Here is a 72,089-nt window from a genome sequence, read left to right as displayed (position 1 = left end):
AGGAGCAGGGAGAGTAATACGGAAAACACGTCGTTTATAAAAAATTAAGCGATATAAGAGAGGTGATTCAGGCCTCTCGACAAACTGGTGCGAAGCCATAGAGTCATAATCTAAATATGCAGGAGGCAACTCCATATCACCCTCACGAATGTCTATTTCAAGAAAATGAGCTAAGCGGGTTGCATAAATTCCTCCAAAGAAATCTCCATTATGTCTATTATGATGCAACCTACGAGCTACAATGGCTCCCATATGATAAGATTGGTCTCCTAACACAACACTCCTAAGAATGCTGAGATCAGGGACACACATGTGACATGCTTCATCCTTAGCATTTATGCATCTACCGAAGAAGAGAGCAAAATAATGTATAGCAGGAAAGTGAATGCTCCCTATGGTAGCCTGCGTTATGTCTCTGGATTCCCCCACAGTTATACTAGCAAGAAAGTTTCTAAATTCAGATTTAGGGGGATCCCTAATACCGCCCCATGATGGAAGTTTGAAAGAAGAAGTGAAATCCTCTAGGTCCATGGTATAAGATTTGTCATAAAGATCAAACATGACTGAAGGAGAATTACGCGAAGATGAATACTCAAACCTCCTCACAAATGAACTTGTGAGATCATGATACTGGGGGCATTTGTTAGCCTCAAAATCCTCAAGACCGGCATTGTGAAAATATGCTTTGAATTCTTCTTTAATTCCCGCACGGTCCATAAAATTTTTTGACGGCCATTCGCAAGGCCGTATTGGAGCGTCTCTTGGTGGATCCTCGTCAGCATCGTGCATAGCAATCCTGAGTCCTTGCTTCTTAGAGGAACCACCTTGGAACATCTTCCTAAACATATTGTTTTTCTCTGAAAAATTCTGAAACTTTTAGTAACTTCAGATAAAAGTGAACCAAACTCAATAATATTGATAGCAACTACTCCTACAAGTGCCTAGAGCCTATATCAAGCATTAGAACTACTTAGAACCATATAAATTTGACATGCAAGCTCAAGAACATGGTCACCTATGCAGCACAAATTTGCAAAGAATAAAGCACAAGAACAAAAACTAATTGGACCAATGGAGGAGTCACATACCAAGGAACAATCTCCCCAAGCTGTTTTGCGACAGGTGCTTTGAGCAAGGAGATCGAAAATCACAGCAAAAGTGGCTGGAACTCGTGCTTGAGTTGGTTTTTCAGGTTTGTGTGAGATAGAGGAAGAAGATGGGTGCTGGGATAAGTGGAGGAGGGCCACCATGGGCCCACGAGGCACGGGGCGTGCCCTATAGGGGGGGGCACCACCCTCGTGGCCAGGTGGCAGCTCCTCCCGTGGTAATTTTTGCACAGTAAATCCTCAAATATTCCCGAAAAAATCATATTAAATTGGCATGGCATTCTGAGGACTTTTATTTTTGGGATATTTTTATATTGCACGAATAAGTCAGGAAATAGACAGAAAATACTATTTTTACTTTATTTAATATAAATAACAGAAAGTATAAAGAGGGTACAGAAGTTTGTGCTTCTAGTTTCATCCATCTCATGCTCATCAAAAAGAATCCACTAATAAGGTTGATCAAGTCTTGTTAACAAACTCATTCCGATAATCATGAAACAGGAGAAATTTCGGATAACACTAAGTTACCTCAACGGGGATATGCACATCCCCAATAATAAGAATATCATATTTCTTCTTGACAGTAGGAAGAGGAAATTCAAAACCTCCAAATATAATCGATGGAATTTTTCCAATAGAATTGATACTATGAACTTGAGGTTGTTTCCTCGGAAAGTGTACCGCATGCTCATTACCACTAACATGAAAAGTGACATTGCCTTTGTTGCAATCAATAACAGCCCCTGCAGTATTAAGAAAAGGTCTTCCAAGAATAATAGACATACTATCATCCTCGGGAATATCAAGTATAACAAAGTCTATTAAAATAGTAACATTCGCAACCACAACAGGCACATCCTCACAAATACCGACAGGTATAACAGTTGATTTATCAGCCATTTGCAAATATATTTCGGTAGGTGTCAACTTATTCAAGTCAAGTCTATGATATAAAGAGAGAGGCATAACACTAACACCGGCTCCAAGATCACATAAATCAGTTTTAATATAATTTCTTTTAATGGAGCAAGGTATAGTAGGTACTCCGGGGTCTCCAAGTTTCTCTGGTATTCCACCCTTAAAAGTATAATTAGCAAGCATGGTGGAAATTTCAGCTTCTGGTATCTTTCTTTTATTAGTAATGATATCCTTCATGTATTTAGCATAAGGATTTGTTTTGAGGACATCAGTTAATCTCATACGCAAAAAGATAGGCCTAATCATTTCAGCAAAGCGCTCAAAATCCTCATCATCCTTTTTCTTGGATGGTTTCAGAGGAAAAGGCATGGGTTTCTGAACCCAAGGTTCCCTTTCTTTACCATGTTTCCTAGCAACAAAGTCTCTTTTATCATAACGTTGATTCTTTGATTGTGGGTTATCAAGATCAATAGCAGGTTCAACTTCTACATCATTATCATTACTAGGTTGAGCATCATCATGAACATCATCATTAATATTTTTATTAGGTTCATGTTCATTACTAGATTGTGTTTCAGCATCAGACATAGAAATACCATTTGGATTATCAGGTGGTTCAGCAATAGGTTCACTAGAAGTTTGCACAGTCCTATCATTTTTCTTCTTCTTCTTTTAGAAGAATTAGGAACATCAATATTATTTCTTTGAGAATCTTGCTCGATTCTCTTAGGGTAGCCTTTAGGATACAAAGGTTCCTGAGTCATTCTACCAGTTCTAGTATCCACTCTAACAGCATAATCATTTTTCTTACTATTCATTTCATCAAGCACTTCTTTTTGAGCCTTAAGTACTTGTTCTACTTGAGTGGTAACCATAGAAGCATGCTTGCTAACAAGTTTAAGTTCACCTTTAATATCAGCCATATAATCACCCAAGCGTCTAATCATATAAGCATTTTCTTTTAATTGTCTACCAAAATAAGCATTGAAGTCGTCTTGCTTAAACATAAAGTTATCCAACTCATCCAAGCACTGACTAGCAATTTTAGTAGGAGGTACTTCAGCTTTATCATACCTATAGAGAGAATTTACCTTTACTACCTGTGTCGGGACATCGGGATCAGGAGGTTCTTCAGTAAATAAATAATTAAAATCATATGTTTCTTCAACAGGCGGTATATTAAGACCATGTATTTCTTCAATAGGAGGTAAATTCTTAACGTCTTCAGCTTTAATACCTTTTTCTTTCATAGATTTCTTTGCCTCTTGCATATCTTCGGGACTGAGAAATAAAATACCTCTCTTCTTCAGAGTTGGTTTAGGAATAGACTCAGTAATTGGAGCAGGAGTTGGTTTAGGAGCTGGCTCAGGAGGTGCCCAATTATTTTCATTTGTCAACATATTATTCAATAGAATTTCAGCTTCATCCGGTGTTCTTTCCCTGAAAAGAGAACCAGCACAACTATCCAGGTAATCTCCGGAAGCATCGGTTAGTCCATTATAAAAGATATCAAGTATTTCAGGTTTCTTAAGAGGATGATCAGGCAAAGCATTAAGTAACTTGAGAAGCCTCCCCCAAGCTTGCGGGAGACTCTCTTCTTTAATTTGCATGAAGTTGTATATTTCCCTCAAGGCAGCTCGTTTCTTATGAGCAGGGAAATATTTAGCAGAGAAGTAATAAATCATATCCTGGGGACTACGCACACAACCGAGATCAAGAGAATTAAACCATATCTTAGCATCACCCTTTAATGAGAACATAAATATTTTGAGTAAATAAAGGTAACGCGATCTCTCATCATTAGTAAACAGGGCAGCTATATCATTTAACTTAGTAAGATGTGCCACAACAGTTTCAGATTCATAGACATAAAATGGATCAGATTCAACCAAAGTAATTATATCAGGACCAATAGAGAATTCATAATCCTTATCAGGAACACATATAGGTGAAGTAGCAAAAGCAGGGTCAGGTCTCATTTTATCTCTAAGTGATTCTTTGTTCCATTTAATTAATAACCTCTTAAGCTCATATCTATCTTGGCAAGCAGAAATAGCGGCAGAAGATTCCATATCAAAAAGATAACCCTCAGGAATAACAGGCATATTTTCATCATCACTATCATCATCGTATTCAGATTCAATAATTTCTTTTTCTCTAGCCCTACCAATTTTTTCATCAAGAAATTCACTTAGGGGTACAGTAGTATCAGGCATAGAAGCAGTTTCATTATAAGTATCATGCATAGTAGAAGTGGCATCATCAATAACATGCGACATATCAGAACGAATAGCAGAAGCAGATGCAGGTGTCGCAAACTTACTCATAACAGAAGGTGAATCAAGTGCAGAGCTAGATGGTAGTTCCTTACCTCCCCTCGTAGTTGAGGGATAGATCTTGGTTTTTGGATCTCTCATGTTCTTCATAGTGTCAAGCAGATATAAATCCCAAGTGACTCAAAGAATAGAGCTATGCTCCCCGGCAACGGCGCCAGAAATTAGTCTTGATAACCCACAAGTATAGGGAATCGCAACAGCTTTCGAGGGTAGAGTATTCAACCCAAATTTATTGATTCGACACAAGGGGAGCCAAAGAATATTCTCAAGTATTAGCAGCTGAGTTGTCAATTCAACCACACCTGGAAACTTAGTATCTACAGCAAAGGGTTTAGTAGCAAAGTAATATGATAGTAGTGGTAGCGGCAACAAAAGTAAGGACATCAATAGTAATGTTTTTGGTATTTTGTAGTGATTGTAACAATAGCAGCGGAAAAGTAAATAAGCGAGAACCAGTATATGGAAAACTCGTAGGCACCGGATCAGTGATGGATAATTATGCCGGATGCGGTTCATCATGTAACAGTCATAACATAGGGTGATACAGAACTAGCTCCAGTTCATCAATGTAATGTAGGCATGTATTCCGTATATAGTCATACGTGCTTATGGAAAAGAACTTGCATGACATCTTTTGTCCTACCCTCCCGTGGCAGCGGGGTCCTATTGGAAACTAAGGGATATTAAGGCCTCCTTTTAATAGAGAACCGGAACAAAGCATTAGCACATAGTGAATACATGAACTCCTCAAACTATGGTCATCACCGGGAGTGGTCCCGATTATTGTCACTTCGGGGTTGCCGGATCATAACACATAGTAGGTGACTATAGACTTGCAAGATAGGATCAAGAACTCATATATATTCATGAAAACATAATAGGTTCAGATATGAAATCATGGTACTCGGGCCCTAGTGACAAGCATTAAGCATAGCAAAGTCATAGCAACATCAATCTCAGAACATAATGGATACTAGGGATCAAACCCTAACAAAACTAACTCGATTACATGATAAATCTCATCCAACCCATCACCGTCTAGCAAGCCTATGATGGAATTACTCACGCACGGCGGTGAGCATCATGAAATTGGTGATGGAGGATGGTTGATGATGACGACGGCGACTAATCCCCCTCTTCGGAGCCCCGAACGGACTCCAGATCAGCCCTCCCGAGAGGTTTTAGGGCGTGGCGGTGGCTCTGTATCGTAAAACGCGATGATTTCTTCTCTTTGATTTTTTTCTCCTCGAAACTCAATATATGGAGGTGGAGTTGGTGTCAGAGACACAACAGGGGGCCCACGAGGTAGGGGGGTGCGCCCTAGGGGGGGGCGCCCCTACCCTCGTGAGAAGGGTGTGGGCCCCCTGGTCTTCATCTTTGGCAAGGATTTTTTATTGTTTTTTCTAAGATGTTCCGTGGAGTTTCAGGTCATTCCGAGAATATTTGTTTTCTGCACATAAAACAACACCATGGTAATTTTGCTGAAAACAACATCAGTCCGGGTTAGTTCCATTCAAATCATACAAGTTAGAGTCCAAAACAAGGGCAAAAGTGTTTGTAAAAGTAGATACGACGGAGACGTATCAGTGGGCGCGAGCTATTTCGGGCGAGGAGAGGGTGTTTTGCTGACCATGATTTATGAATTATTCGGCACATGTCATTTTGGCTGAGGAGAAGGTGTGCTCGGATGAAGTTATGAACCTACCCTCGATGTACAACGGGCCAATTGATGCATGTCCCACATAGGCTGGTAATTTCGCGTCTCCCATTTATTTGCTCGGGCGAATTCCACCAAGCAGAGGGTGTTTAATGGTTCATTCAATTTTTGGGAGAACGAGCATCCACATCTACCTTACCAAGTCGATTCGAATCGAATTTTAAAATATTAGCTTGCCACTTATCTTTTAGATGGAGAGATGATGCTCGGGAGTAATGTGTTTTGACATGCTCGTTGCTAACGATTTACTATATGATAAATAGTTGACCCACTCAAAAACGGGAATCAAACCCAAAATGAAATATCTCAACTCAATGAAATAGCTCGTTCACCAGGTTAAAATAGTGAACTAAATCCAAAATTGAACACCTCAATCGAGTAGCATGTTGTACAGTATTATAGTACTCCATGAACATGTTGAAAGTCAAATTAATGAACTCGTTTGATATACGCATATCTCCGTTCATGTGTGGATTGCAGACAACATGTTCTCCAATTTAAATATCTGAATGCAACTTTATATCGAAAATGGTTTATATCAGTCTTTGATGCATAAAACACGACCTCCCCCTCTCCCAGACTCCTGCTCCCTCTCTCGTCGACAATCTTCAATTCTGTCGCACGCATCCAACACACAAACCTTGTTGGTCCCTCTCCCTCTCTCCCTCTCTCTCTTTGTGTGTGTGTGTGGGGGGGGGGGTCTTTCTAGTTCGCATGCATATATACTCCATCTATAGGTCTCTCTCGCACACTATGTATGATTCTCTAGTCCAAGCTAAATATCTTGGGTGCACTCACCGTACGCACACAAATTCCTTGGCTCGTTGCCCGTAACTCTCTCACACACCACTCTGTCGTCTCGGAGCTCTCCCCCTCTCTCTCTTAAACTCTCCATCTCCCTGGGTCACACATACACATGCATATCTCACTCGCGCTCAATAGACCCATCTAAAACTCTGTCTCTCTCCCTCGTTCTCTCTCCATCTCACACGCACACACACAAAATCTCATGCCTAGCCAAGTATGATGGTATCTCACTCAATTGTAGGCACACACAGTCCCCCCTATATGTATATGACTAGCTAATCTTAGTTTCCATCACAAACATGTGCATGGTTTATCTCAATTTCTCTCGGGGCATCTTTCTATCGCGCACGCACCTCCCTCGATCTCCCACCCATATAGTCACCTCACGATCTTGAGAGGATCTCTCTAGCACAAACACACCCTCTCTCCCTCCCCATGCGCCCCTCTCAACCTTTATTCCTTGTTGGCCAGACCTCTATTGGACATGTGCTATAGGGGTGTCTCTCTCCATTGCAAACAATCACGCACTAGCTATCTTCGTGTATCTCCTCACCTAGCTTTTCTATCTCGGAGATGCATGCGTGATATGTTTGCATAAGAAACGAAAAAACACACACTCTCTCTAATTTATCATTTGTTGTCCCTTTCTCTTTCATGCACCTACTCTTTTTGCACACTAACTCATTCTCCTTCACACACAGTTGATCTCTCTCGACTTAGGCACTCTCTTTGGTCCATAGCATATAGATTTATTGAAAAGTCAAACATCACAAAGTTTGACCATGTACATGGAGAAAAACATTTACATCTATAACGACAAACATATACCATTAGATTCATCCTGAGATGTAGTTTCATATGATGTATCTTTGGTATTGTAGATATAAATAACATTTGCATAAACCTGGTCAAAGTTTCCAAAGTTCGACTTCTAAAAAAAATTATATGCACTTCATTATCGAGCGGATGGAATATCTCTTTCCCCCTCTCAACTATCTGACGCACCACTCTGCCTTATCAGGGCTCCTCTATATCTCTCAAACTTCATATCTCCCTGGTTCACACATACACATGTCTCGCTCGCACTACATGGACCCATCTAACACTCTCCACCCTTGTTCTCTCTCTATGTGACACCCCCCCTAGGTACCATAATCCCTCACTCCATCATAGGCGCACACACTCCCCCCTCCTAAGTATGATTATCTCTCACTAGCCATCAGAAATACATGTATTGTGTCCTTCCATCCATACGTCTATCTCGATATCTCTCGGGGTATATTCTATCGCGCACACACCTTGTCACTCGATCTCCCACCATGTAGTCCCATCACGATCTCCAGGGGATCTCTCTATGACAAACATACACTCTCTCCTCCCCATGTCTGCATTTTATCCATACGTCTCTCTCGACCTCTCTCCCTTGTTTTCAGACCCCTCTTGGCCACGTGCTAGGGGTCTTTCTCTCTTGGTTGCAAACAACCACACACTATCTCCTCACCTTGCTTCCGCTGTGGAAGATGCATGTGTGATATGTTTGCATAAGACACACACACTTTTTCGCTATTTTATCGTGTGTTGTCCATGTCTCTTTCACACACGCACACACACTTTTTTCAGTCACTCTTTCTATTTCACACACACTCTCTCTAGTTAGGTACTCTCTCATGTCCATAAGCCTATGGATGCTCTGAAAAGTCAAACCTTAGAAAAGTTTGACCATGTATATGTGTAGAAAAACATTTACATCTGGAACGATCATTAGGTTCATTACAACATGTACTTACTTCATACTATCATGTAGATATAAGTAATTTCTTTATAAACTTGGTCAAAGTTTCAGAAGTTTGACTTAAAAAAATGTTGGCACTACATTATCGAATGAAGGGAGTAGCTCTTTCTCTCTCTCTGCTATCTCACACAGGCCTCCCCTCTCACTCAAACTCTCTATACTGACGGATTATACACTCACTGTGTCAGCATATAGCTCCGTATATTGTTTAGTTGACCGGTCAACCAGTCCACATGCTGCCTTCACTACTGTAGGATGGTCCAAATGCGACACTATGATCAGAGACCCTTTGACGAAACTGTGTGCGATGCCATTATCGCAAATGGTGGTGTAAAAAACCCGTCAAAAAAGGTGCAAAATGTTTGCAATGACGGATGCATCAAACACGGTTCAGATTTTAGTTGTGTGTGTGATGCAGGGCATACAGTTCAGTTCAATTAACTGTTTGGGATGAGGAGTAACAAAAGAAACGAGGAGCCAGATGAAGGCGTGTGCGATATATAGCATACAGTTCACTAGGATGAACTGTGTGTGATTAGGCAACACAATGGAAACGGTTCAACTGAACAAGATGTGTGTGATACGCGACAAATAGGTCCCAAAATTAGAAATGTGTGCGCAGACCAATAATAACACAGACGATTGCTGCTAATAAGCCATGTGACTTGCTTTGTCTACAGTAGAATAACATGTATATATATATATATATATATATATATATATATATATATATATATATATATATATATATAACTGAAATAAACATCCAATTACATAAGTGACTATACAGATCATTCGCACACACCTCAATAAACAATTGCATGCATTCTAAAGTAGGAGAAACGATCGTCTAGTCTTCTACTTCTTGTGATGCTCCCACCACTGCTATGTGGCTCGATCCGTCGTCTGGGTCAGGAAGAAGACAGTTCCTCATGTCAACGATCCGCCTGTACATCTCGTAGCTTGTGTACGCGTCCATGGCCGTGTACTTGACATGTTGTTCATCCAGTCTCTCATGCCACACACTATGCCAGACGTTCCTGTCCTTACTGCTCTCATTCTTCATCTTCATGTAGTAGGGGTCGATGATGGCCGAGGTGAGGTCAACCAAGGATTTCAGTTTGTTTTTCTCGCTGCCCCAGACCTTGTAGTGGCGCTGGATGTTGAAAAGATTTGGGCATTTCAAGCCCAAAACCTTGAGCACTTTTAGATCGTTGGTGGTGTCCATCACAACGAAACTGTAGTCGGAGCTGTTGATAAACCTCGAGAAACGCTCGCAAGGCGTTGTGTCCAGGTGGTAGTGGTAGACGAGGACATCATGTCGCACGCACAATTGGGTGAGAACAACCTTCTGATCGTGCCCGACACGACCCATGGTGTACTCAAGGTCGAAGCCGACCACTTGGTACTTGTCCTCGGCAAGGAAATGCTCCATAGCTTGGATGGAGCTCTCCACCAAGACTGGATTGTTTGTCTACACCACCCACAGAGCCTTCCCCCTCACGTTGGTGTCCACGACGTGTTGCGTGGTGAGCTGCTCGTCGTTGTCGTCGTCGACTGCTGGGAGCGCCATTGGAGCCACAGGGAGCGCCATTGGAACCGATGGATGTCCTCTCTGTATGTGTCCTCGTGGGTGTGCTTATTGTGTCGTGTGAGACGAGAGATGAAGGTAAATGGACACAGGAATAAAAGGGGGCCAGGCGGCGTGGATTCTCGGCGCGTCTGCATGGCAGTTTTTGCAGCGGGTAACTGCATCGTTGCGCCGCGCCTAGCGCAACCGCATGCACATGAACGTGCGTGATCGTGCGCCGGCACCAAACACTGGCAGCGCGCGTGGAGGGACGAGGACAGAGCACCCGGAGGGACGCGAGAGCAGAGCACACCGCGGCCGCCTGAACCACAAGCAACCACACACATAGAGCAGTTGAACACGCAGGAAATGGTCGCCTACAAGCCGGCCGATAGTTGCATCGCTGCTTAGATAGCGGCCATGCGCTACCACCTCCGTCTAGTCTATAGTCCCCTTTATATTCTATGCCATACTTTGCCCTCAAATTTAACCAACAAAATGTTAATGCATGTGATAAAAATTATATAATTGGAAACTATGTTCAAATACAAATCCAACTATATAATCTTTGCCGACATGCATTCATATTTTATTAGTTAAATCATACTTATAAACCAGGATAGGGATATAGTAGGTAATTAAATCGCAAACATTTTTTTATTAACTGTATGTGTATGTGGCCTTTCGTCCTCCTCTCGCATGTCTTGTCACCCCGCTGCCGCAGACGACTTACATCGCAAGCATGTGCAGCGCGCGGGGGCGTTCTTTTGGCCAAATGGTGGCGCCAATGAATCGTCGGTGAGCCCATTCCCGCGCAACCTCGCAGGTTCCCACGCAAGATTCCCGCCCGACTCGGTGAAATCCCGCAAAATCCCAATTCTTACCGGCCTGCTATAAAAACTCTCACGGCCGGCGAGTCCTGCGTCGCGTTTTCCCCTCCCTCCCTGTAGCATTGGTTCGTCTGCTTCTCCCACAATTGCCAATGGCATTGGTCCATCGTCGTCGCTCAGCCACTCTGCCGTCATCAGAGGACAGCTCTAGCCGCTAGGCTACACCACAGCGGTGGCGCAGTCCCTGGCGTAGTGTAGTGCGCGTGGCATCCCTGTTGGGTGTGCACGGAACACCCACCACACGCTCCGCCGCCGGTGCCCGTCGGCAGCTATTGCCGGTCGCCATTGCCGCCACACCACTGTCGAAAGCCAGGGCCATCGCCCGCTCCACCTTTGCGGCCCGAAGGCGGGAGGTGGCCGTCGTGGCCGCCACCCCACTGCCGACCACCATGGCCATTACCCGCTCCGCCACCGTGGCCTGAAGGCGGGAGGTGGTGGTCGTGGCCGCCACCCCGTCGTCGGCTGCTGGGGTCATCACCCGCTCCGCCACCGTCGCCCAAAGGCGGGAGGTGGAGGTGGATGCCCGCACGTGCGTTAGCGACCTTGTGCGCTATACCGAGTTCCTGCGGGAGGAGGAGGAATGCCTCGTCAAGCATGCAAAGAGCCTTACCGCCACCGTGGCCGCGGCAGACGCAACCTTAGAGGCAAGGAATTAGGAGATCTACGAGGAGAACCACCGCTTCGGGAGGGGTCATCTAGAGCGGCAGGGGGCGTTCGAGTTGAGCGTTGCTAAAGCTGTAACAGCAGCAGGCACCGTATTGCGGTTGCCCAGCTCGTCGGTAGGCTCCTCCTCCTTCGCCTCTTACTGAGCGCGCTCGGCGGAGGAGAGGCAGCCGAAAGTATAGTACAAAGCCCCTCCGCAGTAGTAGTATTTAGGGGCTATTTTGTTCAGTTCATATGACTATAGATGTGGTGGAACTGTACAACGTACTTAAAATTAGCTAGTATATATAGTTGAACTAGCTATTTCAGTACGTGGTTAGCAACAATTGGGGAAAAGTTTGGTCGGTTCAGCTGTCGATTTGAACTATTTGTATAAATTAAGAATGTCTGCTTAATCTATGAATGAAATCTATGCTTAATTATTGAATTTTAGTTGCAAAAATTAGATACTGCTAGTGATTTTTAGCTTCATATTTTGACAAATCGCAGTGTCACAAGGTTGAAAAATGGCAATGTTACTAGATCAACAAATGTCAATCTTTCTAGTTTGACAAATGGTAACATACCCAATATGAAAGATGCAAATCGCACCAAATTGTTTGTAAGTGGTTGCACATAGGTCATCAAAAAGAATCGTCTGCGTTGAAGAGATGCACAAATCTTGCTCTCACTTTGCATCATGTTGTCCAGGAGTCGACAGGTGGGGCGCAGGAGGACAGCAGCTGGCGGCACTGAGAGGTAGCGTTCGACGGTGGCATCTGTCAGGACCCCGATTCCAAGTCACATCGATCTAGCCGGTAACACCTCATATCACATTGCGGCCTCACGCACGGTATCCCCACGGGTGTCTCCTTACCATGGACCGGGACCGCTTGCGCCTTTTGGCTCAAGTATATGATAGTGTCGCTAGCATCCACATGATAGAGAACCCGGGCCGACATGGCTAGTCGTGAACCCAAAGCGGCACAGACCTATGGAGACAGGCATACATGAATCACATCGAGCATGTCGGTCAACAACGTGTGAATCCGGGCTGTAGCACTGGGCTAACAGGACTCAGGGGAACCCGGGCTGTAGCAGGCTAGGAAGGACTCCGGAAGTCACCACGTGATGTTTCCCCGAAGGGACAGACATAGGAACAAAGTGAAACACATGCCGGCCAGTCAAGTGTCCTGAGCAGTAGTGCTGGGCTAGCAGGACTCCGGTGAACCGGGCTGTAGCGGACTACTATGGCTCATGGAAGCACTAGACTACTTTTCCCCATAAGAGAGGCTGCCAAGGGTAAACCACTAGATTGTCGGATCCCACACATACCAAGCATTTCAATCATACACACAATATGCTCGATATGTGTAAATACAACATGGCATCACAACAAGACTCTACGACTCAAGTATTATTCATTAGGCTCCCAGGAGCGAGATATTACAAACATGGGTCTCATGACCCAACAATCATAGCATACAAATCAAGCACATGCGGAAGCTTAACATGTCTGAGTACAGACATCTACAAATGAAAAAGGCTGAGAAGCCTGACTATCTACCAGATCCTGCCAAGGGCACAAGATCGTAGCTGAGGTATCAAGCTAAAGGTCGAAGTCCACACAGAACTACTAGCGAGACTGACGTCTCTCTGCAAAACATAAAATAGGCAAACGTGAGTACAATTGTACCCAGCAAGACTTACATTAGAACTATCTACGCATGCATCGGTATCAATAAAGGGGGTGGTGGAGTTTAACTGCAGCAAGCTAGCTTTGACTCAGTGGCTAACCTGAACTACGACTGCAAGCAACTCTTTTGAGGTGGCGCACACGAGTCCACATATTCACCATTCAATACACCACTATGGATCCGCTCTCGTCTCCCTACGAGAAGGCCATCCATAGCACTCACACTTATCTTGCGAGTTTTAGAGTATCAACTTTCACTTGTCTATGAACTGTTATAGGCAACCCAGAAGTCCTTTACCGCGGACGCGGCTATTCGAATAGTTTTATACCCTGCAGGGGTGTACTTCGTCACACATGTTTCCACCACTTAGCGTCTGCACACGACATGTGCTCGGTAGACTTCAAGCGAAGGCCGACATGGGTGTAGACCACGACCTGACTAACCACACAAGTCTCTAGTCCAGGTTTATCGCCTATTCGGGTTCCATCCGCAAGGAAATCCGGCCGGGGTGTCCTCAACGGCCCCAAACGATGTGTACAGGGTCCCGAGATGCCAAACGGGCGCCCGGCATACCCGGCCATGGTGTATCTACCGCATCATTGCCCAGCCCTAGGGTCACAGCTCCGCATGGCCGCCAACACATAACCTATAAACACTAGAAACTAGTTGCAACTCCTGGACAGAGGACGATAGGGGTCAGTAAGTCGAGCGGGGTCATATTTCAGGGCCCAATGCATGGTAGTAACTGTTTCATGGATCACAAACACAGAACTCAGTTCCTGAGGACGGCTTCAATGAGACAACCCACCATGTACTACTACATGGCCTCTCACCGCTACCTTTACCAAATCGTGTTCACACACTTAGCTCTCAACAGTAGGACATGTTTACACACCTTCGATTCATCCCCGATGAATCAGGCCCGACTCAACTCTAAGCAGTAGCAGGCATGACAAACAAAAATGAATGAGTAGGCACATCAGGGCTCAAACAACTCCTACTCATGCTAGTGGGTTTCATCTATTTACTGTGGCAATGACAGGTCATGCAGAGGAAAGGGGTTCAACTACCGCAGCATGTAACAGTTGAATCGTTGTTGTCCTAATGCAGTAAAAGAGAGCAGGAGCGAGAGGGTGGGATTGTATCGGAATGAACAAGGGGGTTGTGCTTGCCTGAGATTCAAGACGTGAGGTAGGAAGAAAGGAGGTCACAAACTATCACAGTCTTCTCGATCCAAGCTGCACCTCATAAGGCTGTTGATTCATTGCATACGTTGATCTTGACATCCTCGCTTTTGAGATCTTCATCCACGCGATGACGACGGAAATAAACTCTACTAGGATTGATCTTCTCAAAGACCGAGCTATACAAGATCAACTCGCGGGATGGGATGTCGACACATCTCGAGTTGAGACACGACACACATCGAGAGGGATGGAAGGACAAACGACAAGATTTGATTTGGTGGGCAACAATTCCACGCTTAGAAAGATGGTGGATGGCGTCGAGGTGGCGTGGAAATAATGGCCATGATCCCGTAATGGGGCACCTTGGGAAAGGTGACTCGTTGGATTGTTCCCTTAAGTGGCAAAAAGAATTACTTTTGATCCATAGCTCATTGAAACTCTTCAGACCAGCCTAAGGCAATCACAAACGATCGTGTGAACAAATTCGAAAGAATGGCAAACCCATACCAGAATGGATGATGTGGGCTACCTTGTTGAAGACAATGCAAGTAATGATTTTGCTTGTGCGTGCTCTCAAGAACTTGAGCATTTCCATATTCATCAAGGTTTTACCAACATCCGTGCCAAGGATCCTGGCAACACATCTTGCTACCATGATGAATAGTGTTGGACAATGCAGATGCAAAGGAAGACAACACTTTCCCAGATTTCACCTTAGCGAGGCCAAGGAAACAAAATCTAGATGATCGACCGAGAGACATTTGGCACTTTGCTTCTAATGTTCTCCTTGATGTGCTAGCGTAACCCATTTATAGATATGGTTTAATAACAAGAACATCAAGTAAAAGGTCAGACTTCGGAAGCACAAGAATCCATAAGGAATAACTACGGAGGCAGATCCTGCGAGATCCTTATGGGGAGGTGACCAACTTCTTCAACCAAGATACTACAATAATAGGCCTTCCGGCTAGGTGTGTTGGCCACGACATCCACGTTACCGGGTTTACCGAGAGACCAATATTATAATTCTTGGGACACGTCCCAACCATCATATCTACCTAAGATTCAGATCTGGTTGGTGTCAGGATATTCCAGGCTCATCGAATCTAGAAAGAAAAGTGAAAGTTTGCAACACAAATCAACGAGATGACGTTGCGAGATTCTCGGAAAATGAACTACGATAGCAAGCTCCAAAACATGAGCTGGTCCTGCTAAACACATGTGAACACGTTGTCGCAGACAACCATGACCACGTAGTAGTCTTACAACGAAACACTACCGAGTTCTGATTGGGAACCATCATTGGAATAACAAAGTCTTGTGCATGTCCGTCCGGGCCCTTCAGGGTTAGCGCATGAACTTCTTTTCTTTGAACAAATCAATCAGTGGCTTGGTGTGCTAGGAAATATCGATGGAATGGAGGTAGCTAATCTCTCAAGCCATAGTATACTTCGCACGTGCATGATTTACTTGGGATGAGTCCCGAGGAAGCAAAAACTAACTTTCTCGAATTCACGACGGCAACTTGCACCTAATGCACGTGAACTTGGAGAAAGCCACTTCTTCCATCCAAGCATAAGCTTCATGAACGAAACACGAAGGCATGGTTACAAAGTTCCCAATACTAGCTTAATGTTCAACATGAATCATGGGGGAGACAAAATGTTGCTGATGGGCTCAACAGCAACTCATCGGAGTTTCCATATCACTGGACTTCCACCATCATGTGAACACGGTGATAGCATTGGTCAGACCAAAAGATGTAATGGTGTTTGCTCGAGGGATCAACCACGAGTAAGACAACATTACGGCATCGTTGGTTCTAATTTGAATTGACAATAGCCCATACTCAAGTCAAAGTTTTGACAAGACAATAAATCCAACAACTAATCACGAGGACCAATTGGTGAAGATATCATCTTTCTTCAACACACACACACACACAAAAGATATCCCTTAACATGAACTAGGTCAGACAAGCTTTTATCTTCCAACTATCCAAGGTGTTGTTTAGCTTAACCAACTAGCTCAGGGGTATCCAACACCGATTCTTGGAGAAAAGGCGTGGCTATAAGAAACCAACTTGATCACAAACTCAACATAGCGGTTAGGTGACAACTTGGTAACACTTCCGAGAAGATATTTGGAAAATCACGAACCACCGATATGCCACTAAGCTCAAGAACAATCTTGCTTTTCAGGGCAAGGCGATATGATCAAATAAGCAAGGATAGACACAGTCCCAACTCTTGATCGAAGAGTGCACCAGGAAAATGGACTAGGTAGCACGATCAATCTTAGAATGATGAATCAATAACCAACATGCTAAGAATGAGAATATTGTCCATTAACTACCAAGCAACACAGTTGCTAGGAGTATTGATTCACACATCATGATTCACTTGTCGGCATTCCGGTTGCGACAACACGGGACCGAGGAATGAAAAAAATGATGGCAAGAAGTATCACTGCGTCAAGAATTCATGAGAGATGGTGCAATTCTCATGACAATCCTGACATAAAAGGGGTAATACTCCAGGGTAGAACAGAGCAAAAACTGGGTTGGCATTTGATCTGTAGAACACAACTACTTTGACCCAATCCTGGATATGGATGAGGTACTAGAGTTTGTTTCTCCTAGTCATCCTGAAATAGAATGGCTTAACGGACCACAAGAATAATAGGCATCGTTGGACGAATGCACGCATACCCTTGACTATCAATTGATATCCGAAGGTCAGGAAACAACTAAAGAGGGACAACTCAAAGGAACATATAACTTTCTGAGTTGTGGATGCATAGATTAACTTGTCGAACGAGTTCAACATAGTTCTTCTGGATAACCCATGCAGAGAAGTAGGATTGGCAGAGTCACAAGTATAATGGAGAACTCATCAAGAGCACTCTAGTTGTGATCTTTTGGTTCAAAGAACTTTCGCCAAGGATGGTTCAGGGTATCTGGAAGAATGATATACCATGAACCTCGAGGACTATCACAAGGGTTACTAATTATCCTAAAGGAACTAGCAAGCACTATCAACATGAATTAAGTAAGGTGAATCTCGGGTTCAAGAACCCAGGAATAGAATACATACTAACTAATAACATCACGGGATGCTTTCGAGAATGATGGCCAGAATCATCACGCCGGGAACACAAAACATGGATAGATTACTAGATGGTTTCATAAGACACCTAGAGTCATAATAGTAGCTCCAGCATATACGCCGAGGCAACGGAGTACCTCACAGACCGTGTAGTGTGCTTAATCTGGCCCAAAGGAACATTGAGAACGGGAAGAAGGAATTTACAAATGCATCAGACTATTTCAAAACCTGGGATGACTCGGACAGCATAACGGCTGTAATTGCTCAAAAACATATTTGAGACATCCTGCAAAGTAGTGGCATAACCACTTAACATCACAATATCAAGGTTCTGAGGCCAGCTATGAACATACAGAAGTAATAGAAACTGAACTGAGACTTGAATCCAACAATCCTACAAGTCTACGGATTAGTAACACGTGATCCTGATAGAAAGATGAGAAGCCTAGTTCTTAATCCCCGTAGAAGAGAAGAGGGTGACTCAGATCAGAAGGGCATAAGATAAAGGAGTAAAAAGAGCCTTACGTTCCCTTCCACAATCAATTCCCTTACATAAGTAAAGCATTTCTAGACTCGACTTCGACCAGTTTGGCTTGGTAATCCTACAGGCAGTCAGGCTCTGATACCAACGCTGTCAGGACCACGATTCCAAGTCACATCGATCTAGCCGGTAACACCTCATATCACATTGCGGCCACACGCACGGTATCCCCACGGGTGTCGACTTACCATGGCCCGGGACCGTTTGCGCCTTTTGGCTCATGTATATGCTAGTGTCGCTAGCATCCATATGACAGAGAACCCGGGACGACATGGCTAGTCATGAACCCAAAGCGGCATAGACCTATGGAGACAGGCATACATGAATCACATCGAGCATGTCGGTCAACAGCGTGTGAATCCGGGCTGTAGCACTGGGCTAACAGGACTCCGGGGAACCCGGGCTGTAGCAGGCTAGGCAGGACTACGGAAGTCACCGCATGACGTTTCCCCGAAGGGACAGACATAGGAACAAAGTGAAACACATGCCGGCCAGTCAAGTGTCCTGAGCAGTAGTGCTGGGCTAGCAGGATTCCGATGAACCGGGCTGTAGCGGACTACTATGGCTCATGGAAGCACTAGACTACTTTTCCCCATAAGAGAGGCTGCCAAGGATAAACCACTAGATTGTCGGATCCCACACATACCAAGCATTTCAATCATACACACAATATGCTCGATATGTGTAAATACAACATGGCATCACAACAAGACTCTACGACTCAAGTATTATTCATTAGGCTCCGAGGAGCGAGATATTACAAACATGGGTCTCATGACCCAAAAATCCTAGCATACAAATCAAGCACATGCGGAAGCTTAACATGTCTGAGTACAGACATCTACAAATGAAAAAGGCTGAGAAGCCTGATTATCTACCAGATCCTGTCGAGGGCACAAGATCGTAGCTGAGGTATCAAGCTAAATGTCGAAGTCCACACGGAACTACTAGCGAGACTGACGTCTCTCTGCAAAACATAAAATAGGCAAACATGAGTACAATTGTACCCAGCAAGACTTACATCAGAACTATCTACATATGCATCGGTATCAATAAAGGGGGTGGTGGAGTTTAACTGCAGCAAGCCAGCTTTGACTCAGTGGCTAACCTGAACTACGACTGCAAGCAACTCTTTTGAGGTGGCGCACACGAGTCCACATATTCACCATTCAATACACCACTATGGATCCGCTCTCGTCTCCCTACGAGAAGGCCATCCATAGCACTCACACTTATCTTGCGAGTTTTAGAGTATCCACTTTCACTTGTCAATGAACTGTTATAGGCAACCCAGAAGTCCTTTACTGCGGACGCGGCTATTCGAATAGTTTTATACCCTGCGGGGGTGTACATCGTCACACATGTTTCCACCACTTAGCGTCTGCACACGACATGTGCTCGGCAGACTTCAAGCGAACGCCGACGTGGGTGTAGACCACGACCTGACTAACCGCACAAGTCTCTAGTCCAGGTTTATCGCCTATTTGGGTTCCATCCGCAAGGAAATTCGGCCGGGGTGTCCTCAACGGCCCCAAACGATGTGTACAGGGTCCCGAGACGCCAAACGGGCGCCCGGCATACCCGGCCACGGTGTATCTACCGCATCATAGCCCACCCCTAGGGTCAGCTCTACGCACAGCCGCCAACACATAACCTATAAACACTAGAAACTAGTTGCAACTCCTGGACAGAGGACGAGAGGGGTCAGTAAGTTGAGCGGGGTCATATTTCAGGGCCCAATGCGTGGTAGTAACTGTTTCATGGATCACAAACACAGAACTCAGTTCCTGAGGACAGCTTCAATGAGACAACCCACCATGTACTCCTACATGGCCTCTCACCGCTACCTGTACCAAATTGTGTTCACACACTTAGCTCTCAACAGTAGGACATGTTTACACACCTCCGATTCATCCCTGATGAATCAGGCCTAACTCAACTCTAAGTAGTAGCAGGCATGACAAACAAACATGAATGAGTAGGCACATTAGGGCTCAAACAACTCCTACTCATGCTAGTGGGTTTCATCTATTTACTGTGGCAATGACAGGTCATGCAGAGGAAAGGGGTTCAACTACCGCAGCATGTAACAGTTGAATCGTTGTTGTCCTAATGCAGTAAAAGAAAGCAGGAGCGAGAGAGTGGGATTGTATCGGAATGAACAAGGGGGTTGTGCTTGCCTGGCACTCCTGAAGATAATTATAGTTCTTCATCGGTGTCATCGATCTCATCGTCGAAACCACGTCTATCGAGAGGGGACAAATACCGGCAACAGAGAAAGAAACACAATCAATGCAATGCACAATATGATGCATGATCATGACATGTCAATATGCTGTGGTTTGAGCTAATGCAACTAGCAACATGTTAAATGGAGTTGGTTTGAACCCTAGGTTCAAATTCAAACTCCATATGTGAGAGTTTAAATTCCATTTATATGAATTGGCCTAAACAGCAGCCATAAGTTGTTCTATCATGCATGAAAATGCCATAAACATATTCCTTGAATTTTTCTGATAATTTTTCATATATAGATTATTTCATTCCGAGCTACGGTTGATTTTATATGATTTTTAGAAGTTAATAACATTTTCTGGAATTTCCTGAATAGAAATAAATCCAGAAATTACATTATTGCATCAGCATTATGTCATGCTGACCTCAGCAGGTCAACAGGCGCCATCCAGGTCAAACCTGACCAGTGGGGTCCACTGGTCAGTGACCCAGTGCATCCTAGGTCAATGACAGGTGGGTCCTGCTGGGTTATAAACTAAACTAAACAGAAAATAAGCCCGGTGTTAATTAGGCGTGGGGCCCTTGTGTCAGTGAGAGAGGGGGTTAATTAGTCGGGGTCATTAGCGGCTAATGACGTGCCACGTCATCCAAAACGGCGGTTAGCCGCCGGTGCTAAACAGGACACGACGGGGTTGCCCGTCCGGCCAACTCCGGCGACGGGAGCTCGCGCGGCTGGGCTCTACGGAAGTAGCACGTCGAGGCGCGTCGGATGGTGCAAGTGGCAGCTGCAGGGAAGGGCTATAGCGTCCCCGACGTCGAGGTGGGCAGCGGCGGCGCTCGGGTACACGCGGCAGCGGTGCTATGGGGCACGGGCGAGCTGGCAAAAGGGATAAGCGGCCTCCTGGAAGCACCAGGAGCTCATTGCCATGCCCAGCAACGATGGGCGCGGGCTGCAGTGGCAGCGCATGACAAGGCAGGTGGCGTCGAGCTTCGGCCGTGGTGGCCGGCGGGGTTAGAGGAAGGAATTGAGTGGGAGGAGAGACAGGTTGGGAGCAGAAGCTCACGGCGATCATGTAGGGAAGGTCAGCGAGCTCGGGGAGGCGCCGGAGCGAGCGGGGCGGCGAGGGGGATCTCCGGCGTCCGACGGTGAGGATGAGGATGATGGCATCGCTTCGGGCGTTCCGCGGGCCCGTGCTTCGTCTTGGGGCTCCGTGGCGTCGAGGCGGAGCCTCTGGACATCACGGAGAGGCGAGGGAGAGGCGATGGCCGCGGTTGCGCTCGTCGGCAGCGACGACAGCGCTCGGTGGTTTGCGTGCGAGAGAGCCAGAGGAGGAGGGGAGCTCGGGGAGAGGTTGAGAGGGCCTGGGGGGGTGCGTGGCGTCTCCAGGGCGACGCCGGGGAGGCGGCAGCAAGCAGGAGGTGGCTAGGTACGACATCGGCGCTCGCCACCGAGCTGCTTCGTGCGCTGGCAAGGGGAAGAAGACAAGTGTGCCCCTGGTGGGCTGGGCCAGCCAGCTGGGCCGACCTTGGTGGGCTGCACAGGTAGGTGGCCAGGTAAGTGTTCTCTCTCTCTTTTCTAAATTGTTTCTGTTTTCTATTTTTCTGCAATTGTTTTGACTTAATTAAAATGCTAAGACATTTCCAAAAATCATGAAACTAATCATGGCTACTATTTATAATATATCCAACAGTAAACATTTTAGTTTATGATTATTTGAGCATTTAAAATATTTTATAGCATTTAAATGCCTAAATGCAAATATCATATGATTTAATTCAGAGCCCAAATATGCCATGGAAAAATGTGCAACGCCTCTGGTTATTGCTTCCAGCATTTTCCAGAAATGATGAACATTTTTGAAAACCATTTGGATTCACTGAGAATATTTTTAGTTGAACCTAGTGAATTTCATTTGGTGCTAGGGTTTCAACAATCCCCATTTCAAGTTTCTTTGGAATTAAAACATGATGGCATGAAGAACAAGCAAAGTCAAGCAAGGGCTAAACTGGGGCTGTGACAGCATCCCATGCCGCTGAGGGGGGCGCGCACACGGAGAGGAAGGCAGGCGGCCATGGAAGTCAAAGGGATCGCTTCCCAGTGAGCCTGTGCAGCGTATAGCTCGCACGCTTCCCTGTGAGCCTGTGCATTCGAGGACAGCTTGCATGCCTCTCGGTCAGCCTACGCACTGGACTGCGCTCACATGCCTCCCATTCAGTCAAGGTCAAGCAGCTGTCCGCACGGCACCTCCTATAGCCATGAAAACCAAGACACATGGCGTCACGTGAATGGTTAACAGAACGCACACGGTTGGAACTATACAAATGTTTGAGATATTAAAGTGGCAGCTATTTTTTCAAAATGCCTTTGTTGGCTATCATTATTCGAGGGCGCCTTCTCTCAAAATGGACAAGAAAAATACCACATCATGTCGGGTGCCATTCCATGATAGAATGTCAAGTTTCATTTTTAGACGAGTTTTGGATTTACTAGAATTTAAAAATAAAGTATCTCAATGTTTTGTCGGTAATCAACGGTGCCCTGGTGTTTGAAATTCATTCCCATTTCTTGCATGGGACCTAAGCATGCACGCAAGGACACATATTTGATTTTTCAACCAATTTATATGCACTGGAGCATGTGCATGTAGTTCAAATTTGAATTATGCACATAGATGCATAGAAAACTCAGTTAATGCATAAAAATGTCCAAACGAACCCCCAAAAAATCACAAAAATTAACACAACACTCCTATTGTTCTATGTTGACACGAGAAAACTTTGGAAGCAATAAGAGGCAGTGGATATCGTTTCGTCCCCAAAGGTGGGACGTTCCCTACTGAAACCATCATGATTGTTGTGAGAAGCTCTGGTTTGTGAGAAGCATATACCCAAACCTGCCCCAAATGGGACAAAAAATTTACCACGGCATGTTGATCCCGCTCCATGATAGCATGCCAATCTCATGAATTTTAGACAAGTTTTGGATTTACTAGAATTTAAAAACCAGGCATCTCAATGTTTGGTCGGCAATCAACAGTGCCCTGGTGTTTGAAATTCATTCTCATTTCTCGCATGGGACCTAAGCATGCACCCAAGGACACGGATTTGATTTTTCAACCAATTTATATGCACTCGAGCATGTGCATGTAGTTCAAATTTGAATTATGCACATAAATGCATTGAAAACTCAGTTAATGCATAAAAATGTCCAAATGGACCCTGAAAAATCACAAAAATTGACACAACAGTCCTGTTGTTCTATGTTGACACGAGAAAAAAAATTGGAAGCAATTAGAGGCAATGGATATCGTTTCGTCCCCAAAGGTGGGACGTTCCCTACCGAAACCATCATGATTGTTGTGAGAAGCTCTAGTTTGTGAGAAGCATATACCGAAACCTGGCCCAAATGGGACAAAAAATTTACCATGGCATGTTGATGCCGCTCCATGATAGCATGCCAACTTTCATGAATTTCAGACAAGTTTTGGATTTACAAGAAGTTAAAAACCAGGCATCTCAATGTTTTACCGACAATCAACAGTGCCCTGGTGTTTGAAATTCATTCCCATTTCTTGCATGGGACCTAAGCATGCACCCAAGGAGACATATTTGATTTTTCAACCAATTTATATGCACTGGAGCATGTGCATGTAGTTCAAATTTGAATTATGCACATAAATGCATTGAAAACTCAGTTAATGCATAAAAATGTCCAAACAAACCCTGAAAAATCATAAAAATTGACACAACACTCCTGTTGTTCTATGTTGACACGAGAAAAAAAATTGAAAACAATAAGAGGAAATGGATATCATTTCGTGCCCAAAGGTGGGACGTTCCCTACCGAAACCATCATACTTGTTGTGAGAAGCTCTGGTTTGTGAGAAGCATATACCCAAACCTGCCCCAAATGGGACACAAAATTTACCATGGCATGTTGATGGCGCTCCATGATAGCATGCTAATTTTCATGAATTTCAGACGAGTTTTGGATTTACTAGAATTTAAAAACCAGGGATCTCAATGTTTTGCCGGCAATCAACAGTGCCCAGGTGTTTGAAATTCATTCCCATTTCTTGCATGGTACCTAAGAATGCACCCAAGGACACAGATTTGTTTTTTCAACCAATTTATATGCACTGGAGCATGTGCATGTAGTTCAAATTTGAATTATGCACATAAATGCATTGAAAACTCAGTTAATGCATAAAAATGTCCAAGCGAACCCCGAAAAATCACAAAAATTGACACAACACTCCGGTTGTTCTATGTTGACACGAGAATTTTTTTGGAAACAATAAGAGGCAATGGATATCATTTCGTCCCCAAAGGTGGGATGTTCCCTACCGAAACCATCATGCTTGTTGTGAGAAGCTCTGGTTTGTGAGAAGCATATACCCAAACCTGCCCCAAATGGGACAAATTTTTTACCACGACATGTTGATGCAACTCCATGATAGCATGCCAAGTTTCATGAAATTGAGACGAGTTTTGGATTTACTAGAATTTAAAAACCAGGTATCTCAATGTTTGCGGCCGAGTGATGGTGGCAAGGTGTTTGACATTCATTCCCATTTCTTGCATGGGACCTAAGCAGGCAACCAAGGACACAGATTTGAATTTTCAACTAATTTATATGCATTACAGCATGTGCATGTAGTTCAAATTTGAATTATGCACATGAATGCACATGAATCTCAGTTAATGTATAAAAATGTCCAAGCGAACCCTGAAAAATCCCCAAAATTGACACAACACTCCTGTTGTTCTATGTTGACACTAGGAAAAAAATTGAAATCGAGAAGAGGCAACGAATATCATTTCATCCAGAAAGGTGAAACGTTCCCTACCGAAACCATCACACTTGTTGTGAGAAGCTCTGGTTTATGAGAAGCTTGTACCCAAACCTTCCCCAAATGGGACAAAAATTTTACCACGGCATGTTGATGCCGCTCCATGATAGCATGCCAAGTTTCATGAATTTCCTACAAATTTTGGACTTACTAGAATTACAAAAGCAAGTATGTTGACGTTTGCCGGAGAGCCACGGTGCCGTGGTGTTCGAATTTCATCCTCATTTCTTGCATGGGAGATATGCATAAACCCATGGACACATATATGATTTTACAACCCATGTTGGTGCACTGAAGCATGTGCGTGTAGTTTAATTTTGAATTGTGCACCTGAAATGGCTAGCAAACTAATTTAATGTATAAAATATTCAAACGAACCCTGAATAATTCCAATTTTTTTAGGACACACATATAGTTGCATGTTCACTCCAGATAAAAGGTCTAGCAATTCAAACACCGTCCATTACCGCTGTGACCCCATTATGTAATTCAAATCAAGATAAAAAATCAAGTAGATCGCACACAGTTTATTATCAGCAACCGTGTGAGATGCAGCACAAAATATCCTGGAGCACCGTCGGAGTATAGTACGCCTATGGCTTACGTGAGAAGGTGCGTCGGCTACAGTCCACAGCCGGCGTCTCAAGCTCACTAGCTCACTCCCCAAATATCATTTCACTGTTCAATCATCACCGGTGAAAGATGGGCACGTGGACCCATGACATGAGGGTAACTTTGGTGGCCCACACTGGTGAGAGCGCGGCCGCAGCCGCCATGTGCGTGCTAACAAGGTGCATGAGCGCGGCAGCAATCTGCGACCGAGTGTCCATGGCAGCCCAAACGGCCGTTGTTGCTTCTCAGGTGGCGGCAAGAACATCTGGCTCGGGGATAACAACTGGCGAGAGCGGCACAACAGCCGTCCGTTCTGCAGCGGTGGTCTTAGCCTTTATGGAGGCCGCCCACGACCATGTTGAGGCTGCCCATGCCCATCTCCAGGCGGTCACCACACAAATCGAACGAAGCTTCTCCGACAATAGTCGGCAACCCACAACCGAAGAGCTGGCAATCGCTGAGAGCGTTCGAGCAGCCGTCCATTCCTCTCCCGCATACCTTGCAACGACGGAGCCCGTCCAAGCCCATATCGCGTCCGCCCACACCCAACTCGTGGCGGCCTTTTCCAAAGAGATGGCGGACGCAGATGGCGAGATACTTGCCGAGTATGGTGCGATGGATGCCATGGAGCCCCTTCCCCAGGAGACCGTCGAGTGCGAACTGGACATGGAGGCGGCGGCGGAGATCGACGAGCACCAGCCGTAGTAGTACTCTTTGTTTTGTTTAATTAAGAGTGTCGGTCTTTAATTAGTTAGAGTAATTTTTAGGTCAGCTAGCTCTGTTTATCGCTGAACTTACTCGATTAAGAAGTGTGTGTGTGTTGTAGTCTCCTTTTTGTACCCAAATTATGCAATGACGTGGATGACCACTGTAACCATGGAAATTCAAACCAAAATTTTGACGTTCAAACTCATCACACATGGGTGAAGCTATCTGAATCGTTTGTGATGTTCACATATTGTACACAGTTCTGAATAAGGGACCGTGTCTAATGACGCTTTGTGCACCAGTTTTTTCGCTGAAGTGATTCCAATTTTTTGGCTTCCGCGGAAATATCTACCTCCCCCTCCCCCTTACCAAAAGCCACATTTCCCCTGTTTCCGCCTTCCTTTCCAAGTTGAAACCTTCACTCCTTTCTTGCAGCGCCGCCTCCTCGTCGGCGACCCTCCTTCACGCTGCTCGGCCTCGTCTATCCAGGCAGGTAATCCACACCCGACCTCCATCCTCCTCCTCCTTCCACATCCCACATTCCCCGACCGCCGGCGTGAGCGCGACACCTTCCACCCAAATCACCGACCCCTCCACCAAATAAGTGCCGCCCTAAGCCATGGTGCACGCAGTATGGCCAGGATCTCAAGGAGCATTTGGCAGCGGAGAAGCAAATCACGGCCACACGCGCGGACGAGGTAACGATGGCTGCCATTCGGGCCGACCCCCAGATCTTGGAGGAGCACCTTGCCATTTACTAGCTATGCCGGTTAAGCATGCTCGATTTACCCATTGCGTGTGATGCTCCTGCCTTTCCTTCACAAATTCTAGTGAATTGTGCTATCTAATTTTACCATGCTCGGTAGAATTTTTGTATTGTTGTGCATGTGAGGAATAAATCGAATTTGGCTGCAATTAATACATGAGAAACATATACAAGTGCTATATTTCCTAGTTCTTAATCGTGCTTGGTTTGGATAAATGGGTTTTCCATGTGGCTTGAATTAATTAGATGAATCTGCAATGTGTTTATTTTTCATCAACATATTTTACTAATAGCATGTGAACCCTTACTTAACATGATGACTAACTACCTTATATGTGTTGCAGGGAAACAATGGGAAGCACTGAGGTTTACAATTGAGGTTAGCACGTGCATGGTCTGTTGTCTAATAGCACATTATTGTTCAATTGTAGGAACCATTCTAATATTTTGGTTTTTAACAATTTGGTCTTGCACATGTAGGTCCCGCTGTCAGAAATTTTGACCCACTGTTCGACCCTTTTTGCATATGAGGAAATGAGTTGTCCATGAATATCAATCAGATCACGAAACTCAGAAAGATTATTAGGATAAAGAAATTAGCGACAAAAAACAACAAGATCTTTGTCTTCACAATGAAGAAGACATCAGTTCACTACAAGATGGTACTAACTATTATACCTTGCCTTTTTTTATTCCTTTGCCCCATTTCTAATATAGAGAAGATATTTATGCACATCCTTGTTTTCAGGCCTTTCCAAAGCACTTCACTGATGATTACCTCTCAGAACACCTCTATGGTCAGGAGGCGAGGAAGGTTTTCATACAACACCCACGGTTCAATATTGAAGTGTTTCTGAAGAGGATAAAGGACGGACGATCAATCATCCACAGACACTGGCCTAAAGTTGCAAATACCTTCAACATGAATGAAGGCTCAATATTCGCCTTCCACTTCAGCAATTTTCCAGATGAGATGCATTTGTCTATATACCGTCTATGATGCTAATTTAGAAAGGTTCTACATGTTGCATGCGAAACTTGGTGCTGGTGCAGTTGTGTAATCGGGTAGGTGAGTGCTGAAGCTATATCATGTTGTACTCTGATGTATTTCAATTATGAAATCCTGCTTCCTTAACATGGAAATGAAATATATTATGTGCCTAATATGAATGTTAATTAGATTAATAAATGGATTATTAATAATAGGGCAATTAGCCTACTAATGGCGAATTAGCCTGCTAATTGGGTTTTGCTATTGCAAATGGTCATTGAAAAAATATCGTGGGTGATGACCTCAGGCAACGCACAGTTTCTAGGAATAAACCATGTTGGATCAATGAACAATCACACACGACTTTATCTTGAAAACTATTTGCGTTAGGCCACCTTGCCCAAATGTTTACCACATAAAAATTGTGTGTGATGGACAACCTTTGCCACACAGTTTCTTGTATGGACCGTGTGTGATACATTCAATAACGCAAACGATTTAAATGGAAAAATTGTGTGTGAGGTACCTGTCGGTGTCAAAACCGGCGGATCTCGGGTAGGGGGTCCCGAACTGTGCGTATAGGCCGGATGGTAACAGGAGGCAGGGGACACGATGTTTTACCCAGGTTCGGGCCCTCTTGATGGAGGTAAAACCCTACATCCTCGTTGATTAATATTGATGATATGGGTAGTACAAGAGTAGATCTACCATGAGATCAGAGAGGCTAAAACCCTAGAAGCTAGCCTATGGTATGATTGTATGTTGTGATTGTTATCCTACGGACTAAAACCCTTCGGTTTATATAGACACCGGAGAGGGTTAGGGTTACACAAGGTCGGTTACAAAGGAGGAGATATCCATATCCGTATTGCCTAGCTTGCCTTCCATGCCAAGTAGAGTCCCATCCGGACACGAGACGAAGTCTTCAATCTTGTATCTTCATAGTCTAACAGTCCGGCCAATGGAGATAGTCCGGCTGTCCGGAGACCCCCTAATCTAGGACTCCCTCAGTAGCCCCTGAACCAGGCTTCAATGACGATGAGTCCAGCGCGCAGTATTGTCTTCGGCATTGCAAGGCGGGTTCCTTCTCCGAATACATCACCGAAGAATTTGAATGCGAGGATAGTGTCCGGCCCTGCAAAATAAGTTCCATATTCCATCGTAGAGAGAATAATATTTTCGCAGATCTAATTTGCTGGCTTGTTTTGGTAGCATGACGTTATGGCATGGCCCAGTGATTATTCGAACCGTTTCCTTTAACCAGCCCCGCACATAACGCGAGGCAGTTTTTCGACAGGTCTTGTCAAAGCAGAGATCGTGTCCCCTTATTATGGGATTCTCATCAATACGGGCATGGGTAACCCAACCGCTCCATCAATTGCGGCGCTTGGGGGATAAGCGAGTTTTACCAGGCAAGTGGGGACGCTTAGCTTCGTCCGCCCATATAAAGGGATAAGGATTCACCTTTCTATCCACGCCCTCTTCCTCCTTTGCTCATCCATTTTCGCACACTCGAGCTCTAGTGCCCAAGGCCACACTTCCCACCTCAACCTTCTCCAACCATGTCCGGAGCGGGAGGCAGGTGGATGGTCTCCTCCGTCACGGAGGGAGGCATCAAGAAGTTGCGCGGAGCCGAATACTTAGCCGCGAACATCGCGCATCGGCTGCCCACTGCGGGGCAGATTGTCCCTACCCCGGAACCTCACGAGAGGGTAGTTTTCCTTCACCACTTCCTCCGCGGACTAGGGTTTCCCCTCCATCCATTCGTCTGTGGTCTCATGTTCTACTACGGGCTGGACTTTCATGATCTGGCCCCGAACTTCATCCTCAACATTTCGGCGTTCATCGTCATGTGTGAGGCTTTCCTCCGCATCCGGCACCACTTCGGCCTCTGGTTAAAGACCTTCAATATCAAGCCGAAGGTAGTACGAGGCCAACAAGCAGAATGCGGTGGAGCCATGGTGGGCAAGATGCCCAACGTCATATGGCTCGAAGGCTCCTTCGTGGAGACAATAAAGGGATGGCAATCGGCGTGGTTCTACATCACCGAGCCGCGTGACGCCAAATGGGCGGCAGCCCCTGAGTTTCGATCCGGACTCCCAATACGGCTCACTTCCTGGAAAGAGAAGGGCTTGTCGTGGGGTTCATCGGTGGAGCTGGACGGACTCCAGAAATGTATCCGGACTATGGCGAGCAAGAAGCTCAAGCTTGTCAACATAGTCCAAGTTATGCTCATCCGCCAGATCCTCCCGTGTCAACAACGGGATTTTACCTTGTGGGAGTTCGACCCGGCCCAACACTAGATTCTGAGCGAGCTCTTCGATATGACGCACAAGGATGTCTGGAAGGTGCTGTTCAAGGGCGCCGAGGTCCCCCCTTCTCTCGCCGAGGACCGCGGACTAAGCGCAAAGCGTCTAGCGCATTCGGTGAGTTTAATACGTCCCGTAGGACATTTATTTTCCCTAGCTTAATTATGTGCGGGGTCTAATCTCCATGCCTTTGATAGGACTGGGTGGAGATGTCGGGGCAGATTAACTGTCCGGCCCCTTTGCCCGAAGACACTGCGAGCGCTCTCCTGACGGAGATGCTGACTCCGGCTCCTTACAAGGTGCCGGAGAAGACCAAGAAGGCCAAGGGAACCTGAAAGAGTTCCCGGCGCCAGGTGTTATCGGACTCATCGTATGATAACTCTGTGGCACACTCCTCCCCTGAAGAGGAGGAGGAAGAAGAAGATGCTCCCCCTCCAGGCGGGGGAGACAAGAAAAGGAAGGCCGCCCCAACTGGGGAGGCCGAAGGGTCCAAGAAGGGAAGGACTCTCCTTCCGGACAGTTCCACCGCCGCTGACGAGGGCAAGGACGATTGGTTGCCCCGGGCCAAGCCCCCCGGGGAGATCGTAAGTATTCAGATACCAGAGTAACTCATAGCATTCCTTTGTCGCACTGCTTTCCCTAACGCCGAACATGATTATGCAGGCCGCCGCGAACCACCATCGATGTATCATCGGACGGCTCCCTGGGCTCGTCGGACATGGATAGCGATCCATTCCTGACCGCCACCTCCCCTCATCCTGCTGACGACACCGAGGTGCTGTCTCAAGAGGCACCGGGTCGAGGGGAGACAGTCCTGGAGGCGCCTCAAGGCGACCTTCCGGACTCCGGGAGCCGCGGGGACGGGGCCCCCGAGAGCTCCGAGTTCGGCCCTCAGCCGAACACCGTGCTGGACCCTCCAGCGGTTCCGGGCTCGGGCAGGCAGCCTCCTTCTAAGAGGGGCAAGACGCCTATGCCGGTGACCTCTGTCCATCCAGAGGCACCGGACAATCTGCTGGAAGCGCTTCGCAGCACTTCCATCGACGAGGAGCACCGCACTATCATGAGTGCGGTGATCCAGAAGGTTCATTCCGCCAAGAGAGGATTGACTGAAGCCTGTGCCAGCCTTCTAACAGGCTTCGAGGTAAGTGTTTTAAAATGTAGTAGAAATATTACCGCATAGACAGTAGCCCGTGATGCTTTGTTCGGTGTTCACAAAGAAAAGCCGAACAGAGGATCAAATAATATCGCAGGAGTCTAATATAAGTGTCTCAATATGCATATGCAGGCTTCACTGCTGGCATCCGCCGCCCTGACTGCGGAGGTCGCCGTACTGAAGCAGGACCTCGAGGGGTCCAGGAAAGAGCTCGGCCTTGCCAAGAGGCAGCTCGAGGAGAACAAGGGTAAGTAATACCCTATCTATAGATATGTATATATAAAAGAGGACGCGATTGCAAAATGACAGGATCATCGTATGTTTGCCAGGGGCCACGACCGAGGTGGCGACCCTGAAGCAAGCGCTAACCAAGGCCGAAGATAAAGCGGCCAAGGAGCGCACCGAGCAGGAAAAACAAGAGGCTCGGGTGGGCGAGGTGCAGCAAGAGCTCTAGGCTCTCGTGACGAAGCACGAGGCGTTGGAGCTTGACTCGAAGACGCGAGAGTCTGAGCTTGCCGCGGCCCTCGAGGGCACAAAAAGTGCCAAGGCCGAAGCCCAAAAGGCCCTCCAGGAGATCAACGCAATGAAGAAGATAGCGGCGAGTAAGGCATTCTATATGCAGAGCAAGCATGCAAAAGTAAATTACCGATTACTTATCCGAATTCGGAGCTCTCCAGGAGCATTCGCAGATTTGCCCCGCAACATGTCGGATGCCGCGCAGTTTTACCAGGCCGAGGAGGGAAGCTCAACGGAGAAGCTATTCTGGTCTCAGTATACTGGGACCGAACACCCGATGCCTCTGAGCGACCAGCTAAAGCAGCTGGTCGAGCCGCACAAGGCGGCCGAACAGGCCATGAAGGGCCTTATAGTCCGGCTGTGGCCTGGCGACGCCCTTCCGGACAGCTACTTCGGCCTGGTGAGGTGGCTTGTGGATGCCTGCCCACGGCTGGAGGTCGTCAAGTGGTCCTTCTGCATCGAAGGTGCACGCCGGGCTTTCACCCGTGTGAAGGTGCAGTGGGCCAAGCTAGACGCCGTGAAGCTGATCAAGGAAGGGCCACTGCAGGGCAAGAAGCATCGCACCCCCGAAATTTATTATGAGGGTGTCCTGAAGGGTGCCTGTCTTGTAGCGGACGAATGTTCAAAGAATGTAATATTTGAGTAAACTTGCTCATGTGATCCTGTATGATGAAAACTTGTTTCATATGCGCTATGCAACGCTTGTGTGAATTTAAAATATTACCTTCTGTTTGGCCGTTTATCCAATCTAAGAGATGGCTAGTCATCGGCTTCTGCCCCCATGCCACGAGTGCTAGGGTGTTTGGGATAAACCTCAGCACTCTCGTTCCCATATTTGGGTCCTTCGAGGGAGGTGCTGAGCACAACGAACAAGGCAACCGGACTAATAATGCTTTATCCCTCTCACTTAGCCATAGAATTCTATAATTTTAAATTTTGGCGAAGCCCCTGGTATTCAGAAGGCCGAATTCGGGGCGCAATACACGCCTGTAAGCCGGACAGGGCCGACCCCTCGCCCTAAGCGGCATAATTCTTTAGGGACTCGAAAAACCTCGCCGAACAGCGACCAGTCTCTTGCCTTATCATGACAGTCAGTTTTAGCTTTCTCTACAGAGGTGCTAAGCCCGGCAGAACCGGGGCACAATCGCAGTAGTTCTCCTAGCGCTACCTTAGCCGATAGAGCGGAACGTAAGGTACCAAAACATAGGAGCTGGGCAAACCCAACATTTGACCAAAGACATGATTCGGAGCTGATACATATAATGCTATAAGTTCGGGGTGCCGCACTTGTGAAAGTGTTCGGACTTTTCACACCATATTGTGGGGCACGTAAGCCCCAGGTGTATTGGCCGTACCAAAGTGTACGGTTGCAAGGCGTCATTAATGAATGCACACACACACACAGATATATATATATATATATATATATATATATATATATATATATATATAACAAGAATGCAATAATAGTCGTAAGGTCATGCATTGTTTCTTAAAAAATTGCGTTAAAGCAGAGTGATACAGATAGTGCGATAAGCAAAGACTAGGTCTGTGTCCCTTCCAAGGGCAAGCTGAGGAATGATATTAAATCGAATATTTCACTCGTTACTGTAATCAACCTGGGAATTCCGTGGTATGACGTAGCTGTCTGCCTCCTTGGTTGCTGCATCATGTGTTCGGCAATAGTGCTGCCGGACAGTGTTTCCAGAGATTAAGGTCATGAAAAAAAAGAAAAATAACCAAACGGGAAGCCCCTAGTGCGGTGTAAGCCGCGTCTTGGGGCGTGCCGCAGTTGTGCCCCCTCCCCCCTTTTTAATGCGTAATTATGTACGCGTGGCATGAGCTTCGCCGTTTGGCTGGGACTGGGGTGGGGGCCGCATTGCTACGTGAGCTCAGATTGCGCCAGGCGGTCTATTTGCCGATTGCTCCGAGCGCGCTTGAAGGTGTCCGGGTTTTGAAACGCCGAACTGGTGGATTGCCTTGAGAGGCTGTTTTGCGCTTTTGCTGCGAGGGCTGCAGTGTGCTCCTTTGTTCGGAGAGAGCACTCTATGTTTCCATTGACTGTAATAACCCCGCGAGGTCCTGGCATATTGAGCTTGAGGTATGCATAATGCGGTACCGCATTGATTCTCGCAAATACGGTTCGCCCGAGCAGTGCATGATAACCACTGCGGAACGGGACTATATCGAAGATTAACTCTTCGCTTCGGAAGTTATCCGGGGATCCGAAGACCACTTCCAGTGTGATTGAGCCTGTACAATGGGCCTCTACGCCTGGAATGACGCCCTTAAAGGTCGTTTTTGTGTGTTTGATCCTTGAAGGGTCTATACCCATTTTGCACACTGTGTCCTGATAAAGCAGGTTCAGGCTGCTGCCGCCATCCATAAGGACTCGAGTGAGGTGAAATCGGTCAATGATTGGGTCTAGGACCAGTGCGGTGAATCCGCAATGATCTGGTGGTCGCACATAAGTGCCCTAAAAGTTGTGGAGGAATGCGGCTTCCAGATCTTCCCAACAACTAATGGAGTCCGCTGGCAAGCTGTTAAGCCAATGCCGCGCTGGTCCTTTGAGCTTTAGTGGGAGGTATTTGATGGTGTGTAAGTCATCACCGCGGGCCATGTGGATGTGGAGGAGGAAATCCTCAATCCATACTGCGGGATCTGTTGTGTCGTCGTATGATTCAATATTTACAGGTTTGAAACCTTCTGGGAATTGATGTTCCATTACTTCGTCTGTGAAGCATAAGGGGTGTGCGGCGCCTCTGTATTGGGCTATATCGCGACGCAGCTCGAATGGGTCTTGCCCGCTGTGTTCGGCCCGACCGGATTTTCTTTTACTATATCCGGCGTGACGTTTATCATCTCACAGAGTGGTGCACCGTCGTGATCCGTAGATCGATCTTGCATGCTTTGCTTTGTCCTCCAATATGTCTCGCGGGTCTGGCGTATCTCCCCATGCCTTTTTATTTGAATGGCGTCAGGGTGGAGGATGAGCTTTCCGCTGGAATGCCTCTCTATCGCGGCCACAAGGTGGCCGATTAGCCGTATCATGCGCTTCTTCCTCTAGTCAGGGTAGTAACCTGCACTTTGGGTAATTCTTGGAGGGGCGCTCGAGTTTATATTCCTCGGCCGCGAGTACTTCAGTTCGTCTGTTAGCTAGCAGATCTTGATCAGCTTGAAGCTGCTGCTGCTTTTTCTTCAGGCTATTTGCCATGGCCATAAGCCGGCGCTTGAAGCGCTCTTGTTCGACGGGATCCTCTGGTACGGCGAATTCACCGTCTCCGAGGCTTGCCTCGTCTTCGGAGGGGGGCATATAATTGTCATCCTCCTCCTCTCCGTCTGCTGCTCTCTCAGGAGAGCTGGCTCCGCCATCCTCCTGCTCTAAATCTTGCTGGAGGGGATTGTTGTTGTCTTCGGCACTATCCGGAGTGTTATTATCTCTTGTGCCGGTATCACCACTTTTGCTTTGGCGGGACTTAGAGCGGCGCCGCTGACGTCGGCGCTTGGGTTGCTTCTTGGAGGGGTCATCCTCCGCTATCTCGTCGCCATTGCCTTCGTTGGGTGTATCCACCATGTATATGTCATATGACGAGGTGGCTTTCCAGTGCCCTATAGGCGCTGGTTCATGTTCGTCTCCTACATCGTCGTCCATATCGTCGATGTCGTCGGAGTCGAAGTCGAGCATGTCGGTTAAATCATCGACAGTGGCTACTAAGTGGGTTGTGGTTGGGCGTTGAATTTCTTCGTCATCCGCATCCCAATCCTGTTGGCCATAGTCCGGCTAGGGCTCTCCTGACAAAGAGAGAGACCTTAGTGAATTCAGAATGTCGCTGAAGGGCGAGTGCTGAAAGATATCCGCGGCGGTGAATTCCATGATCGGCGCCCAATCGGATTCGATTGGCAGGGGCGCGGATGATTTGGAGTCCGGAAAAGAGTCCGACACCTTGGAGTCATGGGCTGCGCAGAGGGTTAGGCTGGGGTTCGGCTCGATCGCCGTTGAGACTACAGCCTCTGAGGCGGTGTCTAACGACCCGTCCTCGATTGGCGCAATTGGCTCCGAGCTAAGGGTCGGAGCTGATGAGGGCGCGGCCTCTGGGGTACTGCTCGGCGGCAGAGCTAGGTCATACCCATCATGACAGTGCGGCGCGCCCGGCTGTGGCTCGAATCTGTCGAAGATCAAGTCTCCGCGGATGTCGGCCGTGTAGTTCAAACTTCCAAATCTGACCTGACGGCCAAGGGCGTAGCTTTCAATCTGCTCCAGATGGCCAAGCGAATTAGCCCGCAGTGCAAAGCCGCCGAATACGAAGATCTGTCCGGGGAGAAAAGTCTCACCCTAGACTGCATCGCTATCGATGATAGTAGGAGCCATCAAGCCTAACGGTGACGACACAGAGGAACTCTCAAAGAAAGCACCAATGTCGGTGTCAAAACCGGCGGATCTCGGGTAGGGGGTCCCGAACTGTGCGTCTAGGCCGGATGGTAACAGGAGGCAGGGGACACGATGTTTTACCTAGGTTCGGGCCCTCTTGATGGAGGTAAAACCCTACGTCCAACTTGATTAATATTGATGATATGGGTAGTACAAGAGTAGATCTACCACGAGATCAAAGAGGCTAAAACCCTAGAAGCTAGCCTATGGTATGATTGTATGTTGTGATTGTTGTCCTACGGACTAAAACCCTTCGGTTTATATAGACACCGGAGAGGGTTAGGGTTACACATGGTCGGTTATAAAGGAGGAAATATCCATATCCGTATTTCCTAGCTTGCCTTCCACGCCAAGTAGAGTCCCATCCGGACACGAGATGAAGTCTTCAATCTTATATCTTCATAGTCTAACAGTCCGGCAAATGGAGATAGTCCGGCTGTCCGGAGACCCCCTAATCCAGGACTCCCTCAGTACCTGTGAACGGAAACATTTTCATTGGAGCGACTGCGTGGGATGTACATACGAACAGAAACGTTTAGCGGGGACTAACTGTTTGGGATGTACTTGCGACCGGAAACAATTTTGCCTGTATAATTGTATTTTTTATCTCTACTGTACGTATTTCCATATTTGAGCGCTCGCTGGTCGCACACGACCTCATTTTGCCGAGCGTGTGTGCCAGGAGGGCATATCCCTGACGGTTTCTGGGTCGTGTGGGAAGGACCCGCCTATCGCTCACACTCACTAGGCGACGGTTCCAAATGCCATCGCGGAAAGGGGTTTAAAACCGTTTGTATAGCACCGACGCACAGCAGTGCTTGTCAGCTCGTGTTCTCTATCTTCGTGTGCTGGCCCATGTGGCAGTGGGTGAAAATAAGTAAACTAGAGGCCCATCTGACGCGCGATGAAGTAAACAAAGTTGAAACCACTCAGGGTAGCACCCTGCACGCTAGTAAATTGAGAGCACACTTCTTCCGCGTGAAGGACGCACTCGCGCACAATTCACCACTACGCGACGACATGCACAGAAGGACGCACTCGCGCACACCCAACAGGCTATCACACTACACACACTAGCACATGTGTGCACCGGCATCACCGCCGGCTGAGATGGACGGCGAGGCAGCCAACAAGCGGAGGCAGCTCGAGCCAAAACCGCATCTGGTAAGCCTGGACTTCATCAGCAGCCTCCACACAAAATCTGCCATGCGGACTGCCCTGCTCTCCTGGGGATGGTGCCTGCTCTGGCGCCGCGTGCCCCTCAACCTCACCGTCGACAGCTTCCTCTGCGATGGGGATTGCAAACGCATGGCCGTAGTCTCCAAGATCCTTTCATCGCACCCTGGGCTAGCCAGGCGCCTTGACATCTGCATGTTCAGTACCAACTGCAAGGTCCAAGCCAAGTTCGACGAGTGGTTCTTATCCCCCACCATAGATCAGCTTGAGGAGCTCAGCTTTGAAGCTGGATGATGTCCCTATTTGTTGCCGTCCTCGCTCCGCCTCAAGCCAACGCTGCGCCGCGCCAGCTTCAGCTCCTGCTATCTTCGCTAGATTAATGTCGCGCCCGCCCTTCTTCTCCCTCAACTCAAGCCGCTTGACCTCTTCGACGTTGGCATCTCAAAGAAGGCTATGGAGCACCTGCTCCGCAGCTGTACTGTGCTCGAGTACCTTTGTCTGGAGCAGATCCACGGGTTCATTAGCCTCCATATCGCCTCGACGAATCTCCGATGGATTTATGTGTCTTACTGGCCCCGCAACAAGACATCAATTGGGAAGAGATCACTCTAGTTTTTCCATGTTATGGTCATTAAGAATGCGCCTTTCCTTGAGAGATTGCTTGTATCTGATCTAGAAGGTCCAACAAAAATTAGGGTCATTGACACGTCGAAATTGATAGCGTTGGTGTACTCGTCTGCCAAATTCTCCAAACTCTTTGTTGGATCTGTAATTGTTCAGGTACAACACTCATCTTCTTCTCCATCTTCTTGAAATTCACATTTTAAAATCCGTTCTTGATGTATTTACGACTGTCTTCCAAAAATTGATTCCCACAAGCTTGACCCAGTCTATGCGCACAATGAAGATCCTGGCAATAAAATCTATCAGCCCCAATCTGGATCAAGTTGTTGGATTACTTACATGCTTTCTGTGCACGGAGAAGATACTCATCAAGGTGAAACTTCTTTCCTATTAGTAAATGGTAGTCACAATGTAACTCAATTTTTTTTTGTAATTTTCCCAAATTATGATGGCAAGTGTATTGTTCAAAATTGCATCTATGCACTGCACTGAAAGAAATGTTTTTAGTATTTTTTCTCACGTGATCACCTGCATCATTTTGTTGTTGTACTACTATAGTATCCTAGGCTAGTCATAGTGGAAAGTAACTTAGACTAGTAACTCTATGGTTACCCTAAGGGCAAGTACTACCTCCATCCTGGTTTACTCTTCCTATTTTTTAGTATCAAAATTTGACCATAGATTTAACTAACAAAATGTTAGTGCGTGTCACTAAATATTATATTGTTGGATTCATATTTGAACATAATGTCAAATGGTATAATTTTTGGTGACATGCATTGGCATTTTCTTAGGTAAATCTATGGTCAAAATTTTACACTAAATATGAGGTAGTACAAAAGTGGGCTATAACGGCCCTCCACTATGTAGGCCAAAACACATGCCAAATTGACTTGTGATGCATTTGGCATCGATGCCCCTCCATTGCTCACCTGGTGCCCCAATCTGGATCACCTACTTTGCTCCAGTGCCAAATTAACTCACAAAATGAAAAAACACTTGCCTGGGAGAGAGAGAGAGAGAGAGGAGTGAGGCAATAAAAACACTTGTTTGGGAGAGTGAGAGGCTGGTGTACTTGGTTTGATTGATTTGTTTATACATGTGGGTCTGTGTGCACAACGGTGCCAACTCTCTCACATCGCGAGAGCAGTGCCAAAATCTTTTGATTTGACATCGATGCGTATTATGTGTTATACTTTTTAGAAATATGGCATCGGCCACATAGTGGAAGGCAACAAATGCCTAAGCTCTTCACGTGCTCCTAGGTAAATGAGAGGAAAGAGAAAGAGAGAGAGAGAGAGAGAGTGAAAAAATATCACTAGCCAGCCAACCCTATCGTATGAGCGAATGATATTGGTACCTCTTGATGACACGACAATCTTATATAGCCAGCTCCTCTAATATGTTCTCTTCTTTTGTAGATGAAAAAAGACCCGAAAGTAAAAAATGTGCTGCACTATAACAATCTCATCGAATGCCTTGATCTCCATCTTACAGAAATTGATTTGATCGACTATCGAGGCAGCACATCTGAGATTAAATTGGCCAGGTTCTTTGTTCTGGAGGCAAGTATGCTCAAGGTAATGAGGTTTGGCGTTCTCTAGCGCAACAATGAATGGTGTGCTGATCACCGCAAGCGTCTAAGACTAAATGACAAAGTCTCCGCATAAGCCAAATTTGTTTTTGAAACATCAAGTGGCCAGAGACTCAAAAATTTATTTGCCCATTAGTGACTTGTCAGGGCGGTAGATTTTAGTTTGTATGATAATGCTGCATCCACCTAAAGTAAGGAAAGTTCTTACGTAAACTTCCTAGTAATTCCCTCTTCGTAGGTGCACCATTACTCCTAACATTTGTAATATCAGTTTGAAACTTGTAATATTGCCGTGTCCTATTCCCGCGTTTTCAAAATCCTGTGAATCAAAGAGGTCCTGAGTTGGTGATGATGTTGTGCCTGCCATCTTTCACCAATAGCCGTCGGATCTAGATCTGACGCATACAAACCAAACTTTTGCAGTTTTGCAAAAAGATGCCCGCACTTGTTCCCTATTTACAAACAACTCCTTGTCTCTCACAATCAGCCTTATCTCCTCCCCACCACATCTAGAAGGCCATGGAAAAATCTGGCGTGATGGCCGCTGCCGGCGCCGTCCACCCCCAATCTTGGTGTTCCGTGCAATGCACGGGCATCTATGCACGAGAAATTATGTAAAACATGACTAGTTGTAAGCAGGCTAGCTCTACAGCCATGATGATAGTGACTGCAGACGGCGAGGCTGACTATGGTATGCCGAACACGACGCCTACACAGGTGTCATCTCCAGCGCAGGGTCTTGTCACTTCACTATGAGGAGCAACGCTTAATAATTTGACCAACGGGTACTACAGTACTACTACATTGGTAGTACTAGTACTAGTACTAGCACCACCGTCTGGATTTAGTAGTACTACCACATCCATCTGGATTTAGTATTTGACTAGCAATATCTAGTAATGCATGTGACAAAAAATGTACTACTCCCTCTGTAAATAAATACATGGTGTATTGTTTTATTCCTTCCGGTAGATGGCTCAAATCTGAAGTCTCATCAATTAGACTACTATTGTACTCACCGAGCGCTCAGCTTTGTAAGCTACCAACTAAAAATTGCAATCAAAGACTACTATTGTACTCCCTCCGTACTGGTGCATTAGTCACGTTATGAAAACCAAATAGTAATCCCGAAACTTTTAGGCGCGGTGCATTAACTACCACCCCGTTCCCTGTTTTTTGCCACGAAAAAAGAAATCACCCAATACGAGACGTGGGGTGTGTATGCATCCAATGACTTGAGACTACTCCCTCCGTCTAGGTGTATAAGTCATCTTAGAGCATGTTAAAAAGAGGAGTGGGCTCTCATGCAAGAGCCTAGCTATATGTGGATTCCTAGGCCGATACAATAAATATGAAGAAAGAGAGAGACAAGATGAGAAGAAGTAGTACTCTTATAGCCAGCCTTATAGCTAATCTTATTGTATGAGTGGCTACAAGTGCTGGCTCTATATGACATGGCAACATCATATAGCCAGCAGCTGACTATACTTTTAACCATGCTCTTAGGTTGTGCACCGTGACCAAGATGAAGGGGAAAGCGAGAGAACTTAATGTCTTTTTACTAATTAATAGCATTACATGCAATGAACTAACCACTGCATTTCATGTTTGGTAGTCTCAAGTCATTGAAAGCATGCACGACCCACATCTCTCATTGGTTGATATGTCACGAAATAACAAACGAGGAGGGAGTTAATGTACCGTGCCTAAGTGTTTTGGGATTATTTGGTTTTCGTAAGGTGACTTACACAACAGTTTTGGTTACATGCATTAACATTTTATTAGTTAAATCAAAGGTCAAAACTTGGCGCAAAATGCAAAGGGGACAAATAAACCAGTAAACATCAAAGTTCTCTCATTTGGCCCCAACTAGAGGTCCGGTGAGATGATTGTACTGCACCGGCACGGAGGGGGGCGCAACTTCATTGATTTACTACACCTGCCTTTGGGTGTATAACACATGGGCCCAATAGGTGGCTGGCCCACCTATCATACAACCAAAGGCAGGTGCAGTAGAGGGCCGAGGAGTAGATGGCCAACACACACGTGAATGCAACATAGTCTGCACTTCTCGTATAAAGGCTCCCCGCCAGTCCAATCTACGAAATCCTACGCACCTATGCATCCTAACCAAGGGCAAGAGTGATCACTCCAATCGCAAGATCAGTTGACTAGAAGCTAGACGCATGGAGGTGATGAGTGCGAGCATCAGCCGGCTGTGCCAGATGCTCCACGACGCCGGCCTACAGCCCGACACTGAGGAAAGTCTCCAAGTCGTGCTTGAGGCCACCAGGGCGAGAGACCGCTTGGACGACAGCTTCATCTCCTTGTTCGACGAGGTCCTCGTCGGCTTCCTCGATAAGTTCACCATCGTCAAGAAGCTTGCGGACGACCTTGACGTACGCCTCCAGCCCACCCACCCAGGCACTGCGATGCCCGCCACCCTCAACGGCCTTTATGGTTACAACCTCTTCAACGCACTGGTGGCCCTGCGATTGTCAGCCGTCGCGTCGGAGAATGTCCACCTCGAGGTCGTGCTCGCCGCGCAGCGCCTGGCGCATGAAGACACCGTTGACATAATCACCCATGTCTATGTGCAAATTGTCCACAAGGACTACTACGTGCCGGAGGAGGACGATAGGTCACTGGCCTTCTTGGACCGCAGGGCAACCTTGGACGGCATTGTTCAGAAGCACGTTGAGCTCGCCGCCAATGCCGCTGCTCCTCACACGTCGGTTGGTGACCCGGCGCACTAGGGCGGGAGGATGTCATTGATGGATCTGTATGTATCTTTATCTTTCCATCAAATCCATGTAGTAGTATATGTCACTACTAGTAATTATCTTACCTTTCACATCAACTTCATAATTTTCGTACGTACTCCATGCATGAACCGCGTCAGAACCAAACTTCTCATTACTCTAGGGAAAATCGTTATTTCTATCTATCGGTCGCGCCATGGAGCAGAACCAAATTTTACAAGTTACAAGTTCAAAAGGAAAAGCCTGCTGTGTTCGCATCGCACCCCCACACGGTTGGTCCGGCACGCCGCTCAAGGGGGAATGTGTGTTGTGTTGCATTTTCACTTACAAGTGGGACCGCAGTTGAGCAAACCGACTATCGGCAAACCCCCACCCATCCCCGCATGATTGGTGAGAAAACATGAGGGAGAAGAGATGGATGTAGCATGGACTCCAAGAAAATTGGTGTCAGATGGGACTCTGTTGGGTGGAGTGTGTCCTACTACTAGACATGAATGCTAGTTATGGCCCATGCCACCCCACTATATCGAGCCTATATCGAGGTGCTGGTTACGTAGAACAAATTTCCTGGAGTCCCTGCTCAGCCCTCCTCTATCTCTCTTCTCAGCTAGCCAACAGACACGTGGAGCCCATCATCTGTTTGCTCGCATGCGGTCCCACATGTCAGTCAAAACGTAACAGGACCCACTGAACCTGCACATCTTTCACCTCAACGTGCAGGTGATGAAAAACAAATCCAATAAAGATCTTCGGTGGCCGCTTTTGGAGTTACTCAATAGTAGTAAGATTCTATTTACAATTGAACCCAAGATGCACATCACATGGCTTCAACTACCACTCCATTTTCTTGCATGACATGACCTGGATGCTAGATGTCCCACGTGTCGGCAAAAGAAGGAAGAACTCGACCAAATGTTCTCCACAGTTACACTGGAGTAGGAAACATGGCAAGCCCTGTACCTACATCATACTACGTACAAGCCCACCTCACGCAGTCACGCTATCATCATATTTCTCGGCCTCCATGTGACACCTAGCTCTAGTTGATCTAACTAGAACTAACTAATGGTTGGCTCTATGTGATGTGGCAACTTCATATAACCGGATGTTGGCTATACTACTACGACACTAACACTCCAAAAAGTGAGTCGAAAACCATTTATAAATTGAGTTTATGACATGCTTATGCAAATGTACCATTCATTACATACAACAAATCATCAACACACAACGACAACGAGGATACATGTTGGATTATAGATTAGTTCCAACAAAAGATTCTAGTAAATACTAAAGTTTTCATCACACAACAAATAACAAGCAATGAAATGAACTTCAGCTCAACCAATCCTCGGGTTGGAAACATTTGCTTTGAACCAGAAGAGTTTGTCTTGGAAGGGACAACTACTGTTAATCTCGAGCCCAACATAGGACTGATCATCCAGGCTGAAGCAGCCTATTTCATGACCCATATTGTGATAGCCACGGTAGGGAAGCATAAAAATGTCCGAGGTATAGATATAGTTGCTTCTCATAAATGGTAGTAACGTTGTGTGAACATCAGTTGGGTCACCATTCACCATCATTGGATAGTTTTGTTCAAGGAAGACTGATTTTCCTCCAAGAGTATCAATACTAAACCAGGGAGAAGGTGTTGGCCCTAGCACAGTAGTATCCATCTCGAATACTCTACAACGGATGTTGGAATAGGTCCGGAGAGTGCGACCATAGGAGACAACACCTGCTTCCTTAGTAACATCAGCGGTGCCCAGTATACATACAAGAAGAGGTGATCCATCAGAATAAGTTGCCATGCGCCACTGAGTATATGGGTCCTCATGCTCGTGATCATCATCATCGTCATCTCCCCCTTGGTTATAAAATTTTTCAAGTATAGGTGCTGGAATGTTCACAGGACCTTGGAAACACAAGAAGGTTAATTAGTAAAGGGAAACTAGCTAACCCGCATGCATGTGGATGAAACAATTATAATTACAGTGGAAGACAAACGTACCGAAAGCATAAGGATTGCATGCAAAAACAGTGCCATGAGTGGTGGCAGCAAACACAAGACCCTCGTATTGAATTGCATCATAGTACACATCCATGTATAGAAACTAATTTTTGAGCAATATCCATCCAGTCGAACTATGAAGGAAGGCAACAAGCTTGTCGAAGATAGCAACAACTCCATAGTCCATGTAATCCCAAGAGCGGTCGGGAACTCGACAAATTGCTATCTTCTGTAGACGACAGTCACCATGATCATAGTTGAACGTATGTAGAATATCGGTGTGCTCAACCTCTAGGCAGTCTGAGATTTTTGGAAGTGGAACCCGGTGACGAGTGTACACATTCACAAGTTCCCACTCGCAGTTGTACCCAATATAAACAACCCAATCTCCATTTGCACCTGCCCAAGCCTTACCCTCAAGCGATGGCATCTTAACATCACACGTATCATTATCAAGCGGCACCAACTTGCATAAGGCGAGGCTTTTGTTGTCCGCACGCCAGTGACCAGGGTCATGGTGGAGAATATAGGAGAGATCAAACTGCTCCTGGACCCTTGAGTTCTTTGTAAGGATGTTTTTAGTTGAGTCAAGAATGGTCTTGAACGAACCTGCCATGCTAGCCGAGGTGATGACGTTGCACCGATCAATGAGTTCCTCCACCTCGTCATCATTCAGATCGGGGCAAGAATAACGGGGTCGTTTCCGGCCTGTTCCCTCCATGGAGAAGACGATTGAACAATGGCAGAAGGAAGGGTTAAGGAAAATGGAGGAGGGAGGAAGAGCGTGCGACGACAGTTCCAAATCGAGAGGTAAAGGCGAAGAGGCGGTGGACGGTTGCCACGGTACACGAAGAGGCGCCCCGGCCTACATAGACGTCCGTTCGGAAATTGTACAAAAGGACTCGCCGTCGTCTCACTGACATGTTGGAATGGGACCACATGTCAACAAAGAGGCTAGCGGGGAGCGGATGGTTGCCACAGAGGTCACACACTAACGAGAAGGCCGTCCTGTCAGACCTAGAGCCGCGAGGCCACTTTGCGCCCCACACGGTTGGTTCGCCACGCAGCTATGCCAACTCCAGCGCGTGCAGCTCGGATGCGCGCTCGCTCAACCCCTTTCCCTCGATGCCCCAGAGCTACCCGACCATGGCTACATGTTTTGCGCACCTCGCGGCCGGATTTGGAGCGGATCCGGTCGGGCTTGAGCTCGCCCGGCTATGGGAGGCCGCACCACGCCATGGACTGGTCGGGCATCGGGCCGGAAGGCCCCGGCAAGGCCGCATGTTGGTACCGACTCCTCCTCTAGACGCTCGGATCTACACCGTCGGGTCCGTCGGCAGATACATGAATGGCGGTCGGCCGGGCTTGGTGCTGGCCCAAAAGCTCGTCGGCGCACCATTGCCACTCATTACATGCGACGACTGCCCAAAGAAGGTCTTGCGCCGCGTGTCTACAACGTTGGAACATCCCAAATGGGTGTTCATCAAGTGCTCAACCGATGGGGTATGTGCTACTTTAGCTTCGGTTATGCTCTCGGATTAGACTACTTGTGCTAACTTAAAATTTTATTGTGTAGAATGGATGCAAGTTTTGGTATTGGGAAGAAGAGTACATCGATATATTGATAGAGTGCAATTTAGCAGATGTTCTAGCACTTTTAGCTAGCATAGAGGCTAGAGATGAGACTAGTGCACTTGTTGATAGAATAGAGGCTAGACATGAGACTAGATGTGAGGAAGCAACATCTACTTCTTTACACTCGAAGAATAAAGAAGCACGCAAGATCGAGCCTCCGCAGATCAATAATGGATGCATCGAGAAGGCACTAATCCAACTTACAGGAGCAGTTATGGAAGTTGGATATCTTCTAAAATGTATTCTTGTGGTTCTTGTTTTCTTTGGTCTTGCTTTTCTAGTCAAAATTTGGTGATGTATTTCCATGTACCAAAAATCAATGATGAAAAAAGATATGTGTTTGCAAAGAAATATCTACGCGGCCGAGATGCGTCTGCACGTTGGGCGCACGGCCACCGCATCTGAGAAATGGCCCGGACACGACCCCATTGCCCTACCAAACAAACAAAATCCAGGCAAAACGAAGGTCCATTTGGGGTCGTGCATTGGAGTTGGCCTTACAAGTGAGACCGCAGTTGAGGAAACCGACTATCAGCAAACCCCCACCTCGCCCACCGCACGATGGCTGAGTTAGAGAAATGAGGAGATTGAAGAGATAGTTGTAGCATGGACTCCAAGAAATATGGTGTCAGATGGAAGTCGTGCTGGTGGTGTGTGTCGTACTCCTAGACGTGAATGCTTGTTCTGGCCCATGCCACCCTACTATATATCGAGGATTCGAGGTGCTGGTTACGTACAACGAACACATTAACATATGTCCCACCTCACACTGTGGCCAAATTTCCTGCAGTCTGTGCTAGGTTAAAAAGTGTTCTTTCTGAGGGTGGGTGGCTAGTCTCAAGTTTAAAACTTGTTGTATTACATATACGTAGACGTAGAGATAATGCAACAATTTTGGAAGTTTGAACCCAAACATCAGAATGCAATTTCTACTAGACTCATACGAGGACCTATGATGATGGGATTCACAGCTACAATAAAAACACCGCCCAACGCGCGAAGCATGTGAAGCTAGTACAAATAATAGTATTATTGTTGATTGGACTCATCCGATAACCTGTTGCGATGCACGTACAATTATGTATTCAGAAAATATATTTTTGCCTCACTGCAGCACCCACTCAGAGAAGCGACTCGAAAGCCATTCATAAATTTAGTAAGTTTATCACAGGCATATAATTTTATTAGATACACCAGGTCATCAATCCACAATGACAACGAGAATACATTATAAATACTAAAGTTTTCATCACACAACAAATAACAAGCAATGAAACGAACTTCAGCTCAACCATTCCTCGGTGTTGGAAACACTTGCTCTGAACCAGAAGTGATTCTCTGGAAAGGGCCAGCTACTGTCAATCTCAAGACCAACGCAGGACTGATCATCCAGGCTGAAGCGGCCTATATTAGGACGCATATTGTGATAGCCATGATAGGGAACCATAGCAATGTCTAAGGTATAGATACAGTTGCTTCTCATAAATGGTAGTAACATTCTATCAACAGCATCTGTATCGCCTTTCACCACATTGGATAGTTTTGTCCAAGGAAGAGTGAGTTTCCTCCAAGAGTATCAATATTAAACCAGGGAGAAGGTGTTGGCGCTAGCACATTAGTGTCCATCCCGAATACCCTGCAACGGATGTTGGAATAGGTCCGGAGAGTGCGACCATAGGAGACAATGCCTGCTTCCTTAGTAACATCAGCAGTGCCCTATATACAGACAAGAATAGGTGATCCATCAGAATAAGTTGCCAGGCGCCACTGAGTATATGGGTCCTCATGCTCGTGATCATCATCATCGTCATCTCCCCCTTGGTTATAAAATTTTTCAAGTATAGGTGGTGGAATGTTCACAGGACCTTCGAAACACAAGAGGGTTAATTAGTAAATGGAAACTAGCTAACCCGCATGCATGTGGATGAAACAATTATAATTACGGTGGAAGACAAACATACCGAAAGCATCAAGATTCCATGCAAAAATAGTGCCACGAGTGGTGGCAGCAAACACAAGACCCTCGTATTGAATTGCATCACAGTACTCATCCATGTACTTAAATTAATTTTTGAGCAATATACTTCGAGGCGTGGAAGTAAGGACGACAACAAGCTTGTCGAAGATAGTAACAACTTCATAGTTCGTGTAATCCCAAGAGCGGTCGGGAACTCAACAAATTGCTATCTTCCGTATACGACAGTCACCATGATCGTAGTTGAACGTACATAGAATATCGGTGTGCTCAACCTCTGGGCAGTCTGAGATTTTTGGAAGTGGAACCCGGTGATGAGTGTACACATTCACAAGTTCCCACTCGCAGTTGTAACCAATATAAACAACCCAATCTCCATTTGCACCTGCCCAAGGCTTATCCTCTAGCGATGGCATCTTAACATCACACGTATCATTATCAAGAGGCATCAACTTGCACAGGGTGAGGCCTCCGTCATCCGCGCGCCAGTCAGCAGGGTCACGGCGAAGAAGATAGGGGAGATCAAACCGCTCCTAGACCCTTGGGTTCCTTGTAATGATGTTATTAGTTGAGTTGAGAATGGTCTTGAACGAACCTGCCATGCTAGCCGAGGTGATGACGTCGCATCGATCAATGAGTTCCTCCACCACGTCATCTTTCAGATCAGGGCAAGAATAACGGGGTCGTTTCCAACCCGTTTCCTCCATGGAGAAGACGACCAAACAATGGTAGGAGGAAGGGTGAAGGCAAATGGAGGAGGGACGAAGAGCATGAGACAACAGTTCCAAATCGAGAGGGAAAGATGAAGAGTCAATGGACAGTTGCCACAATACACGAAGAGGCACCCTGGCCTACATAGACGTCCGTTCGGAAATTCTACAAAAGGACTTGTCGTTGTCTCACTAACATGTTGGAACGGGACCAAATGTCAACGAAACATGGTGTGTAATTTCTCGTGCAAAATGCGATCTGGCCACGTTGGCCCGAGGTGCTGCATTAGTTATCGACCTTTATTTTTTTAGTGGCGTGTCGTTCAGTTTTGAAGCACAGCTAACTGGTACTGTATGCAGAGAAAATATAAAGAAGATATATAGGATGGAGCTTCAGTGCTTTCTTGCTAAGGGATGCCCACTTGCTTCTCACACTATCACCCTGTCTCCAGATCTAAAAAAGACGGCCTCCCTCTCCCTCCTCACCGGTGGTCACAGATCCGCCGGGGAAGAAAAGGATGTGCAGCATTGGCGCACTGACGACAAGGCCGTCCTCGCAGACCTAGTGCCCACGCGGGATGGCCTCCGTCCCCAAGCTTGCTGTCGTAGTGTGTGAGGAGGACGACGACCACGAGTGAAGCCACTTCTCACCGACCCTCACGTATGCTACCTCTTTTCGAACCATACCCTTGTTCTATTGCCCCATCTACCATGTCGCTGCATGTGGATCTTTTTCCACTCCACCATCTTCCCAATTTGCTATCCTCTGCTCTGCTGGTCACACACACAAAAACCTCAATTTGCACTATTAAAAGAAACCTTACTTCATGCAGACTAATCCATGTTTGGGTTGAATAAGGAAAGGAAGGGAGAATGTACTGTCCAAGAGACTAGGCATCGAACCCGCATCTAGGTTGAAAGGGGGAAATCAGTAGCTAAGGAACGAGTCTCGTGTCTCTTGGTTGAAGAAGGTTAGAAAGGCATGACAACGCAATAGATAATGACCAGGTCGATCGGTTTGTTATCCTCACATAGGACAAAGGTGGCTAAAGAGAACAAAAATGAGACGTAATCCACATATGCTGCCTGGATATTTGTTGCTCTAAGCAACCATACCTCCCTCACCACTCTATGCGTCTGTGGAGGTACATCGTACTGGTGCGCCCACTGTCCGAATGGGACTCCCATGATCTTATTGCCACTTTTTTGCTGTTAGTATAATGCCAGTGGTCAAGTGAAGCAATGCTATTGCTAAAGTGATGCCACATTTAACTAATGCCACACTCAGTCTAATGCCGCCGATAAATTTAAGCAATGCCATTTAATGTCACTGGATTATTTCAGGGTTTGCTGTTGATTGTGGATGTATTAAAGATTTTTCAGCTAAGGCATTCTAATGTTGTTGCACCGCCAATATACCAACTGCTAATGCGTATAGATTACATACCTCACTTTCATGAGATAAGTCATTTTTTTGTACACTGTCACCAAAATGCCAAGGCGCTGATGTCATTTTATTTTGGTTAAACTGCACAAAAAATTATGAAGACAAGATGAAAGGTCAAGAGTGGGCACCTCCTCCTCCGGCTGTTCTCTTGATTCATTTGATCGAGTTTTTATGTTTGATTGATTATTAAGATTGGGATAGCAATTTTTAGGTCCCCTCGAGTTCGAAATGATATTTACCTTGAAGGTACATGGTTTGCAATTTTTTTATACTGTCATTAGTTAATAATGCTAGTTACCTTCGGACTTTTGTATTTGGTTTAATGCTCTTGCACAACTAGTATACCAATGCTGAAACTTGTTACATTTACATTTTGTATTGTTAATTCTTATAGAAATCTTCCAGTGCTAGAGCTTATGGAAATATGTTCAGTAAAACCATTGTACTGTAACCTGCAATAAAATAACTACTCTACGGTTGCACTAGCCACTGGATTAGTGTATATTTGTACTATTCGAATGGTGTTGCATTAGCGTATGGACATATATAAAGTGTGGCAGGCTTTCCCAAATATGTGCTCAAGAAAACTACTACCTATTTTTCTAAATACTAGACGTTCGGGTACTTTAAATTGAACTGCGAAAACGTTTTATATTAAGGAACTGAGGGTGTAGAGTTCACTCAAATTATCCATGTAAAGCTAGTCACACCTTTGTTAAAATTAATGTTCATTATGTTATCGGAGGGGGTCTGTATGTTTGTCTCTAATGCATGTCGACTACATACCTGACATCATGATGTAATGTTAAGTCATTTCCTTTTGTACAGCGTCACTGAATTGTCAAGTCGGTGATGTTATTTTATTTTAGTTGAACTGCACAAAATATTCTTAAAAGAAGAGGAAAGGTCAGGAATGGTTCAATTTTTTCAGAAAAAACTATGTATGCCTTCCTGACATCAGACAATGTTGCCTTATTTATTGCTTCAAACAGGTGGTTAGAAATAGTCTTGCTAACTTTTCCCATTAAGAAATTGGAATGCTTATATTTGTGAGTCTATGCTTAAACTAGTGCCACTTTTATAGTAATCACACTTTCAATATCTATGCAAATAGGGATGCTCGATTTTAGTGGAACTACACAAAAAGTCCAAATGGCTCAACATTAGGAGCATGTTTTCTTCCAAACCTTTATATCCAATTGGTGGCACTATGAGCTATTCATTACGAAGGTACATGGTTTGCTACTATCTTGCTACTCTTTTGTACTATCATTAGATAGTAATATTAGTGGTTTGCATGTGAATTTATTGGTAGGGTGGACCTACATTGGAGGTGCAAGACATGATTCCATGATTGGATGCTCAATTTCAGTTGTATCGATTTCACCTCGTCCATCACTGTGAACATGGATATCCTTGGTCTGATGAAGAATAGGCGCTATATTTCTGCTCTGAACCAGCAAATCAATTCAATATGAAATTGTCCAAGGCAAAACATGACAATATCAAATTGTCTAGTGCAAAACATCACAGATGCTAAGCGGAAGAGACATGTTTAAACCGAAAATACAAGGTGGGGTATATGTTTACTAGCTGCTTGATATTTGTGTCGACAGAGATGTCTGCCCATTCCTATTTGGCAAACAAACAAAGTGACCGCAATTTTGGTTGAACTGCACAAGAGAATAGTATAGTCACTGCATGTAGTGCCATTTGAAAATAGACACAGAAAGATTGGATAGTCAGTTCATGGAGTGCAGAAAAGTAGTACTATACTATTTATTGGCCAACACTAGATGCTTCATTGCTTTGGTCTGATTGTACAATGGGCATCATTTTTCCTCAGACCAAATCATATTGCAGTGGATGTTGCTCCATCATGTGTGGTTCATTCTCATGGTTCCAGCTGTTGGTGAAACCACTTACGTTTGCAAAAGGAATTGTAGACTTCACAAACAAATTTGTCTTTCACTCTGTACTGAATGTTGGCCAAGAGAAGCATCCATGTTAGTAGGAAGAACAGATGTTTTTTTCTAGATATTTGCTTTTGGAGCTACATATTTGTATATGATCTGGTAATCATTGAGATGCATTAACATGTTGATCTTGTGTATGGGAGTCGTACTAGTTGGTTTTGAATTTGGGCTACTAATGTGAACATATTACAATGCCAGGCATGTGAGTCCCGTGGGAACATTTTTAACGGATCGGCTCTTACTGCTGTGCACAACATGATCCTAATTTCTATGTTCTCAGTGTTTACAAGTTACTAACAGTTGATTATTTCTATTCGCTCAGTGTTTACAAGTTACTGATCGATCACTAGATAGCCTACTAATGCGCTCCTAGCAGTTTTAGTCATGACGCATGATCCGAAGTGGCAGTTTTTTGAATAAAAATGCCTACCTCTGAAGAAACTGACAAGCTGCTCTGAAGAAAATGCCATGCGAATTTGAAGAAACTGCCAACAAAAACATTCGCAAATGCCTTATCTCCCAGTGAACGTTCATCAGCTAATGTGATCCTACATGTACACCATCCAACCTACTCGATCCTACACGTACACTATCCGACCTACTCGATCCTACACGAATAAATAGCGGATCATGCACGTAGTACCTCCTTTCCGGCTTGCATGGCTCAATTTAAAAAATAACCTACTCGATCCTACACAAATAAATAGCAGATCATGCACGTACTACCTCCTTTCCGTTTTGTAGGGCTTAATTCAAAAATCTCACCAACCAAGGTAGATGATGAGTGGTGGAATCATTTTTGATAGGGAGGGAGTACCTCATCTGGTTGATTCGAGTGCACTCGTTTGACCATCATGCCACCGTGCGACCCAGCACGGACGGGACGCACCACTGACGGGACGGGATGACACAGTCATAATTTCAGTTTTTCTAGTTTTCCACAGCAAGCTGGCACGCTAAGCCATGCCTTCTTATGCATTGAATTCAGATGACCGCGATGACCGTTGCGTTTCCTGCAACACGCTGGTTCACCAACCTTCCGCCTATAATTACTGTTTCCCGACCTTCTCCGGTGGCACCATCACCCAACTCGCCCTATCCTCATAAGCCCCCACCAGCCCGATGTTGTTCACCACTTATCCTTGCTCTCGCCACGTCCGCCATGCCCCCGCCCGTCTGAGATAGGCGACGCCGTAGGTGGTCACCGCCGAAACTAGTGTTCATTTTTTCAACCGGAAGGCAGACGGAGGGAGGAGGCATTCTATCGGTCTTTAGATGGCATTGCGGAGTATGAGGAGTTGTTGGAGCGCGACCGCCTGGCGGAGGAGCAGCGTATCGCCGATTTGCGCTGCCAGCGGGACATGGAGCAGCAGCGCACCGACGCTCTGAGTCGCGAGCAGAGCACCCGCAACTTGGCCGACTACGTGGAGGCCGATGCTCGGCAAATAGCCCTAGAGGCTGTCGGGCATGCACGCGTTCGCGACGCTAAATTTTACTACCAGCTCGTCAACTGGGTTTCCCGCTTAGAAGCCGAAGCGTCGGTGGACCACACCGGCATGTAAAGGGCCAACACGCGCGAGCAACATGCTCGATCGCACTTCTGGCAAGTCCGAGGCGAGGCGGAGGACGCCGGTGCCGGCATTTAGCGTGTACCGTAGATGGCGGCCTGCATCGTCTAGTTAGCTAAGAGTAAGTTAGTACTTGTACACTACTAGAGTATTAGTGAGATTGGATAGTTAACTTGGCTATGATGGTTGTTAACATGGAAGTTCAGTACTCTATATCTGGATTAGACGTGTTACTTTGCTCTGAATGTTGAACTTTCCATTTGAATGTATGGAATGGGCTGTTACTTTTTTAAATGGGTTGTATTTGTCCGCCACGGGTTTAGAGGCTGACTTGTGGGCCTACCAGGTTGACGCGTACACAATCAGGAGACGATTGTATGTGGAGAGGATGATAGAAGGGACCCACCAAGGTCATGGAAGTACGCAAGCAAGTGCCTCCTTATTTCAAGCCAATAAAAAAATGGCTCCTCCTAATGGATATCTGACATCTGGGTCCCATGCCATTGTCAACGTAGTCAATAAACGAGAGAATTGCACAATGAGCGGCTGACACCAGGGATCCAGCAGCTCGCCCAGTTATTTTTGTTTTGCGTTAATTTGATAAATTCCACTCCAAATCTAGTGATTCCGAGAAATGCCACTGCAATTTCCAAACTTTGAAAAATGCCATTTCATGCCATTTCTAGTGGCATTTTTCAAAGTTTGCAAAAATTGCAGTGGCATTTTTCAAAGTTTGCAAAAATTGCAGTGGCATTTTTCAAAGTTTAGAAATTGCAGTGGCATTTGTATGAATCGCCATAATTGGAGTGACATTTATCTAATTCGTTTTTGAGACGGAACCAGGGTGTCAACTGGGCTGTGTGGGGCACTCTGGCCTGTCTAGACAGGCTTTTCTTTTATGTTTATTACCACAGACCAGCCCAGTAGTTTTTTTTCTTTCTGAAAATGGTTAGCCCAGTTTTTTTGTGCTTTTTCATGTAAGTCGCTTTGTCAGGCCTGTTGGGTTACAAATCTTTCAAGACGAGGAGAGCTTCATTCGGCTGGCCCAGAAAATGGCATATCAGTAATGAGAAATGGGTTGTACATTTTTAAAACACATCAAACCGGCAATTAGTTTCAATTTTTTTTTCATTTCGAGATTTTAAATTCCATTTGATTTTTATGCATGGTCAATTTGTTGGATTTTATATTGATATACATTTATTTTTAAAATCAGTTTGAATGTGACTCAAAATTTTGAGATTAAAAACAGTTCGGACCGCACCGAAATATGCAAAATTTCATAGAATTTTTTAACTGTGGCCACAATATGGGCTGTAATGCTAACAAAAAGAATATGGGCTCCAAAAAACCTTAAGAATTAGCACATGGGTTCTAAATTGTTAGAAATAATGGCAGATGGGTTTTCCATAGATTTGACGCTTTGCTAAAAAAGGTTGACACACAAGCAGTGACTGTTGGATGTCCATCCAACGGCTGCCGTGCTTCTTCAATCTCTGCTCTTCCTACACCAGTCGCTCAAACAAGCGCATGCGGGACTGCCGGCTCCCTCCTCCCGCGGCCGGCTGTGCTACCGCGCATGCCTCACCGCCCCACCGTACTCCCATCGCTGGCCTAGCCATCCCTTTACTCACCCACACCTGCTGTTATTCTCTGGCGACGGCAGACGAACCAGTAAACCCTCGTACTCCTCTCCGCATGGGAAACAACTGCCGAGTCTTCCCTGGTTCCGTTTCATTCCCTTCCTAGGCTCGCCGTTGTCCACCGACCTGGTGCTCTCCGCGCGGCGTGGTCAACGTGGTCAACGAACGACATCCATCAGAAGTGGACTATACGTGGAGAGGTTGATAGCTGGGTCCACAGCCACACGCAAGGAAATGCCTCCTTATTACGCGCAAAATAATGATTCCTCCACCTGACAGCTGGGACCCACCAGAAAGGCCTCTGTATTTCGTGAAAAAAAGTTCCCCCCGCTGACAGGTCAGACCCACCAGCTATATCTTCGCACGCAAGGAAGTGCCACCTTATTATGCAGAAAAAATGAATACTCCCCTGCTAGCTGGGACCCACCATAGTGGGACGCTGACTTGTGGGCTTACTAAGATGACGGGGACGGAGGGCTTTGTCAACTTAGTCAATATGAATGATTCTAGCTCTAGTGACCGTACGATGTCCATCCAACAGCCGTAGTGCTTCTTCAACCTATGGTCTTCTTGCTCCAGCCGCCCAAACCAGTGTCGGTCGTGCCACATGCTCCTGCCTCCCGTGGCGGGCTGTGATGCCGCGGAGGGCTCACCGCCCTCTACTACTCCCACTGCTGGCCAGGCCATCCCTCTACTCACCCAAACCCCCTGTTATTCTATGGCAACGACAGCCTCACACCGTAGCCGAACCAGTGAACCCTCGTACTCCTCTCTGCGTGGGCATCCACTTCCGCATCTTCCCCAGCTCTGCGTCGTCCCCTTCCTAGGCCTCGCCGTTGTCCACCGCCCTGGTGCTCCTGGCACGGCGTGGTCGACGTGGTCAACGAACGACTTCCATCAGAAAAGTACTGTACATGGAGAGGCTGACAGCTGGGTCCACGGCCGCAACAAGGAAGTGAGTCTATATTATGGGAAAAAAAATTGATTCGCCCCCTGACTGCTGGGACCCACCAGCTACATCTTCGCACGCAAGGAAGTGCCTGATAGTCAGGACCCACCTGGTCGAAGCGTATGTAACCTAGTCATTTTGGTCGCGAACGTGTACGTACATACTGGTCCATCGGTCTGTCTGCAGGCTGCAGCGATGAACCTTGGCTGAGTAAGTAAGGGCACGTGTCATAGTAGAGGCACGCACGTAGCATGTACACGTACGTACAGCCAGGGAGCAAGAAAGTAAATATGGCCACGTACATACATATGGGCGGGGTCTCGAACGCCTACTCACGCATACGTACGGCTAGGGCTCGTGTACATGGCTGGGTCGGAACGGAGAAACTGCATCATTGTCGTGTTCACCGAGAGCCAGCCAACTTGGATGGAATAGCCGATCAAAACGAGGCCTGGCATACTGTAAGTGCATCTAGTGCCACTCCTAGTTGGTTTTGGAGTATTGACGACAAACCTAGTTGAGGGACTAATGTGTTTGTGAGAATTGCAGGATAACACAGGTAGAAGTCCCTCATTGATTCGGTTTTCCTACCAGAGATGACCCCTAAAAATGTATGAAGACATTGATGTCAAAGGTGGTATATGAAGATATTCACATTGAAGACTCTGACAAGAGAAGACATCGCATGAAGCCTATGGAGCTCGAAGACTTAGATCTTTCGTAGTTCTTTTTCTTCTTTATTGAGTCATAGGAACCACCGTACTGTTAAGTGGGGTCCAAGTGAACCAGTCAGAATGACTGAAGTGATGCTTAACCAAAACCTATGTCTTCGAGTGAAGACTATGAGAGCGAAACTTGTCCAAAGTCAGACAACTCAGCTTTGCTTGTAGCCGAAGTAAAGCTGCCGCGTGAGTTTGAAATCTGACCATTGGAACACGTGTCAGTTCCTTAGTGACCCAGGGTCATTTCGGCCAAATCAGGTCGGGTTGCCTAGTGGCTATAAATAGCCCACCCCCTACAACCATAAACGGTTGGCTGCTCAGAGTTAGTGTACGGCTTTTGTCGTTTGAGAGCAACCCACCTCGAAGCCTTTGAGAGAGAATTCCTTGCAAGGATAAAGCCCTAACCACCCAGAGCCAAAGAATGTTAGGCATCACTTAAGTCTTCTTGTCTGTGTGATCTGAAGACTTATTACACTTGAGGACTGTGAATCCTCCAGCCGGTTAGGCGTCGCATTCTGAGCATCCAAGAGACATTGTGGATCGCCGGTGAACAAAGTCTGTGAAGGTTTGGGAGTCTACCTTGAAGACTTACCAGAGTGATTGGGCGAGGTCTGTGTGACCTTAGCTCAAGGGGAATACGGTGAGGACTGGGTGTCCTGAGCTGCGTGTTCAGGACTGGGTGTCCGGGACCGTGTGTCCTCAGGTTTAAATACCTAGCCGCCCTAACCAGACGTACAGTTGTCACAGCAACTGGAACTGGTCCAACAAATCATTGTCTTCAACAAGTCACTGGTTTCATCCTTCCCTTCCCTTTACTTACTGTTGGTCCTTGTGAATTCATTGTATGATTGCACTATCTTTTGTCTTCACTGAGTGACTGCGTGTTCTGTTTGGCTTCATAATATCTTCCTACCTGATCCTTACTACATTGCTGCTATTAGTCATTGTGCTTTCACTCCATTGAATACTTGACTATGGTTTGCCTAGTGTAGTCTACCTTCCGTTGCATGGTAATAGGTTTATTTCTATCGTTTGTCTTCATAACCTCTTTTGAAGACTTACATAAAAATCGCCTATTCAGCCCCCCTCTAGTCGATATAACGCACTTTCAATTGGTATCAGAGCAAGGTACTCCCTTGTTCTGTGTGATTCAGTTTAACCACCTGGAGTTTTAGCTATGTCGACTGCAGGGATAACCAAAGTCTCCGTTGCGTGCCCCGTCTTCGATGGAACTGAATATCCCTACTGGAAGGATAAGATGCGCATGCATCTTGAAGCCATTGACGTCGACCTATGGTATGTCATCAAGAACGGCGTTCCCAAGGCTGGAGAAGGTGTCACTGCTGCGGGCGTCAAGAAGTTCGTTCAACTGGACTCTACTGCCAAGAATATCATCTGTGGTCATCTGACCAAAGGACAGTATGGCCGTGTGAGTGCTTTGGAAACATCTAAGCTAGTCTGGGACTGGCTCTCCAAGGTCAACGAAGGCATCTCAACCCAGAGAGATCAGAGAATCAGTGTCCTTCGCAACCTCTTCAACTGCTTCAAGAGAAATGACAATGAGAATGTCCAGCTCTCATTTGATTGACTCACTGACATCACGAATGAGCTTCAAGCCCTTGGCGCTACTGAGATCACCAAGCATGAAGTCGTCAAGACACTACTGAGATCACTTGACAGTTCGTTTGACACCCTAGCCCTGATGATTCAAGAATGTCCTGATTTCAAGACACTCGATCCGTCTGGCATACTTGAGAGGCTCAACACACATGAGTTTCAGCTTTCTGAGATAAGAGATATCTACGGTCCAAACTATGGGCGAACTCGTGCCTTGAAGGCAAAAGCTGTCTCCTCATCTGAAGAAGAATCTGACAGCAGTTCTGATGATCCCGAAGACATTGGAAGGGAACTTGCTATGCTTGTGAAGAAGTTCCAAAAATTCACCAAGAAGAAAGGTTTCAGAAAGTCTTCACGATCAAGCTCAAGGAATGATGAAGCTTCTGCTCATGACTACAAGAAGAAAACATGTCACAAGTGCAAGAAACGTGGCCACTTCATCTCTGAGTGTCCGCAATGGGACAATGAGAACAAAAAGAAGAAGAAGAGCAAGGAATATGACTCTGACAACAAGAAGAAGAAGAAATACTCAAAGTCTTCTTCCAAGTCTTCCTCAAAGTCTTCATCACACAAGAAGAGCTCAGCTGGCAAGGCACGTGCGTTTGTTGGCAAGGAAATGGATTCAGAGGAGGAGTCCGCTTCTGAGGAGGCGGAGGTGGAGTCTGAGGAGGAGTCCGATTCTGGTGTCGCAAGTCTGGCTACAGCATACGTTGCCAAGTCCATCTTCAACACTGAAGACAATGACTTCATCACCGACACCGATGCAAATGACAAGGACTACTCCGCTCCTACCTACTGCTTCATGCCACGCGGTGCCAAGGTAAACACATGCACTACTCACTATCAAACATCTAGTGACGATGACTCTGATTGTGGTTCAAAACCCAGCTACAAAACACTTGCTAAAATTGCAACTGAACAACAGAAAGCCATGGAACATATTCAAAAACGGTTAGACAAAAGCAATGATCTATTAGGCGCTGAAATGACTCGATCTGAGTCCTTAATTGAAGACATAAAAAATCTTCACGTTAAGTATGAGGAACTTGAAAGTCGTCATGAAATGCTCTCAACAACTCATGAAAAGCTTTCCTATGATTATCTTCAAAGGAAGCAAGATCTTGAGAAATTGAGAGTGGCTCATGAAGATCTTCAAAAGGAAAATGAGTCACTTCGCGCCAAACAGATCAGTTCCGCTCAGGAAGGATTTGAACGACCAAGTGTTAAATGCATTGAGCGTGATAATACTACTTCTGTTGCTGAATGCTCTACTGCTGCTACTGTTGCAATATCTTCAACTGTTGATGTGGAAACTAACCCCTCTGCTAAGGATACCACTGCTATTGCTAATGAGAATGCTAGGTTGAAGACATTGCTTGAAACAGGGATGTACAAAAGTCTTAAAGGGAATCAGACACTATGTGATGTCCTCAAAAAGCAGATCTTGAACCAAAACCCGAGGAAAGAGGGTGTTGGGTTCGTAAGGAAAATGAATGCTGATGGCTCTTACTAGAAACCTGAGCAGTACCCCAAAACCATATGGGTTGCTGCAAAGGAATCTTCAGCAGATCCATCCACTCTATCTGGCTTCACTTGTGCAAACCCCATTGTCATTGATGAATCCTTTGATGCAAACTATAAACTATTTAAGAATCAGAATGGTGAAGTGTTTGCCAGGTACATTGGTACTAACTGCAGGAATGGACCGCCTATGAAGAAGATCTGGGTTCCGAAAAAGTGTCTGGAGAATCTTCCTGTGAATGTCATCATGACACCACACGTGAAGAAGACAAACCCCAGACCACAGGCTTCATACGGTCCAAAGGCCTCATACAGACAGAGGAATCACCTGAGTCGCACTAACGCAAATGTTTTGCAGGGAAACTATACTCAGGCCTATGAATATGAGCACGGTTCATCAAACCGCCATGTTCATAAGACCAAGAACTATTCTACTTATTCTTATGAGTACTATTGTCCGCCTGCAAGACTGTTTGCTAGGGCTCCAAAGCCAAAGTTCTCAGATGCTGAACTTAGACTTATTGCTTCTAAGCCACCCTTGAAGATGTGGGTGGCTAAGTAAGCTTCACTCTCTTTTGCAGGGAAAGGTCTCCAGCAGAAAACCAAAATCGTCTGACGCTATTGCTAGGGACCTTAAACATCTTGTAGGGCACAAGATCAAATGCCCGAATGGTCTTACTATGTACTTCGTTCCTGAATCGCTTGCTACTCTCCCTATTAGTCCTAATCTGGATCTAAGCTTTCATAACCCACTGGTTCGTCAAATGTTTTTGCTTCACAATTCTCTTCGTGAAGCCTATCCCCCTAACTGCACTGTAGGGTACAACACCAGCATCTTTAGAATGGGTTATTGATAGTGGGTGTACCAATCACATGACTGGCAAAAGAAGCCTTCTTATGGACTCAACCTTACGTCCATCTAACAAGAGTCACATCACATTTGCTGACACTGGTAAAAGTAAGGTACTGGGTCTAGGTAGAGTTGCAATCTCAAAGGATCAACACATGGATAAAGTCATGCTTGTTGAATCCCTTGGCTTCAACTTAATGTCTGTCTCAATGCTTTGCGATTTGAACATGATCGTAATGTTTGGAAAATATTGCTGCCTTGTTCTAATGGAATCTGACAAGTCTCTAGTGTTTGAAGGGTATCGGAAAGATGATTTGTACGTGGTAGATTTCTCAGCAGGACCATAGCTTGTCGTATGTCTTCTAGCAAAAGCTTCAGAATGCTGGCTCTGGCATCGGAGGCTAGGGCACGCTGGCATGAGGAACCTCCACACCCTTGCAAAGAAGAAGCATGTCATAGGCATCAAGGGCGTCAAGTTCAAGAAAGATCACTTATGCGGTGCTTGTGAAGCAGGAAAGATGACGAGGGCCAAACATCCCTCGAAGACAATCATGACAACCACTCGACCCTTCGAACTGCTTCACATGGATCTTTTCGGTCCCACTCATTACTCAACTCTTACTACTACTACTTGTCTCTATGGCTTTGTCATTGTTGATGATTATTCTAGATATACTTGGGTGCACATAATCCTCTACAAGACTGAAGTGCAGGATGTCTTCAGACGCTTCGCCAATTGACCAATGAACAACTATGGCGCCAAGATAAAGCACATCAGAAGTGACAATGGCACTGAATTCAAGAACACTGGCCTTGATACATATCTTGATACTTTGGGCATCACACATGAATTCTCAGCTCCATACACGCCATAGCAGAATGGCATCGTCGAACGCAAGAACAAAACACTCATTGAGATGGCCCGAACGATGCTAGATGAATACAAGACTCCAAGAAAATTCTGGCCTGAAGCCATTGATACTGCATGCCATACAATCAACCGTGTTTATCTTCACAAGCTTCTGAACAAGACATCTTATGAGCTCCTTACGGGCAAGAAGCCAAATGTCAGTTACTTCAGAGTATTTGGCGCCAGGTGCTGGATCAAGGATCCACATCATACTTCAAAATTTGCACCAAAAGCACATGAGGGTTTTATGCTTGGATATGGAAAGGATTCGCACTCCTACAGAGTCTTCAATCTCTTTCATTATAAAGTGGTTTAAACAGTGGATGTGCAATTTGATGAGACTAACGGTTCACAAAGAGAGCACCTCCCAAATGTGCTAGATGAAGTTCCATCCAGCGAATCAATCAAGCTAATGGGATCTGGAGAAATCATACCCTCTGAAGCTCAACCTAAAGAGGAACTTATCATCTCCGCACCTGACCAACCTGAAGACAATGCTCAGCCTGAAGACAATCCCACTAACAATGACAATGATCATCAAGAGCAAAACCTTCGCCCTGTACATCCTCGTGTTGCCAATGAAGTGCAGATTGAGAGAATAATTGATAGCATCAATGCACCTGGTCCGCTCACTCGTTCAAGGGCAACTCAGCTAGCAAATTTCTGTGGGCACTTCGCATTCGTCTCAATAACAAAACGCAAGAAAGTTGAAGAAGCCTTCATGGAACCTGAATGGATTCAAGCTATGCAAGAAGAGCTTCAACAGTTTGAGCTGAACAATGTATGGGAACTGGTTAAGCGTCCTGATCCTCGGAAGCACAACATAATAGGCACCAAATGGATATACCGCAACAAGCAAGATGAGCATGGTCGAGTTGTCAGAAACAAAGCTCGTCTCGTTGCTCAAGGATATACTCAAGTGGAAGGCATTGACTTCGATGAAACATTTGCTCATGTGGCTAGACTTGAAGCCATACGCATACTGCTGGCCTATGCAAATCATCATAACATACTTCTATATCAAATGGATGTGAAGAGCGCCTTTCTCAATGGCAAGATTGAAGAAGAAGTGTATGTTGCACAACCGCCTGGCTTTGAAGATCCAAAACATCCTGACATGGTATACAAGCTCAACAAGGCACTGTATGGCCTCAAACAAGCCCCTCGGGCTTGGTATGACACACTCAAATACTTCTTGAAGAGCAAAGGCTTCATACCTGGTTCCCTCGACCCCACTCTCTTCATGAAGACATATGATGGTGAACTGTTTGTGTGCCAAATATATGTGGATGACATCATCTTCGGCTGCACCAATCAGAAGTACAGTGAAGAGTTTGTATATATGATGCAAGAGCAATATCAGATGTCCATGATGGGAGAGCTGAAGTTCTTCCTCGGTCTTCAAATACGACAGCAACGCAATGGCATCTTCATATCTCAAGAGAAGTATCTCAAAGATTGCCTGAAGAAGTTCGGTATACAAGACTGCAAAGGCTTCACGACGCCAATGCCAGCCAAACATCATCTAGGTCCCAACGGCAATGGTAAAGAGTTCGATCAAAAGGTATACTGCTCCATGATTGGTTCTTTACTTTATCTATGTGCATCTAGGACAGATATTATGCTTAGTGTTTGCATGTGTGCTCGATTCCAAGCGGCACCAAAGGAGTCGCATCACTTAGCTGTGAAGCAAATTCTTCGATATTTGGCTCACACCCCAACTCTAGGATTATGGTATCCAAAGGGCTCAGAGTTTGATCTGGTTGGATTCTCGGATGCTGATTATGCTGGTGACAAGGTGGATCGCAAGTCTACATCAGGCACATGTCATTTTCTGGGACGATCACTTGTATGTTGGTCTTCAAAGAAGCAGAACTGTGTATCTCTCTCCACTGCTGAATCTGAATACATTGCTGCTGGATCTTGCTGCGCTCAGCTTCTGTGGATGAAGCAAACACTCAAGGACTATGGCATTCATCTGAAGCAAGTGCCACTCTACTGCGACAACGAAAGCGCCATCAAGATTGCCAACAACCCAGTTCAGCACTCGAAGACAAAGCACATTGAAATTCGTCATCACTTTCTCAGAGATCATGTTGTGAAGGAAGATATTGATATCATACACGTCAACACTGAAGAGCAATTGGCAGATATCTTCACCAAGCCCTTGGATGAGAAGAGATTTTGCAAGTTACGGTGTGAGCTAAATATCTTGGAATCCTCAAATGTCCTGTGATCAGGCACACATCCTAACACTTATGCAGATTGATGACTTAGATGTGCAACACACGAAGTAAAGTATATCTTCAATCAATGAAGACATACATTCTAAGTGTGAATACATTAATGTGGAATTTGACTTCGGAGCGCCACGATAATTGTGCACCGTGTCTGGGTCTAATACTTCCTATACGGTGGGTAATGCCACCACCAAAGGTTCTGTTCGAAGTGTTTCACTCATGGCATTACATTTGCTATGTCTTCACATTTGGTTTGGCTTAAGTCTCAACATGTCTTCATGTTTATCTTCACTATGTTGAATATATATATATACTAGTGTTCTGTCCTCTACAGCATTCACTTATAGCTATGTCTTCTTGTTGAATCTTTTGAACTAAGTGAATGTGATCGGACCCTAACCTCTCTATGCTTTCTATCTCAAACTCTATCTCTCCAAGTCATATGCATTCTATTGAAACTGTCGAATGTCTTCTCTGCGTCCTTGTCAGCAGAAGATACAGAGACAAACATTAAGTCCGTTTTCAATGCTCATTCCTTCACCCGAAACCCGGAGAAGTGGGAGCGACCACCCAACAATCCAGGCGTGCGTGGGATGTGGAACAACCCCCAATATGTTGCATGATGGCCACGTGTTCCTCATATGTGAATCGCCAGGGGCACCTGTGTAATAACGCAGTGCCGCCCCTGTACCTATAAATACACACCTCACAGCAGTCATTATATATTCTTCCACTCTCCCACGAACCCTAGTGCCACCGCTAGCCCTTGACGACGCCGACAACGAAGCGCTTCGCCGCCGCAACCTCTCCGACACCGTCTTCACACCGACTGCGGACATCGTCTTCTCCGCCATCGCCGTAGGTGTCCTCCGTCACCAAGTTAGGGCACGGACGATCGAACTGCTCGGCCTCCTCTTCCACTCCGTCAAGCAGTTCTTCGTGTGGTAAATAAAACTTCCTTTTTACAGCCCCCTTGATCCTATAGCTTCATCACTTTCTACCACAAGCAGTTTCTGTTCACATAAGTTGGATCTCTTACATACTGCATCTCATAATATGCCTAGTATATTCACTTGTATTTCACAAAGTAGTTAGATTCCTCACTTGTACTGATCCATGGATTCATACAAATCTGGAACCAACTCCTTATCTATGAGTGAATGTCTTCGCACGATGAGGTCAATGTCTTCTAAACTGATTTATCTTCAAAATCTTATGAGAATGCATATGACCTCTTCCCCTTCCCTCGCACCTTAATGCTGTCACAGGTACATGTTCGTGGGAGAATCCCTTGGTTCTCATAGTCTGCATTCATTTGCAGAATACTTACAGCATCACATAAATTCTCCCGAAGCCAGTTCTTGTTTGTCCAGCAAGCAAAAACCTTTGAAGCCTTTGAACATATTGAAGCCTTTTAGTTTAAAGTTCATGGATTCAGAGAAATCAGCAAGGAAGGGTGGCAGAAAGCGTCGAGGAGAAACATCAAGAGATCTGCCCGATGACCTCTCAGAGCTATACAAGACAGATCCTGAAGAGGATTACAATCAGCGCAAGACACGAATCCAATGGATTCGATGCTATTGGGCAGAACAGTGGTTCAAGTACAGATTTGTGACAAAGGAATATGCTAAAAAGAATGCCATCAAGCGACCATGGGGAGACATCCTCTACAAAAATCTTCAACCCAGGACCAGAGATGAAGCCATTGAACAAGGCTTCTATCCCTGCATGGTCCGTGGACCACAGCCTGCGGATGTTGACCCATCGTCACTGCTATGGTGTCGTGACGACAATCTGTTTAAGTGCAACTTCCAGTTTTCCCAGAACTCAGCGAAGCAGAACAAGAAGTCTTTGGGATTAGACTTCAACTCTGGTCCCTCTGCTCCCCGTGCCGATGGAACTCGCGAAGCTGAACCCAATCTTCTTGGGCCCTTCTACAACCTTGAAGGTCTCATCACCCATATAGTGGTTCAAGGGACTGCCGTAAATGAGCCTGCAGATGACGCTGACTCAGATGAAGCGCCTGCAGCGCCGAAGCCAAAGAAACTAAAGCAGCCAAAAGCTTCCAAGCCTGCCTCTGCACCAAAAATCTCACGAGCGAAGCCATTGGCAACTGCACCTCCTGAAGACAGTGTGCAGTCTGAAGATTTGTCACGCATCTCCAAGCCCCAGAAGGTCAAGATGCCTCTGCCACACATCGGCCAAGAGCTGACAGCTGCTGCCATTCTGCGCAACGATGCCATTGATCTGTCAAGTGATGAAGATCTTGCAGATGACGCTCTTGAGCAACTCATCAAGAGCAAAGAAGAAGCAGAAATCTTCAATTATCTGCCTCTCTTTGACGTGACAATCATCCACAACTTCATTGATGAGTGGTTTGACACGCCCAACATCAGCTTCGAAGATCTGCAACTACCCATTGGCCTCAGTGTCGCCTTCCATGGCGCCATTTCTTCAGAGCTAGCTCTCGCTCAGCGCATCATCAAACTGAAGCAAAAGATTGACTATGAAAAGGCTCAGTTCAAGAAGCATATGGCCAAGCTTAGCGTGCAAGAGGTGAAAAATTCAAGATTATGCTGCACGAGCTCAAAGAAGCCTTTCTCAAGAAACGCGCAGAAGCTCAGGGTTCTTGGGAGCGCATGAAGAGCCTGGCTGACAAGTGTGTGCAAGGCTACAACGAGGCTGAGAAGCGCAAGGCCCTTGGGCGTCCGGGCATTGATCCCAGGATGGCTGCTAAGCAGAAGAACAAGCCCATTGTGGCCGAACCCAACGCACCAAGGCAGGAAGTAGATCCCATTGTCTTCCCAACTAGCATGACTGGCTCAAAGCCAAAGGCCCGGTCAACCGCTTCAGAGCTGAAGAAGACGAGGACTACTGAGGCTGAAGCCAGGAAGAGGAAACATCCTGAAGCCTCTGCTACTGCCCTCTCCAAGAAGAAGAGGAAGACCAAGAAGGAACGGGCTGCTCCCACAGAGCCCTTGATTGTTGAACCCATCTCCATGGTTCACCACGTCAACTAACTGTCCATGAGACTGCTTTCACAGAGGCTCATGAAGCTGAAGACTTTCCAGCAGCTGATCCCATCGCTGCTGAAGACATTGGTCACCATGACCATGTTGAAGATGATGCAGTCCTTCCTCAGCTCGAGCACCAACAGGTATCATCTCATGTGCTAACGCACAGCGAACTCATCAGCATTGGTCGTCCTCTGACGCCAATTGCTCAGGATGCTTCATGGGCTGATCGCCCACAAGAGGAAGAAGACTTTGAGGCCCAGCCAACTCCAACTCCACAGGCGTCGCCAGCATTGTGCAGGCTTCGCAAAGGACCAAGGCCTCCAGTCTCTGAGTCTGAAGCTAAAGCTGTTGAAGACATTCCGGCTGCATCAGCCGATGAAGAAGAAGCCCCAAAAGCTGCTACACCCCCGCCCCAACAAGAAGCTGTTCTTGAGGAGAACGTGACTGTGACCGACCCTCCAGCTCGTCAAGTGGAGGTTGAAAATCTTGAGGCTGCCACCACCAACACCAATGAAGCCACTGACGATGTCATGGCTGAAGCTAATGTGGAGCCTTCACCAACCCAAGCACCAGAAGTCAGCGACGCCACTGATCCCATAGCTTTTGTTCCTGCGCCTGCTGCCAGTCCTTAATTCGACTATCATGTTGAGCACAGGCCTCAGGTACAGAAGCCAATCCCAAAATTGCCCAGGTTTCCAGGTCCTGCATCAGCACCTGGATCCTTCAATGTCAATAGCTTCAGAGCAGACAACACATTCTTCAATAGCTCCAGGAACCCCTACTCAAGGGAAAGAATATCATCTGATCGGTTCTGGAGCTATCCGCAGCGAAGCTATTACTCCTGCATTCTATACAATCAAGGTCACATCTTCTCACACAAGCGTCTTGACATTGAAGCAATAGCTGGTCTGCCATGTCTGGAAGAAGCTCTGGATTGCTTCAAGGAGGTTGGATTGCTGCCGTTCATCACCGATCAAGAGCATTGGAATGAAGAGTTGCTACTCCAATTCTATGTCACACTTCACATCCGCGGGTACAACAGAGATCCGAAGACTTGGGTCCTGGAGTGGATGACAGGAAACGTTCATCATGAAGCCAAAGCCTTTGACATCATTGAGCTCACTGGTCTACCCACTCTTGGCGATCTCTACGAATCTGGCTGTCAACTTCACAATGAAGCTGTGGAGAGCATCTTTCAGAAGCCTGAACCTAACATGAGTCAGATGCTCAGTATGATGAAGCCATTGCCCCAAGATGCTGCATATCCCAAAGAGTTCTTTGTTGAAGACCTAGAGTATCTGCCAAGGACTATTTATCACATCATACGGCAAACTCTCTGGCCCATCAATGGACACTCTCCACATGCCAAGCTGGAAGGTGCAATGAAGACTTTGGTCTTCTATATTCTTCATGGCAAACGCTTCAATGCACAGGACTTCTTCATTCACCAACTTGCTGCATCAGGCTCTGATCTTTTTGGCTTGAAGTTCTACGCCCCATGGGTAATGCGGCTAATCAAACTTCACTCCACTATCTCATATCAGCCATCTGCTCACAATCATCGGATCTTTCTGCCTGATGTGGATATGTCTATTGAAGCCATCTATCCTGAGCCTGCCAAGGAACCTCTAAGTCTTCAGAATGCGGAGCATCAAAGTTTTTCTCAGAACATTGCAGGAGTTCAAGCAGTCACTCGTGTGTATCCTTTGGCTGGAACTACACGTGCACCACATCCTGCCCTTACTGAAGCCACCGATAACACAACTGCCCAACGACCCAAGAAGCGCACTCGTGTTCTTAATGACTGAGAGCTTCTGGTGGCTCTTCATCAGAAACAGGATAGGCATCATGACTGGCTGAAGCGTCAAATGCAAAGCCTCTTGGTGGATGTCAACCGCATTCGCAATCTTGCCACCAAGAATGCTTTTGTTGCCCATGAAACCTCTCGACGCACATGGAAAGGGCTGACGCTGATGTGCTCTGAAGATGATCTTCAAGAGGATGGCTTCTCTGAACGCTTCAAGTTTGACTCCACACCTCCTCGAAGGGCAGTGCTGCGATGCACTCCATCTCTTGAAGACTCTGAGTTCTCTTCCTCTGCTGCAACTGTGAATGCCAGAGTGATCGAGGATGAAGACGATGCCACTTCACCACCACCTCCTTCAGCACACTTCGACACTGCTCCAAGTTCTTCTGCACCGCCGAACACCACCGACGACCCTGCTGCTTCACCTACTCTTCATGGGAACGAGTAGATGCTCTATGTCTTCAAACCTTTTTGGTCCTTACTGACAAAAGGGGGAGAAGCATATGAGTTTGATAGTCTTCAAGCGGGTCCATATGGGCGGGTACTTTATAGTTTTCTTCATGTTTACAACCCTCGTTTTGATACATTTGGTTCTTTGAGTTGTAACACTTAAACTCAATGGTCGTCTGCTACTTATTTGCCACTTTGTGATGCGATGATAAATTCCGCATGTGCGACGATAAATTCCGCACTTAGATCATTTTGCAGATGTCCATTTTCCATTATGCATGTCATTATCTTCACATACCTTCACATGCATAATGAATTTTCATCATAATTTGAAGAGGATCTCCACAAGTACAACCTGCCATGTGCATTTGCATTCCAAAAGCAAATTACTTATATGCACATCTTCAGGGGGAGCCCTTGCAACTTATGAAGACAATTCCTTATCCTTTACAATTTCACATATTATATTCCCCGTTGAAAACTTCAACTAGTTTGTCATCAATCACCAAAAAGGGGGAGATTGTAAGTGCATCTAGTGCCACCCCTAGTTGGTTTTGGAGTATTGACGACAAACCTAGTTGAGGGACTAATGTGTTTGTGAGAATTGCAGGATAACACAGGTAGAAGTCCCTCATTGATTCGGTTTTCCTACCAGAGATGACCCCTAAAAATGTATGAAGACATTGATGTCAAAGGTGGTATATGAAGATATTCACATTGAAGACTATGACAAGAGAAGACATCGCATGAAGCCTATGGAGCTCGAAGACTTAGATCTTTCGTAGTTCTTTTTCTTCTTTGTTGAGTCATAGAAACCACCGTACTGTTAAGTGGGGTCCAAGTGAACCAGTCAGAATGACTGAAGTGATGCTTAACCAAAACCTATGTCTTCGAGTGAAGACTATGAGAGCGAAACTTCTCCAGAGTCGGACAAGTAAGCTTTGCTTGTATCCCAAGTAAAGCTGCCGCGTGAGTTTGAAATCTGACCGTTGGAACACGTGTCAGTTCCTTAGTGACCCAGGGTCACTTCGGCCAAATCAGGTCGGGTTGCCTAGTGGCTATAAATAGCCCACCCCCTACAACCATAAATGGTTGGCTGCTCAGAGTTAGTGTACGGCTTTTGTCGTTTGAGAGCAACCCACCTCGAAGCCTTTGAGAGAGAATTCCTTGCGAGGATAAAGCCCTAACCACCTAGAGCCAAAGAGTGTTAGGCATCACTTAAGTCTTCTTGTCTGTGTGATCTGAAGACTTATTACACTTGAGGACTGTGAATCCTCGAGCCGGTTAGGCGTCGCGTTCTAAGCATCCAAGAGACATTGTGGATCGCCAGTGAACGAAGTCTGTGAAGGTTTGGGAGTCTACCTTGAAGACTTACCAGAGTGATTGGGCGAGGTCTGTGTGACCTTAGCTCAAGGGGAATACGATGAGGACTGGGTGTCCTGAGCTGCGTGTTCAGGACTGTGTGTCCTCAGGTTTAAATACCTAGCCGCCCTAACCAGACGTACAGTTGTCACAGCAAATGGAACTGGTCCAACAAATCATTGTCTTCAATGAGTCACTGGTTTCATCCTTCCCTTCCCTTTAGTTACTGTTGGTCCTTGTGAAGTCATTGTATGATTGCACTATCTTTTGTCTTCACTGAGTGACTGCGTGTTCTGTTTGGCTTCATAATATCTTCCTACCTGATCCTTACTACATTGCTGCTATTAGTCATTGTGCTTTCACTCCATTGAATACTTGACTATGGTTTGCCTAGTGTAGTCTACCTTCCGCTGCATGGTATTAGGTTTATTTCTATCGTTTGTCTTCATAACTTCCACGTTTGGAAGACTTTCATAAAAATCGCCTATTCACCCCCCCTTCTAGTCGATATAACGCACTTTCACGTACCATAGAACAGAGGAAACGACCTTGTGTTCGACCGGCCATGGTCAAAACGGGATCCTGTTCATCAGGAGAGGTCCGACGTACCACAAAACAGAGGAAACAGACTTCTC

This window comes from Triticum dicoccoides, chromosome 5A (genome assembly GCF_002162155.2).
Source record: "Triticum dicoccoides isolate Atlit2015 ecotype Zavitan chromosome 5A, WEW_v2.0, whole genome shotgun sequence".
Classification (NCBI taxonomy): Eukaryota; Viridiplantae; Streptophyta; class Magnoliopsida; order Poales; family Poaceae; genus Triticum; species Triticum dicoccoides.
Note: the sequence above shows the minus strand (reverse complement) of the source record.